The following is a 57686-nucleotide window of genomic DNA, read 5'->3' on the forward strand; positions in this document are numbered from 1 at the left end:
ACGTATCTGTGTGTTAGGCTGCGTGGTCCTTTAATAAAACACAATGGCCTATTGACATGGTGTTGCACAAAGAGGGGAACAAAAGGAATACCAAATAACTCGCCCCTTTGCCAACTTTCCCTGCGAAAAGTGTTAATTTAGTTATTATTGTATTTAGTTATTTTGTATCTCCCTCCCTCGCCCTGCTGAAATCTGAAATGATCTTGTATACAGATTTATTTGATTGTATTATACTAGTCGATCTCTGTACTCTGAAATAATCAATAATGTGAGACGGTGACTGCTTTCTTTCAGTGCTGTGTAAACAATCCACTTAGTTTTATTAAACACATTTCTTCCATGTAGCCCATGTTTTGTAATTGTGCTATTATGTCCATGGATATACAGACTACAGAGTGAACTCAACAATTATAAATTAATATGATGATACCTTTTATATAATCACCAACATGAATTATGTTTGTTATTTTCAGCTAGGTAGAGTAGTAGGGCGAGATGGAAAAGGGGCGACCGTACCTGTTACCAAAAAAAAGGACCGGTGTCAGCCACATTTTGGGTAACTTTATCTATGAAAAAAGAAAAAGAAATACATTGGTAAATATGTTCAGAATCAGAAGTTTCAGTAGCTGTAAAAGTAAAACCAGCTATAGTTCTAACACATCCTGTCCAAAATTAATCTATTTTACAATCCCTCGGTTCTCACCACCACTCTTGTTTTAATTAGGGTTGCAACTGTCAATTTAATATTTTTTTATTATTATTCTATTGATTTTTCTATTGATTACTTGTTTAGATTAATCAAGCAAGCGAACACTTACAACTTGAATATACATACATTCAAAATAGTCATGACTGCCTATTTGGATTCGTTACTATCAACACATACTTTTGCACTGATGAACATGAATCTAAGAATGTAAACATTTAAGTACAACTTAAATATGGCTGGTCATCATCACTTGCAGCATGCCACGAGATGATTTGAATCCCCATCCTTTGCAGTCCTAGATTGCAGTCTGTCCTGCAGGTGCATCTGATGACCAGTAGGAGTCACTGAATGTGAAGCTGCTGGTATAGTCCACCTGGACCGTGCTTTAGACAGGGGGACAATATCGTGGCTTTGGCCTGGCAGTGGATTCTGTCACGCTCCTCCCGGTATGAGCAAGCACAAGTGAATCCATGTTACGCCATGCTAGGGGCTCCCCCAGAGTTAGTGTATAAGTGTCCTTGAGCAAGACACTGAACCCCTAATTGCTCCTGATGTGTTGCTTGGTGCCTTGCATGGTTTCCGCTGCCATCGGTGTATGAATGTGTGGCTTATTTCTTCATTTTGTAGTTATTGTTTTCCCCTCCACATGAGTTTCTCCTTTGTTCCAACTTTGCCTCTAGTCTGTGCCAATGAAGATTGGCCAATGCATGCTGTGTTCATCAAGCAAAGAGGAACCTTCCATGTTCACCTCCTCAAAGACAAGCTGCACATAATGAGTGAGTACAGCTGTAGGTTCTTAACTGTCACGGTCAACTTTACATCCCCAACATGTGGGACGTTTGTCTTGGGAAATTTCCACCCCTGTTGCAGCCACAGAAACCTTCACAGAACATTATGCGTGCAACAGAATCATCATCATTTGTCACATCACAGTTTTAACAGTGATTTTATGTGATGTATGATGCTTTTTTGTTCTTGCTTAATGTAAGTCGCTCTGGATTAAGAGCGTCTGCTAAATGCCTAAATTGTAAATGCCTAAATTGTAACAAGTTAAAAAGTGGGTGAAATTCATTGTTTGTGCATAGTTCACATCTTGTTGTTTTTCCAAGAAGGGAAGAAGAGCTAGGGGCCAGGGAATGTCGGTGGACAGTCGGACCTAGCCTGGTTAATAAACCAGACCGAATCAGCCGTTGGCAAAAAAAAATTGCCTACCGGCGGATTTCGGTCTGGAGAGGCTCAATTTTACGCCCATTTCCTACACAGGAGAATGTGGGCGCCCAATAGGGACACGGTATGCAATATGGGCGGGCTTTGGTACAGTGACGTTCAATGCTTGAGACCTTTGACTGACAGTAGCTCTGACCAATTGCGTCAAAGAGAAAATGTTTCCCTGGAAATGAAATCCAAGCTGAGCCTCCCCAGACTAATATCCCGCGGATCCGTGCGATATTAGTCTGGTTTATTAACCAGGCTAAGTCGGACCAATAGTATGTCTAAACTAAAGCATGTAGTGTACCCAAGAAGAGGGGGGTTTCAGCAGGCTCTTTTGAAATCACACAGTGGTGGAAAGTAACTAAGTACTTTTACTTAAGTACTGTACTTAAGTACAATTTTGAGGTATTTGTGCTTTACTTGAGTATTTCCAATTTCCAGTACTTTTACTTCTACTGCACTACATCTCAGAGCCAACATTTGTACTTTTACTCCACTACAATTATTTGAAAACTTTAGTTACTTTGGCGATTTTAATTTTGATTAGAAAACATACATTAACCACTTCAACCCAATAAATTTTGGCCATTTGAAAATAGCCGATCTACAAGCTCACAATGCGTCACAACGCGACGCATTGTGAGCTTGTAGATCGGCTATTTTCAATAGACTTTGTACACATTTTGAATTCTGCAATATGAGTACTTTTACTTTTAGTACTTTAAGTACATTTTGATGCCGATACTTTTGCACTTTTACTCAAGTACATTTTCAATTCCGTACTTTTACTTGTAAAGGAGTAGTTCTAAATTGCAGTATTGGTACTTTTACTTAAGTAAAACAATTGAGTATTTTTTCCACCACTGAAATCACATGAGGCAGAAACACATGACGCTTCTCATAATCAACATTACCTAATGGTTCAACCACATGAACCTCACGCTGTAGCGTCCCTGCCGTGTCACCATAGACGAGCATTATGCAGAAGTAGCAGATTGCTGAAACACATCCTGAGCTTGCAGATCAGCTATTTCCGGTAAAGTGATTTTTAATGTAGGTTCTTAAGTTTGAGATTTGTAGTGTACGTGCCTCGCATTGCAAGGCATTGTGAGCTTAGATTATGCTTTGCTATAGATAAGCTATAATCACAATTTGTTTTATGGTATAGTTTGTTCATTACTTATTAATGCAGTAATGGTTATTTTTTTTTTAGGTTTGAAAAAGTCTTCAATTCTCACTTCACTATCGTATGGGGAAACCCTGAAACCATGTGGGATGCCAGCCAATTACTGTATGGTTTACTTAGTTAAATCACGTTGAATTGAACAAACACCTCTCACTCTGCATGATGAGTTCACTTCAGCACCATGTGTGGATCTGTTCTATATGACAGTAAACAACCAAACCAGTATGACCAGTGCACTGTAAACCAAACCAGTATGACCAGTGCACTGTAAACCAAACCAGTATGACCAGTGCACTGTAAACCAAACCAGTATGACCAGTGCACTGTAAACCAAACCAGTATGACCAGTGCACTGTAAATCATCTATTTGACCTGAGGTGTCCACCAGGCCTGTTACTAGGCCTACTCTTGTTCTTACACAACCAACCAAACACTTGGTTGTGGCCCATTTGTGTTGCGGACACATTTTCTATGGGGTCCTTAGACATTTTCCATGGGGTCCCTATGGGGTCCTTAGACATTTTTTTGTTTAGTACATCTTATTTTTAATACTTTCAGTGCCATTGCCGAAGCCCTTCGGCGAAAATTGCAAAATTGCAAAGGGTGAATTGAGAAGTTGTGTCACTTTGCCCTGGCTGAGCTGGGAAGGCTGACAAAGGGTGAATTGCAAAGTTGCAAAATTGCTAAAAAATGCAAAAAAAATTGCAAAGAAATTGCAAAAAAGAAATTACAAAATTGCAAAAAAAATTCAAAATTTCAAAATAGTCAATCTACAAGCTCTCAGCACGAAGCGACGCATTGTGAGCTTGTAGATCTGCTATCTGTCCCGGCAGGCGTCCAATTTCTCGTCTGGGTGTTGAGCTAAAATCAAATGTGTGGGAACCACCGATCTATATGACATGTTCTGAGCTTGCAGATCTGTTATTTTCCACCAAATATACGCCCAATAATACTGTAGGAACGTTAGGGTTCAAGTGTGTGTGTACAAAAATCTACTCATTGTGAACTTGCAAGATCTTTGTTTGTTAGGTTTTCCATCTGTTATGCTGTATTCCCTGAATAGCAATGTGAGGTTGACAGTTAGCTGTACCACTTCCTCAAACACCATGCATGTTGTAATAATGTACGGTATTTGAATTTGAGCATGCAGAAACAATGCGTTTACATTGCCAAAGTATGTGTCAGTATATAATAAAGACAGCTAGTTGAATAGGGGTAAAGTATATAATAAAATGTAAAAAGTGTATATTATATAAATATAATGTTAAGCTATTGTAACACACACACACACACACGCACACACGCACACACACACACACACACACACACACACACACACACACACACACACACACACACACACACACACACACACACACACACACACACACACACACACACACAGTACGGCTTAGAGCAATCTCTCTCACTCTCCCTCCCTTCCTCTCTCTCTCTCGTGGATGAGCTGTGGTGATATTTGGAACTAAAGTTCAACAGAGGAAATAAAAGATACAGTAATACCAGCACTTTACACTGGATTAAAGCAACCTACACTATTTAGAGAGGAGGTAAGTTATAGGTAATTGTTAAAAGTAATTATAGTAAACATTAAATACGGTATCTATATTCTTCTATAGTTGCTAAAGAGTGTTTGTTCAGTAACGCGACTCTCTGTCTCTCCAGCTCATTAGTAAACAGAAACTACATTTTAGGTCAGACTCAGCATAGCAATTTCATCCATGGAGAGAGAACTCACACACAGGACACCAGATTAACAAGTGCAAATGAGCAGACACGTTTGGAATCGGAACACACTATACAATTGAAGCTCATTAATCTCTCTACTGATGGTATGGAATTGGTGACCCACCTGGCAAAAAAAATAGATTCTGTGTATTTCTGTGTAGAAACGTCTCTGCTTTGCTTTTGCATGTGACGTAACAGACAAAACAGTGCACTTTTAATTATTTATTCTTTCTGAGAAATGAAGATGGTTGCTTATCAACTGACCGGTTAATCGACCAATAACGTTATGAATTATCAATGGATGAATTGATCGATGATTTGCATCCCTATACTTTTAATCGACCAATAACGTTATGAATTATCAATGGATGAATTGATCGATGATTTGCATCCCTATACTTTTAAAGAAGAAGGACCGTAGAGGAGAGGACAGAGGTGTCATCACCACAGAGGACGGTGTCGTCATGGGTCTGATCATCTCTAAGCACTCCATCAAACATCCTCCACAGGTGGGGTGACCAGATCCACACCCATCGCACTTGTCCCACACAAGCGATACCGGGGTACGGGGTATAGTAACGTATTACTTGAGTTGCTATTAAATGCCTTGATGTCATATTTGATCGTAGGCCTAATATCGCTTATGAACTCCTCTGGCGTCTCACATTTTGTTTTAAAATAATGCTAATTTTGGTCATGGGTGGTATAGTAGACTTGGTAGGCCTTTAGTAGGGATATTTTCATGCTATTTTAACATCTTGCAGGGAAAGAGACAATGAGAGAGCTTTACAACAGATCAGAAGACAACTTATAGAGGAAGCACATGTGACATTAAATAACAACAAATTAAAACCTATTTTTTGACCAATGCTGATGGCTGCTCAGATGGTTATGATGAATTCTGTGTCTTGAACCATTACAATACGAGATGCATGATTTTAATGCAACACTTCTAACACAAACTGTTTGTATACATGTGTATGGGTGCGTTTGCGCGCATGCGCATGTACGTGCATGCATTCAGGTCATCCTGATGGGTTTAGACTTATCTGGGAAGTCTACCTTGCTGGCCCGACTGCTGACCGGGAAGGTGAGCAAGGCTTTGATTATGCTGGAGTTTGATTCCCAACAAGCGAATGGCGTCAAATTTCCATAACTGAAATGAACCCAGCTGCTGTAATGAAATGAAATCCCGAATACACACATCATCAAAAGCTTCTGCTATATTACACGTGTGCGTGCGCGTGTGTGTGTGTGTGTGTGTGTGTTTGTTATGTGTGTGTGCGTGCGTGTGTGCGTGCGTGCGTGCGCGTGCAGGTTGTGGACACATCTCCTACCATAGGGTTCAACGTAGGAACTCTGGACGTGGATAAGAAGACAGCTCTGACCATCTGGGATGTAGGAGGACAAGACCGGATGAGAGCCAACTGGAGGTACCAGAGAGAGAGAGAGAGAGAGAGAGAGAGAGACACATTTAATGAACAAACACTCTAGCAATGACTAATATCATAATTTATTACACGGCTGTCTAATCAAAGCCTCAGAGAACCTGGCTGCGCTGCTTGGATGTTATGCTGTATCCAACATGACAGCCATGCAAAAAAAAGCACACACACAGTAAGCGCACACACACACACACACACACATACACAAACACAAACACACAACATTTTATTTACAATATAAACATTGCTTTCAAGAATGTTTTTGATAACATTTGAAGCGAGAAATAGATGATGCAGTACCTGAAAATGTATTGTACATCATCAACACTTGCAGCTGGGCAGACAGCCAGATGGCCAGCGTGACACTTCAAATCATTACCGTAAGCAAGGGAATACCTCATTTTGTTGTTACTTTTGGGTCAATTTATTAATTTGTCATCATTTTTCGACCGCGGTCGAGATCATGGATTCCACAATGCCACGCCAGACTTTCCGGTGCCATCCTCAGTTCCTGCTGCTTACTGATGCATGTGTCCCTAGTGATGACATCAGGGAACGACAGTTTTCTACCTCTGGTCTGCTTGGAGGCAGGATTCCAGAGAAGAAGGGAGGATATAACCTCATTGTCAGCTCTGTAGCAGTGGCCGGCAAACTGTTCTGTTCTTTTTAATAAAGCAGCCAGGTCATAATGCCCTTCAGGATAACACCTCGACTTCGCCACGTCATACATTATCGCTGGCATGGAGCTATTTAACACTGTCACAACAATAGGCATGTCCCGATACACTTTGTTCATTCCCGATCCGATCCCGATATCACAATTTCTGTGTTAGCCGATACCGATACCGAATACCGATACCAGTGTTGTGATCTCATGTTGTGTTTATAGCTATCTAGCTATATATCTCGTGTTGGGTTTATAGCAGACTCCTCACTCAAATGTGCACTTGCAGTTTGGGCAATTTGAAAGCAAATCCACATGCCCCAACATTTAATTTACCTGCCATAGTGTCAACCCCTTACCCCTGTGTCGGATCGGTGGTTAGACTATATTCGCCCCTACCGATATGACCCAATATGACAAATAAGGGCCGATACAGTATCAGGACAAGTATATAGCAATGATTGCAAACATAATATAGAGCTATTTAACACTGTTACTGAACACTATTAATCTATCTGGGTTGAACTTGAGACACATGTTGATAGTGTTGCTGCTGTCAGAAACCTCTAGGCCATCTAGGCCTACTTTTTTGTTATTTGTTGTAAATGAATGCCCAAATTTAAAAGTGTCAAACAAAAGCAACAAAAGTATAGCAAGTCTGCAAGCTCGAAACGCAGAGCGAAATAACCTGAAAAGCAACAGTTTTGGACATACAGTACAAGGACGATATGATGCTTGTCCATGCAGGTTCTACTTGGAAGGCTGTAAAGCTGTAGTGTTTGTGGTGGACAGCAGTGATGCAGGTAGGATGCCTGAAGCTCACAGAGCTCTGATGAAAATCCTGAACGATGACAACCTCACCGGAGTTCCTCTGATGGTGCTGGCCAACAAGAAGGACCTGCCCAACGCCATGAGCATACAAGAGGTAGAATTAAGTACATCTTAGCATTCAGGAGATTTCTGTGAACATTTTGATGTGTATAATTCAGTTGTGTACAATACTATACCTGTGGACATAGACAAATGTCTATCCAGTACTCTTCGGAGGCCCTGTTATTGGAGTGGACTTTTAAATCCTTTATATAATTTAAATTTAATATAAATTAAATTCTCAATACTTCAAAGATGAGAAGCTATATCACATAAAAGATCAAGCCCAGAAACAACTCGGTGTATAGAGCACCGAAGTCCTGACGTAACTCGCTCATCCCGACGATTCCCCTGGTTCACGGAAGTAGTTTCTCTATGGAGAATAACATGGGGTGATCTTAATATCGTCTACTATAAGCGTTGTGGTCCAAAAATAAACAAGCTGTCTCGGCGTTATTGTCAGGGAGGTGTCTCTGTATCGTTTGCAACAGTCAGTCACTCATATATGATACAGTCTGCTTCTAGCGAAAATCTAACTAATTCAGCAGCAGTAACATTAGCGTTTTCTCTCAGTCAGTTGATTCTTCATATCCATGTGAGTGAAGCGGCCGGGATGACATGTTTATTTTTCAAACACAGTTCTTATATGAATCAATCTAAAACTCCTCCTATGGTGATTTCAATGCAACTAAACAAATACATGAACCTGGGGACTGACGCCCTCTACTGAAAGTGACGTCAGACTTCGGTGCTCTATAACAGAACACTAACGGCAGCCATGTTTTGATGTGTGTGTGTGTGTGTGTGCGAGGTGTCGAAGCACCTGGACCTGCCCAGCTATCTGGACCGAGCCTGGGAGATCCAAGCCTGCAGCGCCCTTCAGGGTCTTGGGCTACAGCAGGCCTTCCTGTCCGTCCACAGGCTCATCAAGAAGAGCTGAGGAAGAGGAGCATTCCATGGCTCATCAAGAAGAGCTGAGGAAGAGGAGCATTCCATGGTGAAACTCAGTGGTTCTTATAAACTCTATTAATGTGACCGTGGTCCCCCATCTGGAAATATGTTGTTCCAGGAGTCCCGGATGCTGTGTTGTTTCTTATTGAACATAGCAGATCTGTAAGCTAACAACGTGTCACACTGTCTGTGACACGTCGCAAGCTTGTATATCTGCTCATTTCATATAGCTGATGTATCGAGGGTTAAAGTGGTTAAACTGATGTTTACGCTATTTTAACTACTTTAGCTGGGGACCCCAATGTAACCCCCTCAATGACCCCTGGGGGTCTTTGTGAATCACAGGCATAGACTGTAAAAAATATGGACAAAGCGTTCCCCGGGTCTAACATGGACGTAAAATGAAGCCAGTAATTCCTTGCACTGTAAGTCGCCATCTTTCTAGATCCGTTTGGGCCCCAGCTGGCCATTGGCTGGCCCAGACAACGAGGCGGGACTGCCCCCCCTTCTTCTCCGTTGGTTTTTATTTTGACTTGAGTGGGAGGGGAATCCCGATCATAGACTGTAACGGTAGCCACGCCCCTCAGAACATACAATTATGGTCATTTTTTTTTATTAATGGGACCATAATTTTCCAAAAAGAATATTATGACATTAGAAATGAGACTTTAAACTAGTGACTGGAAGCAGAAAGTATTCATGACCATGTTTATTAAGGTAATACAGTCTAGGTGAAGTTGGGCCCAAATACATGGACTACTATGGGGCTATGGGTTTTTTTGGGCCCAATGACAGCGCCACAACAGGCCATTATATGAACTTCGATTTCCTTAGTGGCTTCACAAAATATCTGCCTGACTGCCCCCCTGAGCACAGGTCAAAGCCCTAGACATAATGGTAGAATGGCCTCGGGCGCTGTGCATCAACATCACTGCCATAGTATCTGGGTCAGCTTGCCATAATACATAATACCCCCCCCCCCCCCCCCATTGTGTGCATGTGTGTTTGTGTGTGCGTGTCAGACAAGCAGGTTTTTTAGGATTGCTGTACCATAGTAACACTGGGTGTTTAGAATGGGACAGGTAGGTTAGTCTGGTTGAATATACCAAATTTTTCTGTACATTGTCTTTGCAGCTGTCCCAGCAATGGGTATTTTGTAATATTCTATTTTATTGCTTACCTTTCTGAAAATGATGTGAACATTATATGTATGTTTATTTAGGTACATTTGCATGCTGTGTGGTGCCTGGTCCTTTATTGCTGTTCATTATGACCTAGAAGGGCATGCAGGAGCAGAGCCCTGTGATTAGAGCATAGACTGTAAAAAATATGGACAAAGCGTTCTCCGGGTCTAACATGGACGTAAAATGAAGCCTGTTATTCCTGCACTGTAAGTCGCCATCTTTCTAGATCCGTTTGGGCCCAGCTGGCCATTGGCTGGCTCCGTTTGGGCCCAGCTGGCCATTGGCTGCCCAGACAACGAGGCGGGACTTCCCCCCTTCTTCTCCGTTGGTTTTTATTTTGACTCGAGTGGGAGGGGAATCCCGATCATAGACTGTAACGGTAGCCATGCCCCTCAGAACATACGCGACTTTATGGTCATTTATTTTATAAATGGGACCATAATTCTCCAAAAAGAATATTATGACATTAGAAATGAGACTTTAAACTAGTGACTGGAAGCAGAAAGTATTCATGACCATGTTTATTAAGGTAATACAGTCTAGGTGAAGTTGGGCCCAAATACATGGACTTCTATGGGGCTATGGGGTTTTTTGGGTCCAGTGACAGCGACCACAACAGGCCATTATATGAACTTTCAGGAGTTTCAGGCTTCACAAAATATCTGTCTGACTGCCCCCCTGGATTAGAGTGAGGCATTGATTGCACCTGTGTGAGCTGAACTCAGTCAGAACAAGCTGCGTTTCCGTGGTGCAAGGAGATCTTCCCACGTCTAAATAGTGCCCTTAAATAAAGAATATAAGATAAGATAATGTAGCTCTCCTAAAATAATCTGCAGAAGGCGCACACGGTATGTTACATGTTGGTGTTTTCTGTGTTTGTAAACAGTGTTGTAATTCTGTCGATCGTTTAATTGTTTGTGTACATCTCATTGTGTTTGTTTATATACGGACATCATGATTGACTGACAACAAGGACATTCATATTTCATTGTGTTTAAAAGAATATTGTTATGTTTTGTGTTGCAGTTTTTCACGTTGTCTTGGGGAAATAAACAACCTCGATATCAGTTGGAGCGTTTGTTATTCTGCTGGATAGGAGCGGTTAGTCTTATTGTTGGTAAGCGTTGATACTATAGACTACATTTTGATTGTAGATAATTTATTTTGCAACAATGTTTTAGGGAAACTACTTTAAGTTAAGAGCCTGATGTATTGGTTCATATAGGCCTACATGTTTCACCTTTATTCAAGCGTGGAGGGTTATTCAATTGTCAGTTAATTGGATGGATAGTTAGTTAAAATTAGTGTTAAATAGCTCTTTACTAGACATCTGACCTTATGTGCTTCTAGTGTCAACAGAACATGAGAAATGACCCGTCCCATCTGTGGCATGTCTCTTCCTGGTCAATAGTGCCCTCTGTTGGTTGAACAGTAGCACAGACATTTCAGTTTAATCAATAGATACAAGCATGGCATAATAATGCTCTTAAAGGGTTCAAAGAAACCAGCTGCGTGATGCGAGAGGTTAAATAAAAATCACACCCGTGTGAACTGAGTGGTGCAGCTCCCCCCCACACCTCTCTCTCTCATTAGCAGGCAACATTGCAGCACTATCCCTCTCTCTGTTTCTGGCGCCCCCTACTGGTACCCTATAGTCATATATCGTGCTCATGGCCACATAGGCGGGTGGGTTACACGGACATTGCTGGTTGTAGGAGTGGTTGCACCACTCAAAAATATTACTAGACCAGAACAGTTTGAATTCACACCAACTTGTCAGCGTAATTAACTATGCATACTCCCTGATGCAGTTTGGAATATACCATACGGTCTATATAATATTACCCATTTAATTCATGTCACATAATTACACACAGCTTCAAGTTTGTGATCGAATTCAGTGTCTAGAGACCTCAATCATCCCACCTATGATTAGCATCTATGAAATCTGTGGTACATTGGTACAAACTGGTCAGAAATATCACCTCAGGTTAATAGTAAAGCGTCTGAGTGCAACTATTGACTACTAGATTACTAGCACAGTCTATATTTTAGCATCAGGCAGGCGGGAGAACATTATGCATAAACAAAGACAGTGGGAGACCCTCCCTCTGTGGGTCACATTAAGCAGCGGCAGCTGAAGCCAATCATGTGCGGGGAGTAGCACATTTCATTTGCATTGGCTTGCTATAAATACTGGTGCAACGCCTCGGATAACCACTTATTCTTCTTCAATACAAACCATGCCTGAAGTTGCCAAGCCAGCGCCCAAGAAGGGCTCCAAGAAAGCCGTCACCAAGACCGCAGCAAAGGGTGGCAAGAAGCGCAGAAAGTCCAGGAAGGAGAGCTACGCCATCTACGTGTACAAGGTCCTGAAGCAGGTTCACCCTGACACCGGTATCTCTTCCAAGGCCATGGGCATCATGAACTCCTTCGTCAACGACATCTTTGAGCGCATCGCCGGTGAAGCCTGCAAATTGGCTCACTACAACAAGCGCGCCACCATCTCATCCAGGGAGATTCAGACCGCCGTCCGCCTGCTGCTCCCCGGTGAGCTGGCCAAGCACGCCGTGTCTGAGGGCACCAAGGCTGTGACCAAGTACACCAGCTCCAAGTAAACTGTTCTGTCTGCTCTACAACACAACAGTCCTTTTAAGGGCCACCCATCTTTTCCAACAAAGAGTTTATCCAGATGGTAACAAGATGACTCGCCCCGTTTCTGTTTTCCTCCCAGAATTTTCCCCAGTGAGGGGTGGGAGAGGCTGGACAGCAGACGGCTGGACTTTGAATTTCTCTAACTATAAACTTTCATGACAGCAGACAGCCTAAGTACAAATATAATTTATGAAAATCTACTACATTGAAGTCTGTTCACAGAAGTTGTTGTAGGCTATGTGGGGATTATCTGACGAGTGTGCAAACCCTTACATATACTAAATAATACTAAATTGTTTATAGGGTCAATATAAGTAAAATAATATAGCCTTTCTACAGGAGTATCTTTTTATATTTTTCCAAAAAGAATACAAACAGCCAATAGCATATTACAAAGTTATCCCCCTCACTGGTGACAATTCCGGGATGAAAAACGGGCAAGCACCGGGGCGAGTCATCCGGTATTCATCCAGATACTATAGCAAGTGACCAACTATTTCAGAGCTTGCCCACTAAACCAGTTTAGTTAATCAATTTTGTCTTGACCGTATCATGTAAAAACCGTAGACCTGTCCAATTGTCCATCTTTATGTGTATGAGACGTTCATTATTTTACGTATATAGTAGACTTTGTAAGATTCTGACACTGATGCATTTTTCAGGTCGAATAACCAAAGTATAACCCCACTGAGCATTTGGTCTAATATTCGTCTAAAGGGCCGTCTAAAAACGGGATAAAAAACGTCTAAAAATGAGTTTTTTAGACGTCTATTCTTAGATTAGGCGTTGATTAGCGGTTGATTAGACGTCTATATATAGACGTCTAATCAACGTCTAATCTAAGGATAGACGTCTAAAAAAACTTTCATTTTTAGACGTTTTTTATCCCATTTTTAGACGCACGTCTAATAGCCGGCTATTGCTCAGTGGGACACATTGCTTAAAATGTTGATATATTACCTTATTTAGCATGGGGAGACCCAGTTGGCACTTTGATAATCACTTGTTTATGCTGTGTGGATAAACAGCATGTGTAGGCCTTAAATTGTCACTCAAGTGTCATACAATGCATTTGAAGGCTGCCTAATACTGCCAATTTGGTTCTACTAGTAAAAAGTCATCTACACCCACAAAATACTATTTCCTTTGACCAATACAAACATCATGCAATCTGAGGATAAGTGTGCCACAGATCCCTTTGTAAATTGTGTCTTGTGTATTTTACCTATGCAGGCCCATCTACATTGAAAAAGTGAAGATTGTTCTCAATTGGCCATTCTTGAATAAATATAGACTGAAATTACATGTGAAATGAACTGAAACATGTCAGATTTCTTACAATGAATAACAAGACAACACTTTTGATGGGTATTTTATCCCATCATGATAAAAAAAGACAGGGGGGACTGTAAGCCCCTGTAACTGAATCTAAAGATAATAGCTTCGTTTCGCAAAAGGCTAGAAGCTGCGAGCTGCTCCGGAACAGAACCAAAATGCTCCGGAAGGCTCACAATACATTTACTTTTAGGAGTAATCCCATTACAATACTTATACTTAACTTTAGCTTTTACCAAAATACTTTAAGTAAATAGCCAATATGAACAGGAAGGATTACCCCATACCCAAAATATTACCTTATTTTACCCCAAGGAGAGACGTCCATTTCAGAGTGTGGTTTTTAGTCGTTTTATATTATCATTTCAGAGCGAACAGAACAGGATTCACAAAACACAGCATGATAATCAAATACAGAGCCCGAGGGCTAGAATGGTTGGTTTCGCTCTACCGTCTCCCAAAATGGAATCCGGTATATATACTTTTACAAAACAAAATGGAGGATCGTACAAAGCGACGTGGCACGACCGAGGAGTATCGGGCACTGAAATGGAAAATTACAAAACACAGAAGTCTATCTAGGCCTCAAAGGATAAATTTGTCAGGGAAGGGGGTGCCGGCCCGGTTGCTATGGCACCCGGCTGATAAGATAGCCATGCGAGGTCAAATTCATGTAGGGAGACAGAGACTGTACAACACTAACTAAGCGCCAAAAGACAGCGTGAAGTCACAGGGGCAACCAGATTAAAAGGGTCAAAAGGTCAAAGGAAATGATCAATCAAACATAAAATATAAACAGATAGAAATTATCTATCAAACCCATCGCATTTTATGCGCGAATGATCATATGACCTTTGACAAAATCAAAACCTCAGGGGAAACTTTACTTTATACTATGGATCAGGAACATGAAAAATAAAAAACACAATGATTTCAACTTTACTAGGCATAAAATCCTTAATTAGATGGTACTTTGGGAAAGAGAAAGAATGGCTTTTCTTTCTTGATGATGACGATGGTGATATCTTCGGGAGTGGCAACCACCCCAGCAAACCGTTGCAGCCTACCTGGCCGGCGAGATGTGTCATTTGACCACATGAATGTTCATTTTTAGAGCAGTTCTTCTTTTGGCTCGTCATCAGTTCGTTGTCAGAACTGAATCTGCGAGAGTTCTTTTGGCTCGTTTGTCGGAGCCGATTCTTCGCCCCTTCCCCCCCTAATGACAGGTTCACAGATACACTCGATCTCTGCAAACAGACAAGGTTCAAAAGCTTGGAGAGGGGAAACGGGGTATTCTGCATGCGCTCCAGCGCGATGTCGCAACAATGTCTTTGGGAGTCCCTTAAGTACCATATACAGGTCAGATATAGAATCAAGTGATTCTGGGGTGAATTAATGCCTAGTCCAAATCGAACTCATGATGATAAAAACCAAAATAATAAAATGTAGAAGGAAATGTTCCTATATTGACAATTTAGGGGAAATATGAAATGACTAAAACCTTTTTATAAAATCAAATGAAATCAACAATAATGTAATACAATTGGAGGTGATTAAACGTAGCTTGGAAAGCGTACATTAGCACAGGAAAGGAAAAAAATAACAACCTCAACATAAACTACATAAACATGAAAACAAAAAATTTAATAAATTGGTTCCAAATGGGAAATCTATGGGCAACTAGTTAGACTGTTCTGGGGTTGGGCCTAACCAGTGAATTTAGACGGATCTGCGCTGGGGGGTCGGGTCGGGTGTCAAACCTTGTATACAAGAATGGAATTTCGAAGTCCACAATCAACCACAAACAATTTTCAGAGACTTGACGCAGAGAGAACTCTCCCTCCTAGTTGTGGGCTTTGAAATTCTCCGCTTGTCCTCCCGACCGCGACTCCCCACTGCAGCAGTCCGTTTCTGTATAGATAAACAGAAAAAAACAAAGAACAAACTGGTGAATGACATGAAAAACCACATTATATATCTATTCACCTCACTCTTAACCTGCCACATATATCACTGAACTTTTATGGAGGGAGAGCATCTTTAGAACAACAGGTGTTGATCTTAATATACGTATATCACAGTTTATTATCAGGCGAGTGGCAGGAGAATAATAAATGAACAAAACTGGTTCTAAACAAAAATAACATGTATCAAATAGAGATCTAGATAGAGGGGAAAAGTATGTATATTTCAGATTTTCAACTTCGACAGACATGTGGGCCACTAACGGGCATCATCGCACATGGTACAGAGAGTTAGAGAGAGATTTCTTCTTGTAGTCACAGAGAGAGAGAGTGATAGCTAGATCATTATTTGTCGGTAGACCCCTCTACGAGATCTATGGTACCCACCAAACACGCGTCTGTCTTCTACTTCGATCAAGTCTCGTGATTTATAAGATTAGGATAAGAGAGAGAGATGGAGTTAGATAGAGAGGTCTGCGACCGTTGAATCCTAAACTATACATGTTATGTTCAAGAGACGTTCATGGTACTCCTAAACATTACGATGACTCGCTATGTGCTCTCCGGCTTGACTACTGCCGCACACAGACAAATCACCTAGCAACAAATAGCGGCAGTCACGTCCGCTCCAGAGGTTGGCACACTAATCAACTGAAGAAACTAGTGGTACACTGTATTAAATCTAAATTGTTGCATATACTAGAAAAATGGCGAAGAGACACCCGAAAAGTCTACCCAGCCTTCCTCCGACGTGTACAACATCGCAAAAGGCTCAGGAAACACAGAGATTATTATGATACTATGTGTGGCAAAAAGGGAATGCCAAAATGATAATAAATGTATAACTAATTTAGTGATAAATAAATAAAAAAAATTACAACGAAATAGGATAAACGCTATGTAGGTGGCGCGGCCTCCTAGCTATGTGCTCTCCTACTTCCTGTAACTTAGTAAAATAAAACAATGTACTGAGACACCACAGCCAACGTTCACACAGACAGAAACATGCACGCAGAAAACCCAGCACGCACATACACAGAGAGAGACCCAAAACAGGCCCAAACATACATGAAGGAGATGGAGGGGTTATCTGTTGAAATAGGATAAAGAGAAATTTGTACTAAGGCCATCAAAAATGTATGAAATGCAGTAAAAACTGTAAAAATACCAAAATTAAAATTTGGGTTCAGGCTCCCTGACTATAATTTGGAAATATGGAAAATGTACTCTTTGGCTCCCTGACTAAAAGTCAGGATTTTTAGCTTTACCTAAAAACTACTAAAGTGATGAAACAAGATGGCGTTGCACTCTGCTACGAGCACATTGAAATGGGTGGGAGGGAGGGAGCCCCCCCGCACGCATGCACACACATATAGGATAAACACAGACCAAACGTTCAATCTGGAAAACTCGTATGAGACCCAGCTGCGTTACACACACACTGGGGTGGATACACACACACACACACACTCCTTTTTGGTATAAAAAGAACCCCTCTTGGTATCCTCATACACCCCGGCCGAGGTAAAGAAAAACCCCAAGAGGTTAATATCTATAGGACCCCCTCCCACGCAGCGGTAAATCACTCGCGATAATGACCCACGCACGTCGAAAAAGGCATAGATATTCTTTCTACCACACAAAAAGAAATATACAGTTGGCATAAAGCAAATTACACAATTGGATAACGAAGAACATATTAATAATGACAGTATAATCTATTTAAGACAGAGAAAGACATGTTTCACACGGAGGAACAGAGAGCTCCCCCCCCCCTCCCCCACACACACACACCCACACACACACACAGGCTCCAAACAGGAAATTTTTTCACAGAGAGAGAGATAGGGAGAAATAGCTCCCACACACACACACACTGACAGGAAACTTTTTCACACAGGCAGGGAGAGAGTGAGATAGGAAGAAATCGCTCCATGCGTTTACAGGAACAGTCCCCCCCCACGCCTCCCCCCCCTAATGACACACACAAATCACTGAATAATTATTTTTCAAAGAAATAAGATAAACGCTGAAGCTGTCCTACTTCTTTTAAACAATAACAACAGTTTAAACACAAAAACAAATAGATTACTTAACTCAAGAATAGCGCAGATGTCTGGTGCAGACCTATATGGACGCGGTCCACGGGTCCAGTTCGTGAAGGCATTCACGAACCCCATAGCTGGTAGTGTCCAAAAGGATAATCCGTGTTCCTGAATCGATAATGACGACTTAAAACAAACCCGCTCTGAAGATAAATCAGCGGAGCTCTCCGTTGGGGGAAAAAGGAAAACAGAACTTCTCTGATTCTTTGCCTTTTCGGTAACAGCTAATTGTAAATAAATTAGACTTACGCACTTCAAAGGAGACTCGAACGGGACCAAGTTGATGGGTATTTTATCCCATCATGATAAAAAAAGACAGGGGGGACTGTAAGCCCCTGTAACTGAATCTAAAGATAATAGCTTCGTTTCGCAAAAGGCTAGAAGCTGCGAGCTGCTCCGGAACAGAACCAAAATGCTCCGGAAGGCTCACAATACATTTACTTTTAGGAGTAATCCCATTACAATACTTATACTTAACTTTAGCTTTTACCAACATACTTTAAGTAAATAGCCAATATGAACAGGAAGGATTACCCCATAACCAAAATATTACCTTATTTTACCCCAAAAGAGACGTCCATATCAGAGCGAGGTTTTTAGTCGTTTTATATTATCATTTCAGAGCGAACAGAACAGGATTCACAAAACACAGCATGATAATCAAATACAGAGCCCGAGGGCTAGAATGGTTGGTTTCGCTCTACCGTCTCCCAAAATGGAATCCGGTATATATACTTTTACAAAACAAAATGGAGGATCGTACAAAGCGACGTGGCACGACCGAGGAGTATCGGGCACTGAAATGGAAAATTACAAAACACAGAAGTCTATCTAGGCCTCAAAGGATAAATTTGTCAGGGAAGGGGGTGCCGGCCCGGTTGCTATGGCACCCGGCTGATAAGATAGCCATGCGAGGTCAAATTCATGTAGGGAGACAGAGACTGTACAACACTAACTAAGCGCCAAAAGACAGCGTGAAGTCACAGGGGCAACCAGATTAAAAGGGTCAAAAGGTCAAAGGAAATGATCAATCAAACATAAAATATAAACAGATAGAAATTATCTATCAACTTTAACAGAGCAAAATAAATGACCACAAGTGTCCTCTCATAAGTCACCATGTCACAGGTCCATTGTTGTGTTTGCAGGCACTGAAAGGTTTTGATTTTTAAAACAAACACATTGACACAGATGACTTATTTTACTTTTATAACATTGCTAGACATCTCACCTTGCTGTGCAGTGAATATTGCTCGGGTTATTATATGTGCAACTATTTTAAAAGCCAAATGACAGGAAAGTTGATGAACAACTCTCCATGTAGCTGTGTATATGTGAGGTTTTAAACGTCTCAAACAAAAACGCAGGAGGCCTCAGGGATCCACATGATTTAATTATGATGCGAAACTAGTCTGCTATCTGCTCCATTTGTTGTTTTACTTTAATACTTAAATTTGTCTGTGTTTTATTTGGTTTTTAGTTGTAGAGAAAACACAAGTGTTCCACTATTCTTCAGCACACAGCACTGACCTAGTGGGTTGAGTCTACATGGTTCTCACACATCCTTTAAGTTCCACCCCCTTCTGCTCTGCTTCATCATCACTCTCTACTCAGAGTTTACTTCAGTGCAACTGAAATACGAAACTAAAAGACTCAAGAGAATGGCAGAAGTCGCCCCAGCTCCAGTTGCCGCCTCCCGGGCTAAAGCAGCCAAGAAGAAGGCCGCCGCCAAACCAAAGAAGGTCGGTCCCAGGGGTCCCAGCGCCCAGGACCTCATCGTCAAGGCTGTGACCACTTCCAAGGAGAGGAGCGGTGTGTCTCTGGCCGCACTCAAGAAGGCTCTGGCCGCCGGTGGCTACGACGTGGAGAAGAAGAACAGCCGCGTCAAGGCTGCTGTGAAGAGCCTGGTAGCAAAGGGTACCCTGCTCCAGACCAAGGGTACCGGTGCTGCTGGATCCTTCAAGCTCAACAAGAAGACTGAAGTGAAGGCAAAGAAACCCGCTAAGAAGGCAGCCAAACCAAAGAAGCCGGCAGCCAAGAAACCCGCCGCAGCTAAGAAATCCCCCAAGAAGGTTGCAGCCAAGAAGCCTGCAGCCGCTAAGAAATCCCCCAAGAAGGCGAAGAAGCTAGCCTCTGCAAAGAAAGCCGTAGCTAAGAGCCCCAAGAAGGCGACCAAGAGTCCCAAGAAGGTGAAGAAGCCAGCTGCCGCCAAGAAAGCACCAGCAAAGAAGGTAGCAAAGCCCAAGGCGGCTAAACCCAAGAAGGCAGCCGCCAAGAAGAAGTAAACATACACACAACACAACAGCATGTTTTAACCTACAAAGGCTCTTTTGAGAGCCACCCACAACTTCATGTAAAGAGAATTCCTCAATATAGTATCCTGTAATGACAATCATGTATTATTACACATCTACAATATGAGGTTGTTTTAATTGCTCAACTAGTTAATATGGAAGTAATTGTTCTCAATTAACGAATTAATTGAGTCCCTTCACATTGAGTCTTAATAGTTATATTATCGAACAGTCATTAATTGCTAGGAACAAAACAAGTTTAGTTACCGCGCAACGTAGAGCGCAACTTTTCTTTGTCAACAGAAGCAGAAGGCATAGTAACTTCATATATATGTGACCAGATGGACACTGATAATACTTTGGGATAAATCAATTTGACTCCGCCACTCTCTTTAAGGGGAGAGACCATAGAGTATATATATCTATAGAGAAGACACCCGAGTTCTCCTCCCATCCACTTGCATTGAGTTGCTCAAAAGTGCATGAGGCGGATTCACTCCTCCTTCCTGGTAGGAACAGAGTGCATTCTGGGACGGATTGCAATGGTGAGTGGCCCCAAACACATGAACGCGCTGCCGTTGAACACGCACGAGCGTCGTCCGTCGTGAACGTGTACAATGATAGTCAACGGACAGCGCGTTCATGTGTTTGGGGCCAGGCTGCAATACCTTCATTCGGCCACTATGTCCATTTCGCCTCAAGATTTCCTCTGGGTGCCTTCTCTATAAATATATATACTCTAAGGGAGAGACCCTGAACCAACTATACATTTACTGTTACTGTGGTGACCAAACTCAGGTTAACAAGACAGACAGAGGCTTTTGTGTGTACAACCATTGAACACTTTATTTAAATATCAGCATAATGTTTATCAAGGAGACTGGTTGTGTACCAACACTTTCATCGACCGGGGACAATAAGACTTTAATAATAATGAGGACACAGCACACTGATAAAACTAGTAGAACACTGCAAAAGGTTAAAATCAACTGCGACTTAATATGCGCACACACTAATGAAATTACACTTTGTTAAAACACTGCACACTTAGAAAGGGGGGGGGGGGAGGGAACAGTACGGCCATCCTTGTGAAGGTACACGGCTCTGACTCTGAATATACACTGGACCTAAGGTGAGGCACTTGAGTAGCAACTATGAACTATCAATAAAATAAACAAGAGGAAAAGAGCAGCGGCTGCCTGCTGACCACGATCCCGTGCGTCACCAGTGTCAGCCTACAATATACAAAAATATAATTACTCCTTGAGCACCATCATCATTACAAACAATACATACAATATACTGGCAAGCCCATCTTCCTACCTATAGGCCCGAGGCATGTACACCCAAACGGCAGGAGCATGGGCTGACCAGGGTCTGGGTCTGTCTAGCACTCTACAATATAATACAGAAAATCATATTATTTACACATCACAAAACAATGTAGGTTTAGTCATAACCCATGCTGGGTGAATGCAATAAACTCCATTATGTACATGAATCTCTGGTTGCTATTAAAAAACATATAAGTTAACTCCTACCTCAGACTCTTGTTACAGTGCATAAACAGTACTTTGCTGGTTCCCAGCAGTCCTACTGCTAGGGTGGCCACCTGCAAGACCTCAGAAAGGAGGACACTTTTGCGGGGCTCGCTCCCCCGACCCCCCCCCCCCCTCCCAGATCCCCCCCCCCCCACATATATCAAGATATCAACCCTTTCACACACAATCAGAGACATAGAGGAGGACCTGAGAGCTGAACACATCTCATTCCTGCACAACTACAAGACCACAATGTAAAGAATCCAGTTCACACTACCCACAGACCCACATATGGACCGAGAAGCAGTGATAGATATGGCCAAACACGTGGGCAACCTGACAATCACTGTCACCTACACTCCTGTCATTCTGGGCTACAACATTGCCAATCCGAGACTCGGATCATGTCTGAAGAGGTATTTATCCGCTCTGAAGTTCAGACAAACAAAAGCTGCTTCCTGACAAGACCAGACACCAGAGTTTTGACTCCCTTTTATTTGTGCTGTGTTCTGATGGTCTGGAGTCACAGCTGGGATGTTGCAGAGTAGACTGGACAGTAGACCCTGGAGAACTAAAAAAAAAGAAACTGACACCATAACCTTGTAAAAAAAAGAAGGAAAAAACAGCTTTGAAATGCCTTGATATATGTTTGTATTGTAACTTATATGTGTATATATGTAACTTTGCATAAATTGTATATGCAGATTAAATTAACACCCACTTTCAAGCATTTTATCAATTGATTCAATTTGGGACTATGGTTTGGTATAAATTGAGTTGGAATGTGACTGTATACATCACATAATGCTCCAAGTTTGCAAATTATAATTGCTCTGTGTGTTACAGACTGGTCAGGGCCATGGATCATAGAAATATCATCTCGGATTAGTAGCAAATAGACTATTAATTAGTCTATATTTTAGCGGGAGATATATTTAGCAATATATCAGGCAGAACCATGCAACATTATGCAGAAACACATGTCACAAAAAATCACTTTCCCCTAGAAACTCCATTCACAGTTTTTATAATTCAGTTTAATGTGGGCACACATGCTGGAACTTTTACTTTGAAATGTTTTTTAGTTATTTAACTTAAACGCCCAATGCATTCTCAATGACAATAGCACAAACTTTGGCATGCTACTAGTCCTACATAATTACACCTATAGAAACCCCATTCAAACCTATTTAGCTTCATCTTACGGTGGACATGTTTGCCTGAAAAGGAATCTTTTAAATGTTTCATAGTTTTAGAAATAGTTATTTCAAATTTGAGACATTTGTAATGGGGCAGCTCTATGGCACATCAAAAACTTGCTGGAAGTTTTTACTTTGAAATGTTTTGTAGTTTCTGAGTTATTTAACTTTAGCGTGTGTGTGTGTGTGTGTGTGTGTGTGTGTGTGTGTGTGTGTGTACAGTATATATGAGACAAAAAAGGGACTAATGCACATCCAAAAAGACCCGTAGGAGGTGCAAGTCTAGTTAGCAGGCATAGACATCAAAAAAGAGAAAAAACCTTCCAAGGAAGGGAGTGCACACTCCAGGGAACAGAAACGGACAACTTACTGCATCAACTTATTTATTAGCACGACGCGTTTCGCCGTGAGCTTCGTCAGGTGCTTTTTCTCTTTGTTCCTCCATTTTAACACACACAAACACACACACACAATTTACAATTTAGCAGACGCTCTTAATCCAGAGCGATTTACATTAAGCAAGAACAAAAAGCATGGGAATACATCACATAAAAGCATTTATCATGAAACATGCGTAAGCTAAAAAGTAACAGTGGAATATCTATATAATTAAACTATACATATAAACTATACATATATACTACTATGCTATACATAAGTACTATGGCGTGCTATGACTATATACAATGCAATTATAGTGCTGTCTACATAACATGCTATAAGTCTGTATCAAATGCTATCTAAGTCTACAGAAATGCTATCTAAGGGGGTTAAGTGCTATGGGCCATGATGGAGTCTGAAAAGGTGGGTTTTCAGACTACGGCGGAAGATTGGGAGTGATGCTGCAGTTCTGACTGCAATGGGAAGTGCATTCCACAGTTTTGGCCAGAAGGGAGAAGAGTTTGGGACGTGTGGAGCGATGTCCCGGCGTTTTTAGTGAGGGTACTTCCAGCTTCCCTGCGTTGGCTGATCTGAGTGCGCGGGAGGGTTTGTAGGGTTCAATCATACTTGCAAGATATGGGGGAGCCATACCTTTGGTTGCTTTGAATGCCAGCATCAGAGTTTTGTATTCTGTGCGGGCAGCGACCGGGAGCCAGTGGAGGGAGCGGAGCAGGGGGAAGACATGTGAGAATTTTGGCTGGTTGAAGACCAAGCGAGCTGCAGCATTTTGGATGCACATGCTGGTAGGCCAGTAAGGAGGGAGTTACAATAGTCGAGTTTTGACAAGACTGTTGTCTGGATTAGGAGCTGGGCTGATTCCTGGGTGAGGAACGGTCTAATTCGTCGTATGTTATAGAGTGTGAACCTACAGGATCGAGTGACAGCTGTGATGTGAGCTTTGAACGAGAGCTGACTGTCCAGGACAACACCAAGATTCCTGGCTGTTGGGACAGACGTTACCAGGGCGTTGTCTACGGAAATAGTTAGCTCCCGCATAGGGCAGGACTTAGCTGGGAAGAAGCTCAGTCTTGTCTGGGTTCAGTTTGAGGTGGTTGGAGGACATCCACTGTGAGATGTCAGCCAGGCATGCAGTGATGCGCTCTTCCACCTAAATGGCAGAGGGGGGGGGAAGGATAGAAACAGTTGTGTGTCATCGGCGTAGCAGTGATAGGATATATTGTGAGCAGAGATGATAGTGCCAAGGGATTTAGTGTACAGTGAGAAAAGGAGGGGACCAAGTACAGATCCCTGTGGGACCCCAGTTTGGAGGGTTCGGGGGGATGATAACAGACCTTTCCAGGAAACCTGGTAGGTCCGGTCGGTGAGGTAGGAGGAGAACCACTTTAGTGCCGTTCCACCGATGCCTAGATCCGCTAGGGTGTCTAGGAGCAGCTGGTGGTTCACTGTGTCGAATGCTGCCGATAGGTCTAGGAGAATCAGTACTGCAGAGTGGGAAGCAGCTTGGGCAGCATGTAATGCTTCTGTGACTGCCAGCAGGGCAGTTTCTGTGGAGTGGGCCTTCTTGAATCCGGACTGGTTGGGATCCAGCAGGTTGTTCTGTGAGAGATGGAGAGAGAGCTGGTTGGAGACAACACGTTCAATGGTTTTAGAAATAAATGAAAGGAGTGATACCGGTCTGCAGTTCTTGACATCTGAGGGGTCAAGGGTTGGTTTCTTGAGGAGTGGTGTTACTCTGGCTGACTTGAGGGCAGATGGGACGCAGCCTGAGGTTACTGAGGTGTTGATGATGGAGGTGATGAAGGGGAGCAGATCAGGTGTGATGGTCTGGAAGTTTGGAGACAGGACAGGGTCAAGAGGGCAAGTGGTAGGTCTAGAGGATGTTACTAGTTGTAGAACCTCGTCTGGGGAAAGAGGAGAGAAGGAGGACATGCATGGTATGTTGGGGTTAGTGTTGGTTGAGTCAGATGCCACTTTATGTGGGAGGGGAGGAAAGGAGCTGCTGATATCATCAACCTTCTTCTCGAAGTAGTTGACAAAAACATCAGCAGTGAGGGCACACAGAGCACACACACACACACACACACACACACACACACACACACACACACACACACACACACACACACGTACACACACAGACACACACATATATATATATGTGTGTGTGTGTGTGTGTGTGTGTGTGTGTGTGTGTGTGTGTGTGTGTGTGTGTGTGTGTGTGTGTGTGTGTGTGTGTGTGTGTGTTTGTGTGTGTGTGTGTATGTGTGTGTGTCTTTAAATGTGTTTGATGAAATTAAAATGGAGGACCCTGATATAAACATGTCTTTAGTGTTTTCTTTTCTGGTTTTATCGCCTTAGCATTTTTCTTTAATTGATTGTTTTTTTTTCCCTTTTTCAGATTGTGCAGCCATTTTACTTTGCATTTAAAGACACACACACATACACACACACAACACACACACACACACACACACACACACACACACACACACACACACACACACACACACACACACGTACACACACAGACACACACATATATATATATGTGTGTGTGTGTGTGTGTGTGTGTGTGTGTGTGTGTGTGTGTGTGTGTGTGTGTGTGTGTGTGTGTGTGTGTGTGTGTGTGTGTGTGTGTGTGTGTGTGTGTGTGTGTGTGTTTGTGTGTGTGTATGTGTGTGTGTCTTTAAATGTGTTTGATGAAATTAAAATGGAGGACCCTGATATAAACATGTCTTTAGTGTTTTCTTTTCTGGTTTTATCGCCTTAGCATTTTTCTTTAATTGATTGTTTTTTTTTCCCTTTTTCAGATTGTGCAGCCATTTTACTTTGCATTTGCTATCGGCAGTAAGCTATAGTTTTATAACGTGAGTGAGCCACAATTACAAATGTTACAAATGAACAGCTGAACCAAATTTTAACAAAGCATGTTTGTAGCCAATAACACACAGTATACATATGGAAAATGCATCACGCGCAAACAAATATACGTTGTCAAATGACATGAATACATCTCAGAGAAGTTGTAAACTTGTCTGAGATAATACAGAAGAAAATGAGGACCAAGAAAACATTGACAATGAATAAATAAAATGATGAAATGTATGATCTTCAAGTGAAACAATGGCTTGAACTTAAGTATTTAAAGAATACAGTGTTTCTAACAGAAACAACACAGAACCCACAAACTACTCGGAACAGGGAAACAGAGTAATGAAGCTCCACAGGGTCTGAACTGATTGATTCATCAAGACCTCCAGCTCAGTGGCCTTGTGGTTAGAGTGTCCGCCCTGAAACTGGGAGGTCGGGGTTCGATCCCCAGCCGTGTCATACCAAAGACTGTAAAAATGGGACCCAATGCCTCCCTGCTTGACACTCAAGCTGTATTCTGCTTGTCTTAAGTAGTCTTAAGTCTTATTACCTAACTTGAGTAAACTAAAGACCTGGAAGTGTGATCAATGCTCTTTGGCCACTCAAAATAGCCAAATGGCATTGATCACGCCTCAAGGTCTTTAGTTTACTCAAGTTAGGTAATAAGACCTGGTACTTAAGACACGCAAAATACAGCCCTCAGCATCAAAGGGTTGGATTGGGGGTCAATTCTACTAATCAAATGATTCCCGGACGCTGCAGCTCACCGCTCCTTGGCTGCGGCTCACCGCTCCAAGAGATGGGTCAAATGCAGAGAACAAATTTCACTGCGGTAACGTGTGTGACAAATCGTACGACTTTGACTTTGTTGGTCTTACATCATTGCCATCATGGACTGCATTGCTGCCATATCTTGCTGTTGCTGTCAATACATATTTGTACAAAAAAAGAAAGATAGCAAAACATTACACGTATTTCTAAGACAAACAGCATGCTGTTCACCAAAGCATAAAGAGACTGACTGACTAGTGTGACATACGCACATGTCCGGGGAGACCACCTCTACAACACCACACCCTCCGCTAAGCAGCAGAGGTGTAAAAAAAAATTGGCAGGCCATACAGCGAGGTGAAAGGTAAAAAAAAACATCCCATTTCCAGACTAAAGTGGACACTGGACAAAAATCCCTTATGTATCGACTAGTGTGACATACACATGTGGCCCGAGCTAAAAACACCAAAGCACTAAAAACTATATACTATATACTATATAAATTTGCCAATAAAATACAGTGATAGTAATAAAGTGCAGAGGTGCTTAGCTTAAAATTTTAATGAGCCGACCATGCCACCTTTTTCAGCGTTCTGGTCCTCTATTAAAATAATATGAATATAAAAACAAGGCAACACAGGTTCGTGGACAACTTCAAATATAAAAGGCAAACTTAAAACAGGCCGATTTGAATGAACAAATACTTTTATTACACTAAAAACAATAACTCTTAAAATGTCCTTATAAAAACATGTGCAAATTGGGCCAACAGGGGGGAATTCAGTCCATGAGGGGATCTCCATGGGATTCTTTCTTCTTGGTTCACTGTGAATATACAAGGAGAATCCGCCAGTACATCTGTTCCACAATAATTTACTCTAGTGATGGTTCCACAGATAGGTTGGCAACACTACAGAGCAGTTACTTACAGACAGCCCAGGTTTTACCCTGGGCCCTTCTGATGATGAATGCGTGTAGTGTTGCGGCCTCTACGCTCTCCTCGGTCCATGGCCAAGTTCACCAAGCTGAACTTGAACTCTGTGGAGTCGTCTCGTCTTCTCACCTCACCTCTGGGCACGGCAGCCCCCCCCCCCCCCCCCCCCCACACGGCAAGGGGCGCAAACTCTGGAGGGCGTGGCACTTATAGAGTCGAGGGACATGGCTACCACTGGCCCCCCACGGGGGTCGTGGTCATGGCACTTACAGCCCTTCTCGTGTCGACATCATGGCTACCCCTGGCCCCCGGCTGCATCTTGGCCCCCAGCCATGGTCACTGCCCTCTCCACACCCTCCTTCAACCTTCCTTCTGGTTCTGTAGCCCTCTTTCCTGCTTCTGTTTCTCTTCGCTCTGTTCCATTTGCCAGCCTCTATTCAGTATTTAAGTCCGACGTCATTTTGTAGTGCTACGTTACGTCCGGGTCCAAGTGGCACCAGCTCCCGTCCGCATCCCATTGTAAATAGAATATCTAAACGCGTGAATCTTTTTAAATTGACGTTATTTTTCAGAAAGGAAGCCATAGAGGGTTAAAATGGGTCTTAATGCTTCCAACTCGAGTAGAATTATTAATGTTTTGTACAAGTGTCCATGACAACAAAAATATATGATGTGGAGACAATAAAGACTATTATTATCATTATTATTGAAGGTGGCAACAGTCCATTTGCTCGGTAAAATATTTCGGGGGATATTTACAATGTGTGCAGGCTTGAGTATGTTGAATCTAGTTTGCATTAATGAGGATTTAGTTGACACAATCAAATAAAATGGCGATAGTATTCCATGTGGGGCAGACGGCCTGTCACAGCCAGATTTTGGAGAGAAGCGCAGCTTTGTTGTTGCGAGGAAAGCGGTAAAATGAGACTTTCGTGGTTGTTTTCGTCTCAGATTTAGTCCGACGGAGCGTCACAGTATAACTCCATGGGGACACAAAAGCGACACAAAAGTAGGACCCGGAAGTATCTCAGGAGGGGGCGCTCACGTCACAGCTAAAATACTGAATATATAGGGCTCCTGATTGCTGGCCACGCCCATTCCCAGGTGCAAGTCAGTCACTCAGCTGCAGGTCCTTAGTGAGTTATGGTATCCAGTCAGTGGGAAAATAAAGTTATAACAAATCATGCAGTTCAAACAGAAATTAATATAAGCAAAATAATAAAGTAAAATCACTCGACAATAATCTCACTTAACAACAAAACAAAATCATAGAACACAGCAAATACAATAAACCAAAACACATCTAAAATTCCACCGGCTCACACACACATGTCCGGGGAGACCTCCTCTACAACACCACACCATCCGCTAAGCAGCAGAGGTGTAAATAAATAAGCATACAGCTGTGGTCAGATGTAAAAAATATCCCATTTCCAGACTAAAGTGGACACAGGACAAAAATCCCTTCTATGTATCGACTAGTGTGACATACGCACATGTCCGGGGAGACCTCCTCTACAATACCACACCCTCCGCTAAGTAGCAGAGGTGTGATTCTGTATGGCACGCCATACAGTGAGGTGAAAGGTAAAACAACATCCCATTTCCAGACTAAAGTGGACTAAAATAGAATATAAAATAATACAGACAAGGCTTTGAAAGTTACCAAAAATACCTTTTAATTAATCATGAAGTAGAATGTTACTTATGCTTTAAGTAGCATGATTGAAACTCATGATTCTGTATCCATTCCAAGCATTAGTTTAGCACAAAAACACTCATGTGGCTAAAAACGGCCATAGCCGTCATGACAAATGTGATTAGGTCAGCACATTTCGGGCACATGTGGGCATGTGGCTATGGCCGTTCTTAGCCCAAGGACTGTTTTTTTTTTTACATGTCACATGCTACATAAAGCATAATGAACATTTTAAAATCTTGCCTTATTAGGTTGTTAAATGACAACTTTAGTTTTTTTCAACCAAGGTTCATGTTTTAGGTTGTTATTACAGAAACTAAGGCCTCTTTTAGACGGCGACCATCTCCATATAACACGTCAAAGTCCCGTTGCGTTCTCATTTTTTCTTACCCTTTACACGAGAACGCACACGTTATGATATAATGTGCTATTATGCTATACTGTCGCTAGGTGGCGATAACGGGCTGCCAAATAGACACGTCACCCACGTACAAGAAGAAGACGCAAGCAGCGCAACACTGCTCTGGGCGCGCCACGGGATGATATATATTTATTAAATAAACGCTGCTGCCGCGGCTGCCGTCTATCACAAGGCTTTTTATTTACATCATGGTTTTACATTCAACATCGCTGATGAGCATCACTTTGTAGGCGAGGAGGGAGGCTTGTTCAGGAACTCCATTATATCATAATGATATGGCTCTGCATCAATGTAATAAACGAAGCGCACTTTCTGACACACCTCCAGCAAACCGGACTATCTGACATGGTTGTTGTTGTTCGTTTCCCCTAGCAACTGGCCCATGATGTCACAAGTTTTGCGGATCCAACGTTTACACGGAGACCATAGGAAACGGCGTTCTGAAAGATTTCCACTCTGGGAGGCTGTTTCACTTCGATGCGTTTTCACCTCCTGAGAACACCGTTCTCGTCTAAATGACAGCGCTAAACGGTACTTTATTTTGCCGTTTTTTATGAACACCATCCTCGTGTAAATAGCACCTAAAAGATGTTATTTCTTTTCCATTTGCTGCTTTCTTTCGTTTTAGGGATTTTAGCTGTTTTGTACAGGAGGGCGGGGGCATTCGAGCATGGGGCTAAATATGTATTTTTTTACAAAATATTATGGAGATTTATTTTTTTATTATTTACTATAGCCCTAATAAACCCCCTACTGGGGGGAAGCCACACTGTGTGTCATAGGCTCAATGTCAGTTCGACACATTCAGTAGATCTCGTAATGTTTTGTGGCCAGATGAAATTTCCAGGGGTTTATTAGGACTATAGTAAATAATTAAAAAAGGAATCGCTATAAAATGTTGTAAAAAAATACATATTTAGCCCCATGCTCGAATGCCCCCGCCCCCCTGTCAAAAACAGCTGAAATCCCTAAAACGAAAGAAAGCAGCAAATGAAAAAAAAAGAACACTCATCTTTTAGTTTCTCTAATAACAACCTAAAACATGAACCTTGGTTGAAAAAAACTAAAGTTGTCCTTTAATGGTATAGTCACATATATCCCCCTATAAAAGAAATTGCTCAATACCATTACCGACAGTCGGTCAGCAAGTGGATTCATGCATGTATGTATATAGACAATATATTTGGCCAATACAAAAAAACAAATATCCCACATTAAACAAAAGAAGCCTGTTTGCTGTCAGAAAACTAGCAAAAATGGTAGTTAGATAACATATCAGAATATAAGTAATTGTGTACAAAATAGAAACATTGAGCTATTAACTATGATTAAGAATTTTCTTTTTTTGTGTGAATATTGTACTGTATGGAATTAAAGATTGCACTTTTTTATATATATATATATATATATATATATATTGAAGGGGACCAGAATGTACTCAGAAGGTTCGCCCTGCGTTCTACTAATACTAAAACATTGTCCTTTGACTCCTTCAAAACCATTCTCAAATAGCACTTGGGCGTACTTTCTTCAACTAAAATCATCAATATGATTATTTCCTTTTTTCATAGAACATTTTTACGTCTTTAAATGTTCTGATGAATTGAAAGTGGAGTACCCTGATGTAAAGATTTTGTATTGACCTGTACTTTTGTTTTAACTGTGCCCATTCTACAAACTGTAGAACCGATTCTCAGAAACCAGCTTTAGATCTTTGATTATTTGATTTATACAGTTCCTGGTACACATCATGTCAACATCAAGAAGAAGTCTTGGTGAGCTTGGTGAAGTGTTGCCAATAATGCCATTCCCTCATGTCAAATAGCAGCCTGTTTTTACAGTTAATCTTAGTTAAAGGCCCAATGACACGCCCCTCTGGAGATAAGAACGGCTATCAAACAATGCTATCATGATGATGACGTCATAGTGGCGATAAGCTTTGCCCTACTACTTATATGCAGGCTCGCCGGGCGTGTACACACACACACACACACACACACACACACACACACACACACACACACACACACACACACACACACACACACACACACACACACACACACATACACACACACACACACACACACACGTGTACACACACACACACACACACACACACACACACACACACACACACACACACACACACACACACACACGCACACACACAGACCAATCGGCAATTGCACTCTTGGCCAGTTCCACCCTCAGCCCAGAGAATGCAGGAAATTCAAAATAAAATCAAAATGGATCCACAGGACGAAATATTTTCGAGTTTTCACCTCCATCATGCCCGAAGAGAGAGAGAGGCATTCTGAGGCCGCGGACAACCGGGGCTGTGTGTGTGTGTGTGTGTGTGTGTGTGTGTGTGTGTGTGAGAGAGAGAGAGAGAGAGAGAGAGAGAGAGAGAGAGAGCCCCCCCCTCCCCCGGAGAGGCTCATAATCTCGGCCGCAAGACTATGCCTCAACTCGGCTCGGACAACCAGGCCGATAATTATCATAGCGATATTGATTATTACAATGAATACAAACAAACACACTATAGTTCACTTGAACAATGTTGTGGTAACTAACTACGGTATTACAGTGGGGTGTACATGTCAGCCTGCGGCTGAGAGGGGAAGAAAGAAAGGGAAGAGAACAGTAGTCGCGCTGTTGGGCTCAGGGCTCTACTCAGAGTGGGCACACAGGGCTGTTGGTGACCGGGGGAACGTGGGACTCGAGTCCGAAATTTGCGCTTGTGCTGCAGTTCCCCTAAAAAAGCCCACGCCAACCTCAATTGCATTCTAACTAAGTTTCGGGCGGAAAAATATATTTTTTTCAATTACATTTAAGCCAATATGACGCTAAATGTACTGTCGAAAACGCTAGCCTGACCTAGTAGCCAATTGTTGCTAGCGCCGTAGCTCATCGCAAACGCTTTCAAACTGTTTTCAGTCAGACCACGTGATGTACTGTACCACCCATATTAATTCCGGGGCGTGTCATTGGACCTTAAGTGTATAGTGGCGTCACTTAGGGGCCATCCAGACGAGGACGTATTTTGAGTTACCTGGGCAAGTATTTGCCGATCTGCCCTTTTTGCGGCTAATTTTGAAACCACCTTCCAGTGGGAAAGTTTGGAGACGCAACTTTCTCGTCTCCGTGTGTATACCAAATGTCGCCTAATTTTGTCACGATCCGTGACAAGTGTTGGTTTTTATGTTTTCCAGTAATGGTTGGTGTTTTACTTTTCTGTTCTGTTCCTCTGATTTATATACTTATATGAAGTATTGTGTTCTTGTTTTCCTAGTACCTGTTTGAGTTTTGGCAGTATGTGCCGGGCCTGGAAACACAAGTGGCCATATTAAACTACCATTGACAGGTTCCAACTCATTGAGGCAGGAACAACGAGAGCCCAACCTACCGCTTTAACGAAGGCGACATGCCGTGTCCACCACGGCAGACCAGGTAGCAGACGTTCAAGATTACCTGTGACAACAACACGTGTTTATCTTCCTGTGGCGTTAGATAGCGGACATCAACAGGTACTGTGGATAAGGGCTGTCAACATACCGTGGCGTATGTTTCACCAAGGTCAAGCACTGGGACTCCAAGAGGAGTGAGTCAATGTAGCCCGAGGCTAGAAAGACAAGCGTTCAGAGTCACGTTCAAGAGCAACAAACTATTAGATGCAGGTGATCGTATACACAGCAATGTGGCAAAACATACCTGCACCGACATTCAAACCAACCACACTGTCACCCGACGGGACAGTGTTGGTTTAGAATAACCACTTCAGTGGCGTACGAACAACTCCCAACCGTGGAGTGTGTGGTGTGGAACCCACCAGCAGAGCAGAAACAGACAGCTGATGCACCCGGAAGATGCGCCGCCTTATAACGTGCTACAAATCAACCCACTAATCAGTGGGCGGAGGGTGGCGGTGGCACGAATCCATCCACCAACAGGGGTGGGAGATGGGCCGTGTCATTGCACGTCCATCCTGCCACACAAGGAATAAAGATGCAGAATGCACTACACTTCCCTTTGAACTGTGGCCAAATTGGCCATATCTTTTAGCTCAGTAGTTCTCAACCTGGGGTCCAGGGAACCCCGGGGATCCTTGACGGGGTGTCAGGGCAGGGGGTTCCCAGCAAAATGAGGAACAGTTTAAACACGTTTAAGCCCTATTTTATATCTTGGCTATTCAAAAGTAGTAACAACGTGTCGCATTGCGATGCATTGTGAGCAGGGGTTGTGAACTTGTAGATCTGCAATTTCGGCTATAATTGTGAAATCATTTCTCGACCGTTTCGGACAGGGGGGGCTCGCCGGAACTGGGATGGCAACCTGGGCGCGTTACTGTGGGTCTGGAAGTTCCGGGGACCCACCGGGGACCCCCACACGGATTGCACCACTCAGTTCACACGGGGTGATTTTTTTAATATTCTTCACATAACATCTTTCATTCATTATAACATGGTACCATTTGGCTCAATCTATAGTATAAAGTATAAAGTACATGATTTTAAGTAAAGTACATTTTATTTACATATAGCACCTCTCACAGAATGATCATCTCATAAAGTGCTTTAGTGCTTAAAGTGGAAAAAAACTAAACAAAACAGGGTATTAAATCAGAAATAAACAGGCTGTACAATTAATCTCAAGCAAGACAACACAAGCATGGGAAATAAGTTCATCCATCAACCCACGCCTGTTCAAATAGTAGCATGGTAAACCACCTGAGGCCTATTCTAAAACCGCCTTCTAAATCCTGCCCTATAAGTTTTCTGAAAAACATCAAATATGTATTCATCAAAGATTACACAAACAGTAATGTAATACTGTACATACTGTAGCAACAACTTTTGTTTGATTGATTCAGAATTGTATTTACAGTTAGTAGAATGGGAATGGGTAAACTTCAAATGAAAGTGCAGGTCAATACAAAAACTGCTGTGCGTGTGTGTGTGTGTGTGTGTGTGTGTGTGTGTGTGTGTGTGTGTGTGTGTGTGTGTGTGTGTGTGTGTGTGTGTGTGTGTGTGTGTGTGTGCACGCGTGTGCGCATGTGTGTGCTTGTGTGTGTGTGAGGCATGCCTGCTTAGTGCTTATGTGCTTAACCATTCCATTGCAGTGATGGAGGGTGCAGGAGACAGAGGTGATTAGTGGAAGGGGGGAGACACGTACTCATCAGGCCTTCCAGATTAACCTGGCCAATGTTGATCTATCATAAAGATAGAATAGGGGCTATTTCCAACTAAACCTGCAGGTTAAGGTGTCAATCACGTGGGTGTCACATACAAGGAGGTTCCCAAAATAACTGCCTGTCCCTCAGCTTTGTGCATGTACCTATATATCCGGACTCAATGTAAGGATGGTGTTCAGTTGGGCTGGTCAGCCATCCAGGCTCCTGCTTGTCTTTTGCTGTATATTCTGTAATCTGTACTCTGGAAATAAAACTGAACTCCAATATTTTTTTAGTCTGTATGCGGTGAAGAGAATGCACTCTCTTTAGATAATATACTGTATAACACACGCTCCAGCTCTTCTTTTCTCCACAGGCCGCGGGAGTGCAATGAGGTCTAGCACACTTGTTTGATTGTTTTGGTTAAGGTTTTGGGCAGAATGTTTCCCTGGTAGTTTAATATGGATACTGATAAAGGTAATTTCACTATAACATTTTTCACGATATCATTTTTTTGTGTGTCACACTAGTCGATACATAGAAGGGATTGTCTATCGGGGAATGGGATGTTTTTTTACCTTGCTGTATGGCGTGCCATTTCTTTTTACACCTCTGCTGCTTAGCGGGCGGTGTGGTGTTGTAGAGGTCTCCCCGGACATGTCAATGTAGGACGAAATAGCCAATTTGCTTGTCTACTGTACATATGACATACATTCTTCATTCCTTGTCAATGGCATTTAATGTTTGTTTTAGGACAAAAATCTACACTATATGAATATAGGAGGGGCTAGCGTAGCGCCCCTCCTACATCACACCCGTGTGAAGTGAGGGGTGCTCTTATCATCGTACATCATATCGTAAAATAGACACTATGCCTAATTTGCTCAGACACTATACGTAAAATTGTCCATTCATTGTCAATGGGAATTTACTTTATGCAGGACAAAAATAGCCACTAAGCCAATTTGCTCGTCCACATATGACGTACATCTTCCTTTCATTGTCAATGGAAATGTAATGTTTGTGTAAGAAGAAAATCCTTTGTGTAAACAGCGTCTGCCTGCCTGCGTGCCTGCATGCCTGTCTACCTGGATGCCTGCCTGGCCTGCCTGCCTATCTTATGGACGTCATGTTGAAAAGGGGCTGTTCCATCTAGAGGTGGGTGAGTATAAAGCGTCTGCATGCTGTGTGCAGGATTAGTATCACTATAGTCACTGCCTGTCAGGATGAAGACCATCAGCGGAGCTTTGCTGCTCTTCCTCTTCTGTGTGTGTGAGGCTGGGACCGATGACGGTAGGGATGATCCAGACCACTTCAATATGCTTGTGCAAAACTCCATGTAACCACGTGACCCGTTAACCATTTTGCTATTAGTAAAGTACATTTGATAAAGTATTTTGAATTGTACACAATATTAATATTAACATTAATATTAATATTAATATTAATATTAATATTAATATTAATATTAATATTAATATTAATATTAATATTAATATTAATATTAATATTAATATTACATTTTCACAATCTAGTAGGCCAGCTACCTTCTAATGTTTTGGTGATTTGTGCGACAGATGTATGCATATGACGGTATAGAGTGATCAGGTAATGTAATTGTGAAAATATAATAAATAAATGATTGAACGACAGAACTATAGTGTACTGTCTGCTAGCGTGCTGCTTGCTTATGTTATGGACATACTGTTGACATTTACAACTTTGTCAACAGAAATACTTATACACACAGAAATAAATTGCATTAAACAGTCTTTGCGCAACCGCTCCGGCATTGGAAAATAAGAGGTAAAACGTTCTATATATTTCCGTAACTTGAGGAGAGGCTGGTCTGTATTTCATGTGAGCGCAGGAAGAGAAGAGTAGCAGAGCTCGCCACTCCTATGCCCAGCTTTGTGTGTATACCACATAGTGACAATTCGATTGGCTGAGCATGGAATGTGATGTATGGTGATAAGAGCACCCCTCACTTCACACAAGTAAAGTAATTAAGTAAAGTAAAGTGTGATTTTCTTCTTTTTTTTCTACTTTTCTTTCCAGCTGGATATGGTCCTTACCCCATCAAGCTTCTGGTGATGAATAGCATAGAGAACGCCCTCAATAAGACCTACTCCATCGAGGTGGCCTACAGAGGTGTTCTAATTGGAGCCATGAGGAGGATGGAGATGCAGGCCAACAACAACTTCACGTAAGATGAGCACTGTTGGTTTAGGCTAAATGAATTGCTTATCCTGATTAAGACCTCTGCATTTGGTAAATCAGACAATAAGTCATTGACCATTTATTGTGTTTATTAGCGTGACAGTACAGTACAGTACAGTACAGTACAGTACAGTACAGTACAGTACAGTAGGAGTAGAGGGTACAGTAGAGCGACCCCCACACGGTAACTGTTATTTCTCAACCGTTTTGGACGCAGGGCGGCTCGCCGGAATCGGGCCGGCACCCTGGGTGCGTTCCTGTGGGTCTGGAGCTCCCCCCCCCCCACCCCCACATGGAGTTGCACCACTCACTTCACACGGGTGTGATTTTCCACCTATTTAGATAGGTGGAATTTCTTTTCTTTTTTTACTACAAAAAAAAGAAAAAAAAAAGAAAGTGCCCAGATGAACAGCCAGACAAACGTAGACTACGGCCCAACATATAGTAGTATTTATTTGAAATAATTGGGAAACAACATCAGGTTGGTGTTGGGCCATAACAATGATGTAAACTAAAACGCTATGCTTAACAGAAGGAACCCAACAAAATGCAGGCCTTTTACCTAAATTAAAAAACTAAGTACAAATGGGAAAAAAATATATGTTGGTCAGCCGCCAGCCACCCCTGAGCTCCCTGAGGCTGCAATTGAATTGAATTGTGCTTCCCAAGCATGGCAACTAACAAACTTAGTTATAAAGGGTCCTTCTGCACACCTGCTCCTGCATGGTGCGTAGGAGTGTAGGAGTCAATAGGCTATACATGAGACAGGGAGAAAGCTCCTGCACACTTACAGTGAAAGGTTTCAGTCACACTGACTTCATCAGGTATCTCTGACTATAAGTAATAACAAACATAGAAAGGATAAAGACATTAACTTGTTAATTAATTAACTCATTATCCATCCATCCATCCATCCATCCATAACCGCTTATCCATAGTCGGGTCGCAGGGGCAACAGCTCCACCAGAGAGCCCCAGACTTCCCTCTCCAGAGCAACGTTATAGTAACTTCCTCCCGGGGCATCCCGAGGCGTTCCAAGGCCAGTGAGTCAATGTTTATTTTTTCAAATGTTCTCTCTCCTCTCCTCTCCTCTCCTCTTCTCCTTCCAGTTTCACCTACAGTGAAAACTTGGACTATGGACCCTACCTGGAGAGTGTAAACGGTTTAGCTGGGAATGCTACAGAGCGTACCTACTGGCAGATACTGGGGACCACGACAGATGGTAAAATCAAGCCAACTGATGTTGGTGAGTCTCTGCTGTTTTCCTAACTAATCCATATGCAATAAAACAATATTACAATTATTACATATTACACAAAAAGTAACAGTAACTACAACTACTCCTTTTCACAAAAACTAGCATTTAAAAAGAAAAAGAAAAACTAAACTAGGCAAAATAGAATACAAAAAAATCAAAACCATAACATGTTCACACGCAATTTGCACAACTTTAAAGATGAAACGGAAGTGGGGAGGAGGCGTCCCATCCGCTTTATCCTCTGTTCATTTTCAGAGATTCCGTTGCTCCAGGCTGTACGACCGGGAAGTATTTTGAAATGTCTGGGAGCCTGTGTCTGTTCGTCTATCTTCCTGTGTTACTATACTCTTTCTATTGCTTGCAGGTTTTGGCTGTTACATTCCTAGACGCAACGAGCAAGTGTACCTGAAATACACCAGTTATTGAAGTGCTTGGAGTCCCTGTCCCCGCACCTACCCATCAATCTGACATACACCAGTTATTGAAGATCAATATGCGATGAGCCACTGTCAGAATATCCCGTTTTTGTCACAAGAATCAGATTGTTGTCATGAGAGAATAATGTTACTATTTAAACAAATAGCTCTGTGGTGATTTGAATAAATCTGTGGAACTTAAAAAACTCAGCTGGTTTAAGTCACAAAAGTCTGTTGTCATACATAGAAAAGGAAATTTGTGAGTGCTAGGAGGTGAGGTATTTTTTGTTGATGTCCAGTTTTTTTGTTATATATAAGTGTATATGTGTACGTCTATAAATGTTCTGATGCATTGAAAACAGTGGACCCTATCAGTGACGTAGAGTCTGTGGGGGCTGGGGGGCCAGGGCCCCCATGAGGAATTGGACCAGGAATCTCGGCCCCCTCGGTTCGTCCCATTTGTACCGCACCAGGTCGCACCGCGCCCGTTCGCGCAATTCTCGGCTTGCATTGACTTTGTATGTAATCGTGCCGCTCTACCAAGTCTGGCACCTTAACGATTGACGATGACGATTATAAAAACATTTCGTCTCTGGACCCTATTGTAAACAAGTGGAATGCTTTATGGTGTTGTCCAACGTTTCTGTATTGAGTTGTGCTTGAAATGTACCTATTCTACTGTTAATACATACTTAAATAAATCGATCAAAGATGGAGTCTGAAGAGATGAGTGCTATAAGGTGAGGTGGAGTCTGAAGAGGTGAGTGCTAGGGGGTGAGGTGGAGTTTGAAGAGGTGAGTGCTATAGGGGGTGAGGTGGAGTTTGAAGAGGTGTGCGCTAGGGGGTGAGGTGGACTTTGAAGAGGTGTGCGCTAGGGGGTGTGGTGGACTTTAAAGAGGTGTGTGCTAGGGGGTGAGGTGGAGTCTAGATTGGCCTGTTATAGCGCCACCAGGTGGTGACACATTTTTGGAACAAAATGCCTCAAATCATCCAATTGCCATCCAAGGCGTAAGAAGAAATGGCCCCCTTTTCACATTGGCCTATTATAGCGCCACAACCTGACCTGGCCTGGTGGAGACCTGTGCCCCGTGGGTCACTTTATCTAGTTATGCTCTGTCCTATTTTGGTAGGAGAGTCAGTCAGAATGAATATACCCCCCCACTACAAGTTATCAATTTACTTTTACTATAGGCCTATATTATGTGAATGATTATTTATAAAACAATCCTTTCAACGTGATGCAAATTGTCGGTCACTGTGTAAATAGAACGTTAAAATACATTAAAATGCACGTGCCATTATATTGTGTATTCCTATTTTGCTCTCCAGCATGTTCACCATGAAAAGCAGGCAACGTTGGATGACATGACTTTTATTTGAGACTCACAGATTCACGTTACAGACAATATTGTCTTGTATTATTAATGACAGGGATGCTGGGTCACTATTCATTATAATGTATGTCTTCTCAAAATATTGACAATCTAATATGCCAACATACCAACATCAAAGCACCTGTTTGTGTTTGTTTGCCCCATGCGGCTTGCTCCCCTTCTCCAGATCAGCTACAGAGCTGAGCGATCAGCTGGAAATCATATATAAAGTGATAAAATCGCTTATTTTACAACAGTAACCAGCCAATCAGAATCAACTATTTGGACTAACCGTTTTAGAATACTTGGTCAAATATCCTATTAGCTTCCTTCCCCATTCTCTGCCTATGGTTGCTGGGGAACTAAGAGGACACAGGTGGAAACACTGACAAATCAGAAGGTTAGACAAGGCAGGTACAGAACTACAGGGGCAGACAGGAAGGCACGGAACAATACTGCAAAATAAAGGTATAGCAGTGAAACAAAAAGGTAAACTCTAACTGAAAAAAACATTGATCAAAACATTGATGACAAAAAAAGCTTAAAAGATATTTTTTGTTCATTTTGAAACACCACAATGTACCATTTTAATGTGAAGGCCAAAAGGAAATAAATGTTCAACCCAAAGAAACCAGTGCACCCATCATACACACACACACACACACACACACACACACACACACACACACACACACACACACACACACACACACACACACAGGTGGTGTGAACAGTCCTGCCATGAGTACACATTATTGTTCCTCTTTATGGACAGACAAATCCTTGCCTCCTGTCCAGCCACGGTCACCTTGAATCGCACAGTGTATCTGTCACTCAGCCTAATAAACCAATCATAACCACTGATGCCACCGTCACTCAGCCTATAAACCAATCATTACCACCGTTACCCAGCCTTATAAACCAATCACATCCACCGCTACAGCCATGGTCGTGTTGAATTGCACGGCATATATTTTGTGGCAGCGACTCATGCACGATTTGTGTTGTGAAAATGTTTAACAAAATATCCCACATATTTCTAAATATTTAATTAAAAGAAATGTAGATGCCACGCCTGAGATAACGAGGTTAATCTACCTTTGTTCAGGTCACCACCCCCGAGAGAACGAGATTTGATTAATTTGGATATTTAATCCAGCATCTTTAGCTAGCCACCGCTAGCGTCACACAAAAGGCCTGCAGCAGACTTCTACTCAAGGTGGGAGTAGGCTTGTCTGAATAGGTGAGTTTTGAGGTGGGATTTGAAGGTGGGGAGTGAGTCCATGTTTCGAATGTCGGGGGGAAGGCTGTTCCAGAGGCGAGGGGCAGAGCGGCTGAAAGCTCTACCCCCCATGGTGGACAAACGAGCTGGGGGAACAGTGAGGTTGGTGGAGGAGGCAGACCTGAGTGACCGGGTGGGAGTGTTGATATGGATGAGATCAGACAGGTATGGGGGGGAGAGGTTATGGATGGCATTGAATGTGTTGAGGAGGATCTTGTAATCTATGCAGTATTTGATGGGTAGCCAGTGGAGTTGGTGAAGAACGGGGGTGTTGTGGGAGATAACGGGGGTGATGTGGGAGAAAATACCCATGTGCATGCACGCACGCTGTCTACATGGACATTATAGCTCAAAATTTGATGAAATATAGGCATGTAAATTGGCGTGTAAAAAATCATTACTCCAACCTCCCGCTAATGAAAACACGGATCGCATCGGTATAGGCCTCGTTGGGCATCCACAGAGCCGGGGGGCTGGATTAATTTCACTTCCAGCAAAACAACAAGACCACTCCTTATTCACTCATGTTGCAAATGCAGGTGGCACACCTGCTACCTAAAGCATCTACAGCCCCCTGGAGTCCAAGGAGTTTAAACTAGAGGTTCTCAAAGGGGTCCGAGGACCAACATTGTTCCTTGAGGGAGAGGATCAGTTGGACCATAATGTTATACACTTCAGCCATTCGAAAATATGGACAATCTATAAGCTCACATCACATGTTGGGATAAGTTTGAAAAATCTTGAAAATCTGAAGAATATGTGAATCATTTTGTAAACCTAAATCTTCCCTTATCGGGGTCATTTGCACACAGTCTATTCAGTTGAGGTCTGTGGCAAAAACAAAAAACGTATACATTTGGGGGTCCTTGACCTTGACATGAACATGTTGGAGAAGCCCTGCCTCCTCCTCGTCTCTTCACTGTAACCCGATCAGAGCAGCTGGGATGTGGATCTGCGTGGGACGTTTGTCCCTTTCAGCCATGCACCTGTCTCACATTAGCACATCAAAAACAACGCTTAATACGTTTTCTCCAGGCCACCAGAGGTGGAAGAAGTACTCTGTTTTTATTAAGTAAAAGTAGCAATACTCCTGTATTCAAACTATTGAACCGCATGCAATACAATATACTTGGTAGCCTATACTAAAGGCAGAATGTCCCCAAAATGTGTCAATATTCTTAACATATAGCAGATTGGTAAGCTCACAACACGACAAGACACGATACATCATTGAGTATAAAATAGGGCTTACGTGGTGATGTTTTCAATATACCTGTATATCATATCATATCATATCATATATCATATCATATCATATCATATCATATCATATATCATATCATAATCATATCATATCATATCATATCATATCATATCATATCATATCATATCATATCAATCTAAATCAAAAGCACCTAAACATTTTACTTAAGTACAGTACTTGAGTAAATATACTTAGTTACCCCCCCCCCCCCCCCCTCCATAGTGTAAACTCAATCAAGAGGCTCAGTTGTGGAAGGTCTGGCGATACTGACCACAGTTTGGATATATAGACAAGTCTCTCAAGGTCTTTCTCAGCGCAGACGAGAGACAGGAGAGGAGAGACACATATGTACACACCTATCGCTCTGACTGCACGCAACAACATACAGTGCCGTACCATATACCGTGCCATACGTGCACACATATAGGCCTACTGCAGGCGCAGCTATGATGCACGTCGTCTTGCTTTTCCTGCTCATGGTCACAGGTAAGGTTTGTGTGTGTGTGTGTGTGTGTGTGTGTGTGTGTGTGTGTGTGTGTGTGTGTGTGTGTGTGTGTGTGTGTGTGTGTGTGTGTGTTGTGACTGTGAGATTAACATACATAAAGGATCATGTAAACATATATGTTCCCTCCAGACACAGCCTCCTGTAAGAAGGTGTGCAGTTACCAGCAGGTTCTGGACCATCTGAACTTCACCAGACTCAACGAGTTGTACACGTCGACGCGGCCCGTGTTGGACCACACACATCTGACCGTGGTCAACCTGGATATCTTCCTCTATGCCATTCTGGCCGTGGTAAGATTTCAAGCATGTGTTTGTGGGTGTGTGTGTGTGTGTGTGTGTGTGTGTGTGTGTGTGTACTTGTATTGCTACTTATGAGAGCCAAATGTCTGCACAAGTAGTAGACATTGTGAGGAGGATTTTCCTGGTCCTCACAAGATGAATGGTTGTTTTAGAGTAATACTTACAATTAGGAAAAGATTCAGACCGTTCAGCGGTTTATGTTGGAGTCTTATCTCGATGTATACATAGTTGTGTGCTGGTGTCACGCACCAAATATAGTTGATCTACAAGCTCCCTGCAGCGTGTCAAAGTGTGACACAATTATTGTAGATATTGCTATTTTAATTGTCCGACAACGCCACACGTCAAGTACAAGCACAACTCAGGCTTCCGTGTTAGGGTTCAACATTTCACCCAAACAGCAATAATGACATCTACACAATTGTCCTCACAAGTATCATAATACCAACATGTGCGTGCGTGTGTCATCTGTTGATCTGTATTGCCATAAAGTTTACTAGTGTGTGTGTGTGTGTGTGTGTGTGTGTGTGTGTGTGTGTGTGTGTGTGTGTGTGTGTGTGTGTGCGCGCATGTGTGCGTGCGTGTGATGGTGATTCAAGTGTGTGTGTGTTCTGTTGGAGTGTGTGTCTTATGTTGACGTTTTGTGTTCTCATGTGTGTTTGTGTTTGACAGATTGAGAAGACACAAACCTTCATTCCTTTCGTCTGGGCAGTAATGGTGAGTTTTCCCAACACATCGATATTAATTAACCGGGCTTCATCAGTGGAACCACACACCGTATAATATTGTACAGCCAGCAACGTGAAGCCTGATTTAAGTTTTCTATCAAAATTCAATGAGAGGCGAGCGTTCAGGCGAAACTGTCCATGCATTCACAACCGGAGTCGAAATGTATTGCACTTTTTTTCGTGTAGAGATCCAAATACAATTTGACAAAATTACATTTTAGCCTTTGCATAAGACTGGAAGGTGTTCATGGCTAGGGCAATTAAGTTCTATGGCAAGTAAGTGCTCCGGGCTAAGGTGGACAGGGAGAAGAGTTTGGGACGTGTGGAGCGTTGTCCCGGCGTTTTTAAGTACCCTCACTAAAAACGCCGGGACAACGCTCCACACGTCCCAAACTCTTCTCCCTTCTGGCTCCAAAACTGTGGAATGCACTTCCCATTGCAGTCAGAACTGCAGCATCACTCCCAATCCGCCGTAGTCTGAAAACCCACCTTTTCAGACTCCATCATGGCCCATAGCACTTACCCTAACCCCTTAGATAGCATTTCTGTTGGCTTAGATAGCATTGACACAGACTTATAGCATGTTATGTAGACAGCACTATAATTGTATTGTATATAGTCATAGCACGCCATAGTACATATGTATAGCATAGTAGTAAATATGTATAGTTTATATGTATAGTGTATGTATAGTTTCATTATATAGATATTCCACTGTTACTTTCTTAGCTTACGCATGTTTCATGATAAATGCTTTTATGTGATGTATTCCCATGCTTTTGTTCTTGCTTAAATGTAAGTCGCTCTGGATTAAGAGCGTCTGCTAAATGCCTAAATTGTAAATTGTAATTGACTGGTGGAGTCACAGTGCAACAATGAGGATTGATGCTTTGCGTTTCTTAGAATCTTGCTGAATAAAATGCTGCCATGCCCGTTTAAATCATATCAGTCACAATGTCAGCGGCCCACATTTTGACATTATGGGTGTGTCTCGTTGTGCATGTCTTCGTCGCCTGGACCTTTTCTCCTTCTTTTGTGTATTGTTTGGCTGGCTTCTGAATGATGTCTTGCTTTCACTGTGTAGACGTGGAACAACGAGTTCATCTCCTGGGACCCCAGTCTGTTCTGTGGAATCACCCAGGTCTCTGTTCCTATAGACATGCTGTGGAGGCCAGACCTGTTCATCTACGAGATGTAAGATAACACACACAGCTGCATGCACGCGCTAGCATGCACATATACGCACACACACGCTAGAACGCACTGTATACACGCATGCATTTGAGGCTTAATTGGGACTCAAATTAAACTATAGTGAATTTTTTGAGTGAAAGTGGATATTTATTTTGATAACAGAAGTTAATGTTAGAATAACTAGACCCCAATGAGGAGGGGAAGCAATAGACTTTAGTCTATGCACAGCATCCATATTGCGCATAAATTGGGCCTTGATCTTCCTCACAGGTCTTAAGGCTCTGGCGCTGCTACATTCAGTGCATAGGTTCAGTGCCAGAACGGCGACCTGACAATGACTATAATCTAATAAGCTAACATTTGCTCAAATCAGCACATCCTGTCTTTACTCCGTAGACGAACAGCAATGTTCATTACTTAACCACATAAGCCCTATTCGAAAACTGAAAATAGCTGATCTACAAGCTCACGTGGCTACTCTCACTAGGCCTATGTTTGAAAATGTAAAACATGCCCAAAATAGGGATTGAAAGTTATTAAGAGCTGTCCACGCCAATAAAGATAGCGATAAATATATCGTAAAAGGTACGGTTGTTGGAAAGCTCAGATAGCCGATCTACAAGCTCACAATGTTAGCTTGTAGATGCATAGTTTTGCCTTTATCATCAGGGGAAAAAATGGCAAATGGTAAAATAAAAATCGCCATGATTCCAAAATGCTGATGTCCTCACAAGTATGGTAATACAAATGTGTGTGCTTGTGTGTGTGTGCGTGCATGCATGCGCGTGCATGTGCGTGCATGTGCGTGAGCGTGTGCACATGTGTGCGTGTGTGTGTGTTTGTGTGCGTGCGTGCATGCGTATGTGTGTGTGTGACTGTGTGTGTGTGAGATGTGTGTGTGTGTGTGTGTGTGTGTGTGTGTGTGTGTGTGCGTGTGTGTGTGTGTGTGTGTGTGCAGGACAGAGGAAGATACGGCTCCGCACAGCCCCTATGTGTACGTGTCTCACGACGGGATGGTCACCGTGGAGGACGACCTGCGCGTGGTCAGCACCTGCAGGATGGACGTCCACAAGTTCCCCTTCGACACGCAGAGCTGCAACATCACCGTGGGCTCCGCCATTCACTGTGGTGAGCTGGAACATCACCGTGGGCTCTGCCATTCACTGTGGTGAGCTGCAACATCACCGTGGGCTCCGCCATTCACTGTGGTGAGCTGGAACATCACCGTGGGCTCTGCCATTCACTGTGGTGAGCTGGAACATCACCGTGGGCTCTGCCATTCACTGTGGTGAGCTGGAATATCACCGTGTAGGGCTGTGCCATGCACTGTGGTGTATGACAGAGACGTGTGGTGTATAGGGTCCATTTGGTTCCATTGGTATGGTATACTGTCAGAGGAACAGACCTGTTAAGGGTCAATTTAGGACAAAGGGCGAGCTCCAAAAGTGCCATAAATCTGGCATGCCCCCTTACTCTACACAAACAGCAATTACCTTATACCTTGTTTCAAAACGGTATAGAGCGTCGCAGTCCCACCCGTATTTACTTTATAATAAAGTATTTATTTAAAGACGTTTACGCCGCGGACAACGACAACTCTTGTTGTGACAAATCATGACAACAAAGTTTTTTTTTGGGCCGAACAAATAATTAGAAAGAAGAAAAAACACACTTCTTTTGTTGTTTTTCTTCTTTGTAATTATTTGTTTGGTCCAAAATATTGTGTTTGTTGTCATGAGTTGTCACGACTCAAGTTGGCTTGGTCCGCGGCGTAACCGTCTTTAAATAAATACCTTTTGAAATGTCTATGGGAAAAATACATTGGGAATCATTTCCTGGGCCTGGCGTCGTCATGAAAGGGGGTGGGACTGCGACGCTCTATAGGCCTATACCGGTAAGTGCTGTAAAAAAAGGGCACATACCGTTTTGAAAAACGATATTATGCCATATTTGTAGAGTGGCACATGTCAAATACCACTTTTGGAGCTCGCCCTCCGAGCCCCCTCGAGTAAAGGAATCCCATGAGTCCCTGGACCCTGGGTTGAAAACCACCACCAGTAGCAGTAGGATATGGTTGTGTACTGTAAATGTGACATTATGTGACACCCTCTTTGCCTCCATGCTCTTTGTCTGTCTGTCGCAACGTCCCTCAGTTGACGAGATGCGTCTCGTCCCGTTCTCCAACTCGTCTCGGGCCACCCAGTTCTCTCGCCAGGTGATGCAGCGCCAGGGGGAGTGGGACTTCCTACAGCTGTCCGTGACCAGCGACACGCTGACCTACGACAGAGGAGTCATGGAACGCATAATATACACTGTATGTACATAGTGTACACTATACTGTACATTTGCATCAATATGACACACTGAGGAGACATATAGGAGGAACCTGTAGTCTAGAAACTCACCATTTCAGGATCCGTCTTATAGCCTGTATAACTTAGCCTCAACAACCTTACAGGCTTATGCAAAGGCTAAACTAATGTAATTTAGATAGCATTTATGTAGACGTAGCACTCTAGTATAGTGTAGTATTACTATACTATAGTATACTCATATCTTTACTGTACTGAGTTTCCACTGCTAGACAGATGCTACTGTAGGTTATTGTCTTGCTTTTGATTAATGATCACTAATTTGTATGTATTTGATGTACCATGTGTTGTTCTTGCTTACTGTAAATCGCTCTGGATTAAGAGCATCTGCTATTATGAATTGATAGAAACTCCTCATGTACACTGTATGTTATTGTGTACTATATGTTATAGTGGTCTCACAACATGTGGGACCACTGGTGGGCTGTGAGGGTATTGCAAGTGGCTCCCCAAATAATTGGCACAACATTACGATTTTGATGATATTATACCATTACTATTTAATAAAGAAAAACATTTATCTGCTGTTCCGCTGAGCTAATGCAAAATGTTGCAAATAAATAATATGCAACGGTATAAACCTTGGTCTTAATTGTTATGCATAATTAGAAACATTTACACAACCTTATAAGTGCATATTTAATGCATTATAAAGCATTCTTGACCTAACCTTTAATAAAATGTTATCCACCAACTTTAAAGTAGCCTATTTAGAGTAAAATGTGCGTGTGTGCATTTTCTATAGCGTCACCTCTCGTTAACCCTCTGTGCCCCATGCATGCAGATCACCATGAAGAGAAGACCCCTGCTCCACGTCATCAACTTCCTGCTGCCCATACTGTTCTTCCTGTGCCTGGACCTGTCCTCCTTCCTGATCTCTGACCACCGCGGAGAGAAGCTGGGCTTCAAGGTCACCGTGCTGCTGGCCATCTCTGTGCTGCTGCTGATCCTCAACGACATCCTGCCCTCCATGTCCAACAGGACTCCTCTCATTGGTACAGTAATAATGTCCTCCATGTCCAACAGAACTCCTCTCATTGGTACAGTAATGTCCTCCATGTCCAACAGAACTCCTCTCATTGGTACAGTAATGTCCTCCATGTCCAACAGAACTCCTCTCATTGGTACAGTAATAATGTCCTCCATGTCCAACAGAACTCCTCTCATTGGTACAGTAATAATGTCCTCCATGTCCAACAGAACTCCTCTCATTGGTACAGTAATGTCCTCCATGTCCAACAGAACTCCTCTCATTGGTACAGTAATGTCCTCCATGTCCAACAGAACTCCTCTCATTGGTACAGTAATAATGTCCTCCATGTCCAACAGAACTCCTCTCATTGGTACAGTAATAATGTCCTCCATGTCCAACAGAACTCCTCTCATTGGTACAGTAATAATGTCCTCCATGTCCAACAGAACTCCTCTCATTGGTACAGTACTACCATAATGTCCTCCATGAGGCCCAACAGAACAGTCGTTATTATCCAAGATGATGTCCCTAAAAATGTGGAAACAATCTGAAATTGCGTCTGTGAATATAATGGCGATTTCACTAGTCACAGTAATATTCAGCAGAACTTTAGTATTGACTCGTATCATAAAACAATTCTCCACTTCTTATTGTTATGAAACTCACAACATCCAATGAATGCCGGAGATCGTCGTCGTGTACTTTATGGGAATTTATTGCAAAGTCCAATCCCTATATTTCCATCCACAAACAGAATCCTCCTGAGCTTCTCTCAAAAAGGGTCCACTTGAAAATAGTTAACTGGCTTGACAACATCAAAGAAAAATAATAAAAACACGATTCCTTTAGCTTACAAAGTTTACGTTACGTTACGGTACGAAACTTGTGTCGTTCCACTGTTGCATGAACTCAACTCTGAACTCCATTTCGCTTTTCTCTGACGTCACTGGTCAGTTCCCCATGCGCAGTAGCTCAGAAATAATACAGAATATTTAGAAATGTATCGTAACATATTGCAACAACACCTAACATTAGTAAACAAACCAACAATACCAAAATGCAAATACTGATAATAATAACACTATATCACCTTGTTATAATACACAATAATAATAAACAAAAATGCAATAATACTGTAAATCACTCAAAATGTGCTTTAGGTCAGTTTGGCTCCTACAGTGAATATTTCACCATCTGTTTGGATGTACAGTATACTATTGAAAAATAAGAAAAAGGCTGCACACTCGTAGCCACGATGCCATACGTGTATTATACAGAAACCAACATTTTTACCGGTGAGGTCTTCTTCATTCCCTGAAGAAGAGTGTGCAGCCTTTTTCTTATTTTTCATTGTTCAGTGCCTTAGGCCTTCAGCACCTCCTCAATTTTGCTGTGCGCCCTTCTCCTGCTTGGTTGTATACTGTACTATTGCCCCAAACAACAACATTCGTGGTATTTAATTGATCTCATTAACTTCATAGTGACCTATTGTATCATGATCTACCACAGTGACCTATACTTAGCCAGAGCCTGGCTAATAACCCAGACTCAAAGTTGTGTAATCCGCCGGCAGGCAATTTGTTTTTGCCAACGGCTGATTCGGTCTGGCTTATTAGCCAGGCTAACCTATACTATCATGATCTAAGTGTTTTCATCTTCACAGCCACCTACTGCATCGTGATCTTTGCTCTGATGCTGCTGAGTCTGTTGGAGACGGTTCTGGTGACGTACCTGATGGAGAAGGACACTGTCCCCATGCAGGAGACGGGGACAGACGAGGACCACAGCCTGAAGGTGGACAAGAAACAGGACAAGGCCACCGTCCTCAGCTGTGACAGAGGTTGTGCAGGAGGAAAATATTATTATTAATAATATATTATTATTATTAATTCATTATGATTAATTATACAATTCATACAAACTTACACTATACTAAACTAAAGTTTAGTATAGAAACCACAGACAATGACAAACTAGCACTGACTGAGGCAAAACCAGGCACCAATATGGGAACCCATAAGGAAAATAAAGGAAAAACAGCACCCTCTGCTGTTTGTTTCATTTTAATTTGCCTCATTAGAATGTGTATAGCAAGCTTAGATAACAAGATGTTGCCCATTTTGCCCGCCATCAGCCTTCCACTTCCTGTGGTGTTCCTGTGTTTTCATTCCCACTATCAACAATGTATACACATTTTGAATGGCCCTGCTGGCAGATTAGTAGCACAGCTCAGAATCTGTGACTAGTAGAGCGACAACTATATACAACTTGAAAGTTGGTGTCCCCTGGTGGATAAACTGGGAGAAACACAGGTAAGCTGGTAAAGTGACAAGGGCATGCACAGAAGACACAGCCAATGTGAAGTGTGTGGAATGGCTCGCAATGCACAGCAGCTAAAAAGTTGCTGTCTGTAAACCTGTGCCGACAGGACCAAATTATATGAAACAAATTGTTTAGCTTTCACGTGTGCCAACGTGTCATTGTAGATGGAAGAAGAGGAGTGCTTCCTGCGTACTGTGATGTGACTGGTGGTGACAGGACATGTGAGCTGCTTCCCATCACTGCACAGGTTAGCCTACAACTGAATACCACTTCCTACTTCCTTATCCAACTCTTCTACTTATAGTCCTGATCTATGCATTGACCACAGGATTGCATGCTGTCATATAATGCCAGGGGCAGCTTGCCTTAACACCACTGCAAGCATAGTAATATGCCTGTGCTGTACGTTGTAGGAACCTATTTTTGTTTTCTGTTTTATAACCATTACCGTTATAAAACAGAAATCTCTATGGTGTTTTATAACCATTGCTGTTTCCATCTATGACATGGGGTTATATAGTATTAAATTGTTATCGAAGTATCCTCCATACGTGTCTGACATAACGAACCAAACCACTTGGAAAATATTTGAGAAATCAGTGAGTTATGATGATTGTAATAGTGGAGAGACATTTCCATCCCATACAGTACTGTTACTACTGTGAGGTTTAGAAATTAGGTGCATTATGAGCATAGCAACCTATTGTACGCCTACTGTTCATAATATAGTTAGACATTAAGGTGGCACAGAGAATCTCAGTGGATTGTAGGTGTGTCAGGTTCAACCACATGGTTCCACAAAGGGTACATTTCACAGGTATAATATTGCACAAGTTCCATAGATGAACTAAAATCTCTCTCTATGTCCAGGTTAGTGACATCACCCATCAGGGAGGAGAGTCCCAGGTGTTACAGCAGCAGATCCTGGACCAGCTGAGAGAGCTGGAGAACACAGTGTCTCACTTCCTCAGGAGGAAAGATGGCGGCTGGCAGAATCCCGGCTACTGGACCCGCGTCGCCACCAAGATCAACGCAGCTTTCTTTGTGTTCTACTGTGTCACCGTGGCGGCCTTTCTCATACTCATGTACATAGAATGGAGCTGAGGACGTGTAAGGGGAGTGGGTGTGGTGTGTGGACCCACCTGGAGGTGTTGCTGTGTTATTGTTAACATTTACTAGTTGCATATCGTCACTGTCGAAACCCTATATGTCCGGTTTGTAAAGTGCATTGTCTTATACTTATAGGGCCTGATTCTTCACCGCGTTTCCGCTAGCGTCACGTCAATATATCAGCGTAAAGGCATTTACGTGGATTTCCCACATTAATTTGGAATTCATGGAAATGACCGTGAACTTGACGCTCACTTAGGTTTGTCGGAAACTCCGCCAAATCCTACGGGACCTCTTTAGGTGGCGGAGAAATCTACGCAAGCATACACTTGCGTATAGATTTATTCAGAAGGCTTTAGTCTTCATGCTGAATCAATAAATTGTTCCCAAATCTCAGATAAAATATGTAGGCATGTGTCCCAAACATATTGGTCGATCAGCACATAAAAAAATGATAGCCTATAAAAGCCGAGTGCACTTGTATGCCTAAATGCATGCATTAGGATATTTCTATCATGCGCGATTGGGGCTGCTCACTCGGCAGCCTTCTACTCGAAGTGCAACGGTTGTGAGCTTGTAGATCGGCTCTCGCGGACTCGCGCTGCATGTTAAAAAACAAACTCACAATTATAATAAGAACATAGGCTTATCTGCATTCTGCACTGTACGAATCCAACATTGTTTAGTGTAGGCCTAGTAATGCCTGCAGTAGGCGGCAGGCCTATTGAAATTGTTTTGTTACGGAGCTCCTTGAGTTCACTGTCGGTGTGTGTGTGTGTGTGTGTGTGTGTGTGTGTGTGTGTGTGTGTGTGTGTGTGTGTGTGTGTGTGTGTGTGTGTGTGTGGAAGGGGGGGGGGGGGGCAGATAGCAGCGTGCTGCCGATCCGATTCACATTGGAAAATGAATAGGGCTAATTAGCCCTATATAAAAAATAGAAGACCACATTAGCCTAATGAATGGCGTCAGCGTGTTTGAAAGTCGGCCAGTCATATCATATTTTTAAGCCAGCTCACCTCCACTCGCGCTTGTTCACAAACATGACGGACAGACAGACAGAATTTATAATAATGTATATTGATATTGATCACATGGATGCCACACACAGAATAGTTTAACTCACTGGATAAACTCACTGGATTATAATTTCTTCAGACAAGAGGATCCCAGGCCTACCTCGTAGGCCTATAATTATTCACTTATGAATGTATAGGCTACTGTTCTTTATCGCGCAAACCAGTGTCGAGGCCGAGGGCCCATGCCCCCCTCCCTCCCTCTCTCTCTCTCTCTCTAGCTCTCTCTCAAAAGACGACTTTTGCATTGACAATTTGACATATATCCGATATTTTAAATATCGGATATGTTTTACCTCTGCAAAGGTGTGAGTGAGCATTGAGCACCCGCCTTGGTCCCGAACTTAATTAAATAAATTATAATTATATTGCTTCAGCGGAGCACGCACCGTTGTAAGCTTGGAAATATTTTAATTTCCTTTGGTGTCCTTTGATGGATTGATGTCAGTTTGTACATATATAGTAGCCTACAGTGGTAATACAATGGTGCAAAAATGACATAACATAAAAGCCTGTCCTATATAGAATTATTAAATTAATAGAGTGCGGGCTATATTCATAGCAGTGACCGCGGCTGTGATTTCTTTCCAGCAATCATTTTTATTTTAGGCCTAATTTGTGAAGCCGCTATGTCTGCAAAGCCTTTTTTATTTTTTTGACGGACGGATCTCAGACAAACTGCTGTTTGCTGAGTCATGCTTGAAGCCTTTTATGGTATGAAATTGGGCGTGGATCAATGCAGATGAGGTTGTCGGGTGCTTTTCCGATCACTTTGCACCAGCTGAATTCAGTATGACATACACCTGCGATACGCCAGCGCACCTGTGTTACACACCACTCTCTGAATAACACGTCATCTCAACGTAGCTTGATCGGACGGATAAATATGATATCTGTTTCCGCCACCGTTACACTCTGGCGCATTTCGTTTTTGAAGAATCAGGCCCAAAGTGTCACACAAAAGTATAGCAAAAATAGCTACTCCAGACTGTAACCGGGACGCTTGTCCTCATTCTTTTCTGCCAACCTCACGCTGTCCATTGTCAGAGTGGTTCTTGCATTCTTGTATTTGTTTTATTATAACTAAAAAACATTGCATGGATGCACCTGAGACGTATCCTCAGTGATGTATCCTGAGGTCAACGGGGTTTCGGTTCCGCTTGCTGCTTGCATGGCCCTCCCAAAGGCCTCGCCGAGGGTTATTGGGCTTCCTCTACACGGAGGACACAGGCTGGGGCGCTAACCCATACTGCTCACCCGGGTGCCGTCTACATTCCGGCTGTCACCCGTCTCTCCGATGGTCACCAGACTATACCTGGTTGTCACATAGTCTATTCCTATGAGTCACTATAAATAGAAGAACAAGGTTGAGAATAAGTTTAGGCATATATTTTTACTCAGGTTAGGTTATGAATAGGGTTAGGTATTAAGTAATAAGGTTAAATAAGGTTTAACTGTTTAAGCATAGTTTACTTAGGAAGTTTACTTAAAGGTATATTCAGTGATTTAACTTAATTCAAATATCACTTATTTTTTTGTTTTGTTGTGATAATCCTCCCTACTATAGAGTGTGCTGGCCATATAAGGAGTTCCTCCCTGTCCCCAGTTAACCCCTGGGGGTCAAATCGTTTTTGACTCTCTATCCTGATTGGACGAAAGGCTGGGTCCCACAGCCAAAAACGAAACCTACGGTTTTTTGAGTGAAATCACTGAATATACCTTTAAGGAATATCAGGCCGAGCGGTTCCGCCGGCTGTATGCCCGGCCTGGGGTGACTGTGTTTTGAGGTGAGCTTGCTTGCTTGTTTGTTTGTTTGTCTGTCTGTTTGTTTGTGTTGTTGGTCACATGTGCATAACTAGAACTGCACTCTGTCGAGTGCATACTTGCTTGTTGCACACTAGTAGGCCATAAATGGCCAACTAGTGCGCAAGCAGAGCGCGCATGTAATGTTTTCGCCCGCTGTAAACTGCCAAATCTCAGTATCTCTGTGAAGGAATGTTTGAAGTGATTAATGTTTAGATGTAATTATTTGCTACCTACTATACATGTAAACATTTAGTATTAAGTATGATTCTAGTTTCTATCTATATAAGAAATACTGTTTTATCGTTGTAGATATATTCTGGATCCCTTTTTTTTTTCAGAGAAAAATAAATCACTTATATGTGTTGAAAAAAAAAGGTATATAAACTGAATTAAAATATGTTATACAGTATACTTTTTCTGTAAACGGTGGAATCTCAATATCTCTGTGAAGGAACATTTGAAATGTGTAATTATTAGGTGTAACTATTTACTACCTATCTAATTTATGTATGTAAACGCCTATAAAAAAAAGTATATAAACTGAATTCAAAATTAAAATTTAATTTTAAATCTATTTCATGTTAGACTATAGTGGTATTAATACTAAATCATGGTCAGAGTAATATGTGTCTCTAACTTCAATTTCTATAATAATACTTTCACATTTGTTAAAATATACATGATCTAAAATATTTCCGTAATCTGTAGTTGGATTTGTATTTAATTGTTTAAAGCCTAATTTTGACATGTAGGTCTTTATACTTCTTTCTATCTTAGTATTATGGTCTTCATTGAAATCTCCTATTATCAAAATTGCAGAAGTCGGAGATGATATATACTGTACCATGTATTCGTGAAATGTGTTTAATTTTGAAAGCTCTGTTTTAGGTGATCTGTACATAAGAATGATATATAGATTTTTATCTTTTACATGTATACATATATGTTCTACTTTCTCTAATATCCTGCTTTCAGTTGGAATTTCTTCAATGGAAATATCTTCTTTTATAGCAAACATAACTCCCCCACCTATATCTTTTTCTCTATATCTTTTCCTCATCCGCAGAAAAACATCAAATCTGTGCCCGTATTGCTGGATCAATGATGACGAAATGACCATATTTCTTACGTCATCATTTAGAGCTAGTCATACACGTATTTCTTACGTCATCATTTAGAGCTAGTCATACATCAAATCTGTACCCATATTGCTGGACCAATGATGACGAAATGACCATATTTCTTACATACACACCACGTACTCTAGTCCCAGCAGATCAGGCACAATTTGGTAAATTATTTTTTTATTGATTATGTATATAGTATACGTATGACTAGCTCTAAATGATGACGTAAGAAATATATATAGTATGAACTGACATAACAACGCGTCATCAGAGCGCAGGGAGGGGCGTCACCTGCGACTCCGCGGCTCCGCCCACCCCCCGGGGTAAGATTTGTGATTTGTGATTTGCTCTCGTTCACTTCAATGCAATTTGCGGCATTTTCAAAACAATATTGCGCAGAGTAGCGATTATCAAACGTATTTGCAATGCCATACGTTGAAAGATCTGTTGCCCGCGGACAAGGCACGTTACCTCCGCAAGTTAGATATTATCGGCATGGATGTTTGTCCGTATGTGATTAAGGATTGGAAAAAGTTGCATTGGCAGCCATAGAAAATTCTGCCCAGGGTAAAAAACCGGATGTGATGTTTTTGGGCGTTCCTGTCTTGTTAAAAAACCGGCTGTGACGTTTTTGGGCGTTCCTGTCTTGTTTCGTGTCAATGTATATATATAGTATACTGTATAAAGTGTGTAGTTGTAAGTTGATTAGCGGTATTCTGTGGTCACTTTGGTCCAAAAACCGTGACAGCCGTTCCGCCATTTCAGGACCCCCCCAGAAAAACATAAAATCTGTGCCCGTATTGCTGGACCAATGATGACGAAATGACCATATTTCTTACGTCATCATTTAGAGCTAGTCATACACGTATTTCTTACGTCATCATTTAGAGCTAGTCATACACATACACACACATTTGAGGCTTACGCAGAAAAACATCAAATCTGTGTCCGTATTGCTGGATCAATGATGACGAAATGACCATATTTCTTACGTCATCATTTAGAGCTAGTCATACACGTATTTCTTACGTCATCA

The 57686-nt window shown here is 42.2% G+C and overlaps 5 protein-coding genes across 5 annotated transcripts in view; all 5 read left to right on the forward strand.

The window, feature by feature from the left end:
* Nucleotides 1–344, forward strand: part of LOC310869987 (cytochrome c oxidase assembly factor 3 homolog, mitochondrial-like) — a 3304-nt gene extending 2960 nt beyond the window's left edge. The window contains exon 2 of the mRNA XM_083780987.1: nt 1–344. This exon is cut by the window's left edge and continues 1629 nt beyond it. The gene's annotated coding sequence lies outside the window, so the exon portion shown is untranslated.
* Nucleotides 345–4584: 4240 nt separating this feature from the next.
* On the forward strand, nt 4585–8873 carry LOC310869963 (ADP-ribosylation factor-like protein 11). The gene is made up of 6 exons (XM_083780960.1): nt 4585–4675; nt 5261–5362; nt 5878–5943; nt 6171–6286; nt 7710–7887; nt 8644–8873. The coding sequence occupies exons 2-6, from the start codon at nt 5318–5320 to the stop codon at nt 8770–8772; spliced, it is 534 nt and encodes a 177-aa protein (XP_083637086.1). The 5' UTR covers nt 4585–4675; nt 5261–5317; the 3' UTR covers nt 8773–8873.
* A 3337-nt stretch (nt 8874–12210) lies between these two features.
* On the forward strand, nt 12211–12585 carry LOC310869982 (histone H2B-like; the record flags this gene model as incomplete). The annotated part of the gene is made up of 1 exon (XM_083780982.1): nt 12211–12585. One exon carries the CDS (start codon nt 12211–12213, stop codon nt 12583–12585), a length of 375 nt encoding a protein of 124 aa, XP_083637108.1.
* A 7102-nt stretch (nt 12586–19687) lies between these two features.
* Nucleotides 19688–20311, forward strand: LOC310869957 (histone H1-like; the record flags this gene model as incomplete). The annotated part of the gene is made up of 1 exon (XM_083780953.1): nt 19688–20311. One exon carries the CDS (start codon nt 19688–19690, stop codon nt 20309–20311), a length of 624 nt encoding a protein of 207 aa, XP_083637079.1.
* Nucleotides 20312–43590: 23279 nt separating this feature from the next.
* On the forward strand, nt 43591–52641 carry LOC310868662 (5-hydroxytryptamine receptor 3A-like; the record flags this gene model as incomplete). The annotated part of the gene is made up of 10 exons (XM_083779118.1): nt 43591–43630; nt 43779–43939; nt 44621–44665; nt 45761–45870; nt 46829–46998; nt 48024–48184; nt 49027–49237; nt 50879–51055; nt 51702–51784; nt 52408–52641. The coding sequence occupies 10 exons, from the start codon at nt 43591–43593 to the stop codon at nt 52639–52641; spliced, it is 1392 nt and encodes a 463-aa protein (XP_083635244.1).
* Nucleotides 52642–57686: the final 5045 nt, after the last annotated feature.

The sequence above is a fragment of the Protomyctophum parallelum genome (assembly GCF_964188405.1).
Source record: "Protomyctophum parallelum genome assembly, chromosome: 13".
NCBI classification, from domain to species: domain Eukaryota; kingdom Metazoa; phylum Chordata; class Actinopteri; order Myctophiformes; family Myctophidae; genus Protomyctophum; species Protomyctophum parallelum.

Excerpts from the sequence above, each read along its gene's own strand:
- LOC310869963 (XM_083780960.1), top strand. The coding sequence starts at position 5,318 with ATGGGTCTGATCATCTCTAAGCACTCCATCAAACATCCTCCACAG. Across the intron at positions 5,363-5,877 it reads CCATCAAACATCCTCCACAG|GTCATCCTGATGGGTTTAGA; the intron begins GTGGGGTGACCA and ends GCATGCATTCAG. Across the intron at positions 5,944-6,170 it reads CCCGACTGCTGACCGGGAAG|GTTGTGGACACATCTCCTAC; the intron begins GTGAGCAAGGCT and ends GTGCGCGTGCAG.